Raw genomic sequence first — 72,089 nt, 5'->3', positions numbered from 1 at the left:
GCATGCCAAGGTAAGGAGGCTTATTCGCCGTGCAATGCTCCTCTGGGAAATTTATTATGCAAATTGCCTCTTCAGAGAAAAAGAGGACTTGAATTCTATAGCGCCACCTATTGGAAGCAGCAATCCCACAAGTCCCAATCAACCCTTTAACGAGTCGAGCAATATGACTTAGGATAAAAGCCAAATCAGAATCTCAATTTGCAGACACGGTGTTTCGGGCTGTTGGTCCTTGTCAGTACAAAGTATGAGAACTGATTTGGCTAGATGAAACTACATTGTAATCTGTATTAAAAGGAAAAAAAGAGAGAATTCTTGCAATTTTCACAATAGCCACTAGGGCTATTGTAGACCTATATTTTCTCTTCTTTACAGAAGACTTTTCAGAATTCTCATGATCGTTACAGAAAGGGTCACAATGATAGGTAACACCTTTATACCCAGGTGATAATACAGGATCACTCCATTTACACCAGTTGAAGTTACAGATGACCCTGCTCCCCCCCCACCCTTCAAAGTGATCTTTGCAAACAATCATTAAATGTTTCAATCCAATGGAATATAGAATTTAAATAACTGATAGCCATCCTATGGCCACTCTAATGCTGCCAATGTACATGTGTATTTCCTGAATGAATAATCAGTATGAATTTAGAATCACCTCTAGTGGCAAGTTTCAAAATTGCAAGATTCTAAGATTTTTTATACATATCATGATATATATACACTGCTCAAAAAAATAAAGGGAACACTCAAATAACACATCCTAGATCTGAATGAATGAAATATTCTCATTGAATACTTTGTTCTGTACAAAGTTGAATGTGCTGACAACAAAATCACACAAAAATCATCAATGGAAATCAAATTTATTAACCAATGGAGGCCTGGATTTGGAGTCACCCCCAAAATTAAAGTGGAAAAACACACTACAGGCTGATCCAACTTTGATGTAATGTCCTTAAAACAAGTCAAAATGAGGCTCAGCATTGTGTGTGGCCTCCACATGCCTGTATGACCTCCCTACAATGCCTGGGCATGCTCCTGATGAGGTTGCGGATGGTATCCTGTGGGATCTCCTCCCAGACCTGGACTAAAGCATCCACCAACTCCGGGACAGGATGTGGTGCAACGTGATGTTGGTGGATGGAGCGAGACATGATGTCCCAGATGTGCTCAATCGGATTCAGGTCTGGGGAACGGGCGGGCCAGTCCATAGTTTCAATGCCTTCATCTTGCAGGAAATGCTGACACACTCCAGCCACATGAGGTCTGGCATTGTCCTGCATTAGGAGGAACCCAGGGCCAACCGCCCCAGCATATGGTCTCACAAGGCGTCTGAGTATCTCATCTCGGTACTTAATGGCAGTCAGGCTACCTCTGGCGAGCACATAGAGGGCTGTGCGGCCCTCCAAAGAAATGGCACCCCACACCATTACTGACCCACTGCCAAACCGGTCATGCTAAAGGATGTTGCAGGCAGCAGATCGCCTTCCACGGCATCTCCAGACTCTGTCACATCTGTAACATGTGCTCAGTGTGAACCTACTTTCATCTGTGAAGAGCACAGGGCGCCAGTGGTGACTTTGCCAATCTTGGTGTTCTGTGGCAAATGCAAAGTGTCCTGCACAGTGTTGGGCTGTGAGCACAACCCCCATCTGTGGACGTCAGACCCTCATACTACCATCATGGAGTCGGTTTCTAACCGTTTGTGCAGACACATGCACAATTGTGGCCTGCTGGAGGTCAGTTTGCTGGGCTCTAGCAGTGCTCCTCCTGTTCCTCCTTGCACAAAGGCAGAGGTAGTGGTCCAGCTGCTGGGTTGTTGCCCTCCAACGGCCCCCTCCACGTCTCCTGGTGTACTGGCCTGTCTCCTGGTAGAGCCTCCAGCCTCTGGACACTACGCTGACAGACACAGCAAACCTTCTTGCTACAGCTCGCATTGATGTGCCAACCTGGATGAGCTGCACTACGTGAGCAACTTCTGTGGGTTGTAGAGTCCGTCTCATGCTACCACGAGTGTGAAAGCACAACCAACATTCAAAAGTGACCAAAACATCAGCCAGAAAGCATTGGTACTGAGATGTGGTCTGTGGTCCCCACCTGCAGAACCACTCCTTTATTGAGGGTGTCTTGATAATTGCCAATAATTTCCATCTATTGTCTATTCCATTTGCACAACAGTATGTGAAATTGATTGTCAGTCAGTGTTGCTTCCTAAGTGGACAGTTTGATTTCACAGAAGTTTGATTTACTTGGAGTTATATTCTGTTGTTTAAGTGTTCCCTTTATTTTTTTGAACAGTGTATATACAGTGCCTACAAGTAGTATTCAACCCCCTGCAGATTTAGCTGGTTTGATAAGATGCAAATAAGTTAGAGCCTTCAAACTGCAAACAAGAGTAGGTTTTATGAACAGAAGCATAAATCTTACAAACCAAAAAGTTATGTTGCTCAGTTGAATTTTATTAAATTTTAAACATAAAAGTGTGGGTCAATTATTATTCAACCCCTATGTTTAATATTTTGTGGAATAACCCTTGTTTGCAATTACAACTAATAATCGTCTTTTATAAGACCTGATCAGGCCGGCACAGGTCTGTGGAGTTATCTTGGCCCACTCCTCCATGCAGATCTTCTCCAAGTTATCTAGGTTCTTTGGGTGTCTCATGTGGACTTTATTCTTGAGCTCCTTCCACAAGTTTTCAATTGGGTTAAGGTCAGGAGACTGACTAGGCCACTCCAACACCTTGACTTTTTCCCTCTTGAACCAGGCCTTGGTTTTCTTGGCTGTGTGCTTTGGGTCGTTGTCTTGTTGGAAGATGAAATTACGACCCATCTTAAGATCCTTGATGGAGGAGCTGAGGTTCTTGGCCAAAATCTCCAGGTAGGCCGTGCTATCCATCTTCCCATGGATGCGGACCAGATGGCCAGGCCCCTTGGCAGAGAAACAACCCCACAGCATGATGCTGCCACCACCATGCTTGACTGTAGGGATGGTATTCTTGGGGTCGTATGCAGTGCCATCCAGTCTCCAAACGTCACGTGTGTGGTTGGCACCAAAGATCTCGATCTTGGTCTCATCAGACCATAGAACCTTGAACCAGTCTGTCTCAGAGTCCTCCAAGTGATCATGAGCAAACTGTAGACGAGCCTTGACATGACGCTTTGAAAGTAAAGGTACCTTACGGGCTCGTCTGGAACGGAGACCATTGCGGTGGAGTACGTTACTTATGGTATTGACTGAAACCAATGTCCCCACTGCCATGAGATCTTCCCGGAGCTCCTTCCTTGTTGTCCTTGGGTTAGCCTTGACTCTTCGGACAAGCCTGGCCTCGGCACGGGAGGACACTTTCAAAGGCTGTCCTGGCCGTGGAAGGCTAACAGTAGTTCCATAAGCCTTCCACTTACAGATGATGCTCCCAACAGTGGAGACAGGTAGGCCCAACTCCTTGGAAAGGTTTTTGTACCCCTTGCCAGCCTTGTGACCCTCCACGATCTTGTCTCTGATGGCCTTGGAATGCTCCTTTGTCTTTCCCATGTTGACCATGTCTGAGTGCTGTTCACAAGTTTGGGGAGGGTCTTAAATAGTCAGAAAAGGCTGGCAAAAGAGATCTTTAATCCACACATGTGAAGCTCATTATTCTTGGTGCCTGAACTACTTCTTAATACTTTAGGGGGACCAAACAGAATTCTTGTGGTTTGAGGGGTTGAATAATAAATGACACTCTGAATTAACTTTTAACGTTTAAAAAAAAAAAAAAAAAAAAAATTTGCTGCAGTGCATTTCCCACTTCCAGGCTGATCTACAGTACAAATGTCACAATGCCAAGTTAATTCCGCATGTGTCAACCAGCTAAATCTGCAGGGGGTTGAATACTACTTGTAGGCACTGTATATACATACATATATATATATATATATATATATATATATATATATAATTGTCTTATCCCGTCTGTCTGTCTGTCTGTCTAGGAAATCCCGCGTCGCTCATTGGTCCGGCCGCTGTCTGGCCAGGAAATCCCGCGTCGCTCATTGGTCCGGCCGCTGTCTGTCAAGGAAATCCTGCGTCGCTCATTGGTCCAGCCGTGGCCAATCAGCGACGCGGGATTTCAGAAAAAGATGGCGGCCGTTAGCGGCTCATCTGCTGCACGGAGGTCAGCGGCGATGCAGCCGGGAGATGAGCGGCTGCTGGCAGCACAGGTACCCCGACAGGCGGCGCCGCTCACCTCCATGCGGCTAACGTCGGGAGATTAGCGGCTTGGCCCGCTGATCTACGGATGGCAAGTGTGAACGGAGGACCGGGCAGCGGCGCCGCCGGTCGGGATGCTTCTGCTGCGAGCAGCTGCTCATCTCCCGGCTTCTCGCAGCGGAAGTAGCCGCACAACAGCGCCGCTCCCCGGTCCTCACTAATACGACGCTGATTGGTCGCGGTCGACGCCCGCGGCCAATCAGCGATATGGAAGGAAAATGTAAACGCCGCTCTGCTGATTGGTCACGGTGGCAGGCCGCGACCAATCAGCGATATGGGCGGCAAATTTAAACGCCGCTCTGCTGATTGGTCGCGGTGGCCGGCCGCGACTAATCTGCGATATTGGCGGCAAATTTAAACGCCGCTCTACTGATTGGTCGTGGTCGCCGGCCGCGACCAATAAGCATTATTGGCGCCAAATTTAAACGCCGCTCTGCTGATTGGTCGCGGTGGCCGGCGGCGACCAATCAGCGATTTTGGCGCAAAATTTAAACACCGCTCTGCTGATTGGTCGCGGCCGCCAGCCGCGAACAATCAACGAGATTGGCGCCAAATTTAAAACCCCGGCCTGCTGATTGGTCGTGGTGGTCGGCCGCGACCAATCAGCGATATTGGCGGCAAATTTAAATGCCGCTCTGCTGATTGGTCGTGGTGGCCGGCCGCGACAAATCAGCGATATGGAAGGAAAATTTAAACGTCGCTCTGCTGATTGGTCGCGGTGGCCGGCCGCGACCAATCAGTGATATGGGCGGCAAATTTAAACGCCGCTCTGCTGATTGGTCGCGGTCGCCGGCCGCGACCAATCAGCATTATTGGCGCCAAATTTAAACCCCGCTCTGCTGACTGGTCGCGGTGGCCGGCCGCGACCAATCAGCGATATGGAAGTAAAATTTAAACGTGATATGGGCGGCAAATTTAAACGCCGCTCTGCTGATTGGTCGCGGTGGCCGGCCGCGACCAATCAGCATTATTGGCGCCAAATTTAAACCCCGCTCTGCTGACTGGTCGCGGTGGCCGGCCGCGACCAATCAGCGATATGGAAGTAAAATTTAAACGTCGCTCTGCTGATTGGTCGCGGTGGCCGGCCGCGACCAATCAGTGATATGGGCGGCAAATTTAAACGCCGCTCTGCTGATTGGTCGCGGTGGCCGGCCGCGACCAATCAGCGATTTTGGCGGAAAATGTAAACACCGCTCTGCTGATTGGTCGCGGCCGCCAGCCACGAACAATCAGCGATTTTGGCTCAAAATTTATACACAGCTCTGCTGATTGGTCGTGGTCGCCGGCCGCGACCAATCAGCATTATTGGCGCCAAATTTAAACCCCGCTCTGCTGATTGGTCGCGGTGGATGGCCGCGACCAATCAGCGATATGGGCGGCAAATTTAAACGCCGCTCTGCTGATTGGTCGCGGTCGCCACCAATCAGCATTATTGGCGCCACATTTAAACCCCACTCTGCTGATTGGTCGCGGCCGGCCACCGCGACCAATCAGCGATTTTGGCACCAAATTTAAACGCCGCTCTGCTGATTGGTAGCGGTTGCCGGCCGCGACCAATCAGCATTATTGGCGCCAAATTTAAACCCCGCTCTGCTGATTGGTCACGGTGGCCGGCTGCGACCAATCAGCGATATGGGCGCAAAATTTAAACACCGCTCTGCTGATTGGTCGCGGTTGTCAGCCGCGAACAATCAGCGAGATTGGTGCCAAATTTAAACACCGCTCTGTTGATTGGTCGAGGCCGCCGGCCGCGACCAATCAGCGATTTTGGCGCAAAATTTAAACACCGCTCTGCTGATTGGTCGCAGCCGCCAACCGCGAACAATCAGCGAGATTGGCGCCAAATTTAAACAACACTCTGCTGATTGGTCGCGGCCGCCAGCCGCGACCAATCAGCGATTTTGGCGCCAAATTTAAACCCCGCTCTGCATCGCTCTGCTGATTGCTCGCGGTCGCCGGCCACGACCAATCAGCAGTATTGGCGCCAAATTTAAACACCGCTCTGCTGATTGGTCGCGGTCGCTGGCCGCGACCAATCAGCATTATTGGCGCCAAATATAAACCCCGCTCTGCTGATTGGTCGCGACCGCCGGCCGCGACCAATCATTGATTTTGGCGCCAAATTTAAATACCCCTCTGCTGATTGATCGCCTTTGCAGGCCGCGACCAATCAGCATTATTGGCGCCAAATTTAAACACCGCTTTGCTGATTGGTCGCGGTCGCGACTAATCAGCGATTTTGGCGCCAAATTTAAACACGGACTCCAGTCCTCACTAACACGGTTCGCTGATTTGTCTCGGCCGCCGCCCGTGACCAATCACCGATATTGCCGCCAAATTTAAACACCGCTTTGCTGATTGGTCGCGTTTGCCGGCCGCGACCAATCAGCGATTTTGGCGCCAAATTTAAACACCGCTCAGCTAATTGCGCCCGGTCGGCCGCATACATATTCTAGAATACCCGATGCATTCAAATCGGGCCACCATCTAGTATATATATATATATATATATATATATATATATATATATATACGTACAGTAGGGAAAATAAGTATTTGATACACTGCCGATTCTGCAAGTTTTCCCACCTACAAAGAATGGAGAGGTCTGTAATTTTTATCGTAGCTACACTTCAACTGTGAGAGGCAGAATCTTAAAAAAAAAATCCAGAAAATTACATTGCAAGATTTTTACATAATTAATCTGCATTTTAGTGCATGAAATAAGTATTTGATAAAATAGAAAAACAGAACTCAATATTTGATACAGAAACCATTGTTTGCATTTACAGAGGTCAGACGTTTCCTGTAATTCTTGACCAATTTTGCACACACTGCAGCAGGGATTTTGGCCCACTCCTCCATACAGATCTTCTACAGATCTTTCAGGTTTCGGGCTGTCACTGAGCAGCATTGCGTTTCAGCTCCCTCCAAAGATTTACTATTGGGTTCAGGTCTGGAGACTGGCTAGGCCACTCCATGACCTTGAAATGCTTCTTACGGAGCCACTTCTTTGTTGCCCTGGCTGTGGCTGCCACGACCCATCTTCAATGCTCTTACTGAGGGAAGGAGGTTGTTGGCAATACATGACCCCATCCAGCCTACCTTCAGTATGGTGTAGTCGTCCTGTCCCTGACGCGCCCAGGGGATGGGGACGACTCGGCGCCTGGGCCTTGTTGTTGCCTGACCTTGGGGGATGTCGTGGTGGTCGGCTCCCGGGCCTGTACCCTGGGGTCACTCTTAAAAGAAGGGGAAAAGTTATATGGGATAGGGAATGTTCGTGACGCCACCTGTGGTGTCTGGTGAGGATCACCAGCGCTGCAACAGTCCTATGAGGCCGGTGCTCAGGCAGCTTAGTTGGTGCGGCTCCCTACAGGTGGAACGGGGCCTCAGGGCAGTGTAAGTGTAGGGATGCAGGACAGAGGGGACCCAGCCGGGTCAGAGGAAGAATAGACACACACAACAGTTCACTTCAGTACCTTTACTAGTGGTGTTTCTGGCACGGTCCAGGGTACTTCAGGGTGAAAGGTGCATATCAGGACTCTCCCCAGTGAGCGGGTGTGGGGCCTTCTGTTCCTTGCCTTTCCTTGATAAGTTTCTGACCTGCCTGGAGCTAGGCCTAACTTGGTCTCTGTCTTGCACCTGCTGACCTGGTGGTAGGGCCTTCTGTTGGAGATCACACTCCCTGGTCTCTTGGGCCTCCGTGACTCCTGACCCTGGTACGTAATCAGCTTTTGGTGTTCCTGGGACATATAGTTCACCAGGGGTTCCGGTTGTTTCTGCTGGATGTAAGGAATCCCTGCAGACGCGGACCCAGTGTCCGGTAAATGGTTTTGGGGTGAGCAGGTAAAGCTCCTCTGCCCCCTATGTTACTCTCTTTACACTCGCCTTCGGCCACACTCGGGGCCCTCACTAGGCTTCACACTGCAGCAGGCACACTGCGCTTCACCGCTCTTTTGGCGTCGGCACTCCCTAGTCTCACTAATTTGAGCTCACTGAGTCTGAACTGACCTGACAACCTCTCTGGCTGCAGCAGACTTCACACAGACTTCACTCTGTGGACTCCAGACTGAGCTGCCTAGCTCCACCTTCCCTTTTTATATCCCTAACGGGCTCCCTCTGCTGTTCTGAGGTGGAAGGTGGAGGTGCGTGAATGCTATGAGGGCCTCTTGTGGAGGAGTCCGTCCATGCACCCCTCTGGGATCTGTGGCACCAATGCGTAGCAGGGCGCCACATTCCCCCCTAGCAAAGCTCAGTTCCCCCGGACTGAAGTAATTTTTTATAACAGGTAACAACAATAACTCTTCCCTTTATGGGAGGCACTTTGCTTAAACGTTGCATAATAAAACATTAGAGATAATAAATAGATATGTACAATACAATAAGCAACCTCAGAATTCAAGTCTCTTCCGGTGAGGTCCCCTAACAGGGTGTCCATCTCACAGGTTAAAGTACTTGGTAGCTTGAGGGACCTGTCCAAAGCAAACCCTCAATGTAGGCCCTGGTGTGGCTGCAGGGCATGGTGATCCCGAGTTGGACCTCCACTTGTGCCACACCAGACAGGTTTTTGTTCTGAGGTCACCTAAAGGGGCACTCCAGCAAACAGTTTTTGGGCTGCACACAGTCCCCAGCCACAAAGTTCTTTATGTACCCTTACGGGTAACTAGAGGCAACCAGAAAAGTGTCCATTTCACTTAGATTGTCCATTATAAGGCAAAACACAAGTTAAGGAATTCATACATGAAAATACACAATATAATACCCCAAGGGCAACTATCTACACTGTCAGAGTTTCCTTCTCTATTCTCTGTATCTGACAGGGGTCTGACCTCATGTGCTACGTGTCGACCTATGTGGTACTGGGATACGTGAGGCACTAGTGTTTGCACTACCTCCCATTATGTCAGTTCTAATTGTTGGGGGACTGCAGGGTTGCCTTAACCTCTCTACGGGACTGGCAAGTATACCATTGGCTGGGCCTTCCTGCTCTGCTCCAACGGGGGATCCTTCTTCCGGGGATTCTTCTTGAGCAGGCTCTTCTGAAGCACTTACAGGTTCTACTTGCTGTGGAGGGTCTTCTGGCTGTTGAAAGAAGTGGATCACAGGTATTATTACTGCTCCTCCTAGTTGAGGCCAATCTGCCGGGAAATCTCCTAAGTCAGTATGGAGTACTGCTTCTTTAGGCTCCTCCGGTACGGTGAGAGGCACTTCTTCTTGGGGCTTTAGCAGGTCTGGACACAACTTCAGATGGTCTCTAGATACCATTGCAGTCGTTATTCCTCCGTCTTTGCTAATCAAACAGGTCTTCTTGTTATCAAATCTTGAATTTAACACAGTGTAGGGTTCTCTCTCCCACTGGTCATCAAGTTTGTGGTTTCTCCTTTTCCTCTCTAACACCACTTCTCCTGGTGTGAAGGGTTCTGCGGGCGCACTTTTATTGTAGTGGGCTTCCTGCTTGTCCCTTACCCGAGTGAGACTGTGACTCGCCCCCTGGGCCGTGGGGCACGCGGATCCGGGCGATAGGGGAACGATGGGGGTAGTAGTAGTGGCGGCCCGGTCACACGGCTCAGGGTGGTCAGGCCAATGGTAGTCTGCTACGTGCTTCAGATAATGTCCGACTACGCCACCCGTGGATTGCGGTTATCAGGAACCGCCGCTGCATGCAGACCGCTGGGGCTGATGAAGTGTGCAGCTAGGGTAGTGTGACTCCCCACGGGAAGAGTGCGGCCCCAGGGCAGTGTAGGGGATGGTGGGAGTGATGGTGGTGAAGGTCCCAGTACCGGTAGTGCCGGAGGAGCGAAGGAGCACACGGACAACAAGTTACAGTCCAGGGTCTTTACTCACAGTTCGTTTGTTCCGGGTCACTTCCGTCGGCAGTGACCGCCCGAGCCGTGCTGCGTCCACCAGGTGAGGGGCTCGGTCAACTCCCAGGCAGTTCAGGAGCATGGCACAGGACCCCCTTTAATCCTTTCTCTGGCCTGCCTCACCAGTGACCCACTTTTGTCCAGCTGCCGCGGACTCGTGCGGTTAAACGTGGGCCCCGTCCTCCGCTGTCCTATATGGTGCCTTCCTAGCAGGTTTGATGAGGTGTCGCGCCAATAGATGATCACGACGACCGGTCTTTGGCTGAGGGTAGTTTCTCCTCCACCAACTTGGGATCCGGTACCCTTAATCTGCCTGACCCTTCACCCTGGATTCTCGTGGGTTCATAGGGTCCCTTCCACCTTCTTGTTCCTGAGCCCTTCTGTTTCTCTCTCTCTTTCTTTGCAGTTCCTTTCTGTTTCTGTTCCTTTCTGTTCCTTTCTCTTGGAGCTGAGATGAGCCAAAATCTCAGCTCCCCTTCACCTCCTCCTCGGCCTCTCACTAGGCCCTTCTGGAGTAGAGCTCCTACAGAGCCTCTACTCCCTGTCTTCTCCTCTCTGGACAGAACCTAGATCTAAGATGGTGCCCACCTTTTATACCTCCCTCTGACCATGAGCCCAGGTGACCAGCAACCAATGAGCTCCTTCCTACGCTCAGGAACCAACCCCTATCTGCCCCTACAGCACTGGGTGTTCCACCCCCCTCCCCACTCCAGACAGGGACATAGTCGGTCGTGCCTGCACTTATGTCTAGTGGGAGCACCGTTGAGCTGTCCCTCGGAAATGGGGTGTGTGTGCTGTATGCAGCTAACTGAGCCCTGGTCCATACTCCATCCTTACCTGGGAGTGGAATATCACACCTCTGGTCTGAGGTGCAATACCCCTGTAGCGGCCGAACCCTCGGGGCGCTACAACTGTCTTCGACACAGGCCTGTACCCTTCTGTACTGCTCCTGTCTGGTCGTTTCCCAGTCCTCAGTGGACATATCTGCTTCTGGTTCTACTACACCAAGCTCCAGGTCCATGGGCAACTTCCCGGGTCTTGCTCGCATGAGATATGCTGGAGTACAATTGGTGGAACTCACAGGTATGTGGTTGTACAGATCTACCAGGTCAGGTAGAAGGTCTGGCCACTGATTTCTCTCCTCTAGTGGTATGGTCTTCAGCAGGTCGATGACGATGTTATTCATCTTTTCACAGAGACCGTTGGTTTGGGGGTGGTACGGTGTAGTCCGGATCGTTTTACACCCGCACAGATGGCAGAACTCCTTGAACAATTCGGCTTCAAAGGCTGGGCCTTGATCCGTCAGCACCTGCTCCGGGTATCCATGGGGCCTGTAGAAGTACGCCTGAAACGTCTTCGCCGCAGTTTCTACCGTCAGATCCTTGACGGGGCGACCACCAGGAACCGGGAGTAGTGATCCACCATGGTCAGGGCATAGGAATATCCTGACCTGCTGGGTGACAGCTTGACATGATCCAGGGCCACGATCTCCAAGGGACGAGTCGTCTTGATGGGTTGCAGGGGTGCCTTCTGGCTGCTGTAGTCTTTTCTTCTGAGGCTACAGGGTCCACAATTCCGGCACCACCTCTCAATGGAACTGCGCATTCCTACCCAATAAAACCGACACTTCAGCAGGGTTTCTAGCTTCTTCCAGCCAAAATGCCCCGCCTGATCGTGGTAGGCTTCCAGCACCATCTAGATGTCTGTCTTAGGCACCACTATCTGCCATACCATCTCATGGGTTTTGGGGTTGACGTACCTCCGGCACAGTTTCTCTCTATAGATGAACAGCCATCTCTTCTCATTCCACAGCTGCTTGGCTTGTAGAGACGCGTCCTTCTCCAGGGAGGAACCTTCCTGGGTTATCAGCTCTTTGATACGGCTGACAACCGGGTCGCTGTCCTGGGTCTCCTTCCAGCTGTGGTGAGGCAGGGGGTTTAACGTCTTACCGCGATGCCTCCTGGAGGCTCGTTGCTCATGGACCACTCCATTCCGATGAAAGGCAGGTAGCTCAATCTCCTCCAAGTTATCCACTTCCTCTTCAGTGTCCGACTGGTGAGGCATCCTGGACAGGGCATCGGCGTTGGCGTTTTTGCCCGGTACTTAATAGTGAATTGGTAGTTTGACAGCCGAGCCATCCATCGTTGTTCCATGGCTCCTAGCTTGACTGTTTCCAGATGAGTCAAGGGGTTATTATCAGTGAAGGCAGTGAACTTACTGGAGGCTAGGTAGTGCTTGAACCGCTCGATGATGGCCCAGACCAGGGCCAGGAACTCCAACTTGAAGCTGCTATAGTTCTCTGGGTTCCTCTCGGTCGGGCGGAGCTTCCGGCTAGCATAGGCGATCACCTTCTCTCGGCCATTCTGCTTCCGACTCAGTACAGCTCCTAATCCTTCGTTGCTGGCATCAGTGTACAGCAGGAATGGTTGGCTGTAGTCAGGGTAGGCTAGGATCTCTTCGCCGGTCAGGATCCCCTTCATCTCCTCGAAGGATTCAGCTTGCTCCTTACCCCACTGGAACGGGGGGGTTTCTGCCTCTCCCAGACTGTCCTACCAGGAGATCTTGCAAAGGCACCGCTTTCTTGGTATAGTCCTTCACAAACCTCCGGTAATACCCGACTAGTCCCAGGAACTGACGTACCTCCTTAAGGCTCTTCAGCTCCGACCATTTCTGGATGGCAGTGACCTTCTCCGGGTCTGGTGCTACTCCCTCTGGACTAACGATGTGCCCCAGGTACTGTACCTTTCGCTTGAGCAGGAGGCACTTTGAGGGCTTCAGCTTCACCCCATACCGGGACAGCGACTCAAACACCTCCGCCAGGTGCTTCAAGTGGTCCTCATACGTTTTGGAGTACACTATCACGTTGTCCAGGTATAGTAGTACAGTCTCGAAGTTGCGGTGTCCCAGGCTGCACTCCATCAATCCAAACGGCATACTATTGGACTCGCAGAGTCCCATCGGGGTGGTGAAGGTCGTCTTCTCCCGATCCTCCTCAGCAACAGCTACTTGCCAGTACCCACTAGTGAGGTCAAGGGTGAAGAAGTAATTTGCAGACTTTAAGGCAGCCAGGGATTCCTCTATATGTGGTAAAGGGTATGCATCTTTATGTGTAATGCAATTTACTTGTCTGTAACCTACACACATTCTCATGCTTCCGTCCTTTTTTCTGACTAGAACTAGGGGAGCTGCCCAGGGACTACAAATATCCCTTACTACCCCTGCCTTCTTCATGTCGTGCAACATCTCCTTCGCCTTTTGGTAGTGTGCTGGTGGTATGGCCTGTAACGTTCTTTGATGGGTGGATAGTTGCCTGTGGGGATATGGTGTTGAACCCCCTTAATCCTCCCGAAGTCAAGTGGGTGCTTACTGAATACCTGCTTGTATTCCTGAACCACCCGGTGTACACCCTGCTTCTGGTGGGCAGGAGTGGTGTCTGTCGCAACATGGAGCTGTTGACACCAATCCTCCACCTGGGTGTACAATTTGGCAACAGTGGCATAGCGTGGTAATCTAACCTCGTCCTCCCCATAGCTTAGGAGGCGTACGGGCACCCTCCCATTGCGTACATCCACTACCCCTCTGGCAGTTAAGAGTGTAGGTCTATGCTCTGAGCTAAGGGGCTCTACTACCGCCTGGTAGCTCCGTCCTTTGAGACCTATTGCTGCTCTACACCAAATCAGCATCTCACTCATCGGGGGAATCACAATGGGTACCGGGTCTGTCACCCGTACATTACCAATTTCACCGCCTGTTAGCTTTAACTGTTGCTGGTACATAAGGGCTCGGATCTCTTTTTGGAGCACCCTTCTCTGCTCTGGTCTGGCAGTGTCAGCTATCTGTTGGAGCAAGAACAACACTTCTCCCAAACAGTTACTAACAATATTTGTGCCAAGTACCATATACAAGTCTGTATCATCAGGATTAGTCTCTACTACAATTAATCCCTGGTCCTTCAGTTCCACTCTTCCCACCTTTACTGCCACATCCTTAACCCCGACTAGGTTAAGGGGGAGGCCGTTTGAGGCATACACGGAAAGATTTGTATCTGGTGGGTGAAGTTCGTCTATGGACCAGAACCTTTTGTAGAGGACATCAGGCATGATGGTTACCTGAGATCCTGTGTCCAGCAGAGCAGGTGTCACGATGCTGTCCAGCACGATGGACAGGAAAGGTCTTCCTCCCATGAACCTGCAGTACCAGTTTGATGGGCCTGAGGGGTCTACTTCTGGGTGTCGGCCCTCGGCCCCAGGGTTTGCTCGTTTAAAGGACAGCTCCGGATGGTGTGACCTGTCTTGTGGCAGCGGTGGCAGACAGGGTCCTTCGGCGGGCGGCGTTGGTCACTGGTCCTCCCAGGGGGTGGCGTTGTGCTCCTCCTCCTTCTCATCCAGGGGACATCCTCAGGGCTGTCGGCTAGCAGGATCCTTCTTTCCTCCTCGGGCTCCGTCCGCAGCTGCAGGGCACTCAGTACAGTGGTCAGGGTTTTGCTCAACTGACGCACTTCAGAGCGCAGGCTGTCCAGCTCACTAGGGGACGTTGCTGGAACCTTGGCTTCAGCAGCCACCGGGGAGAAGGTGGACGCTGCAGGCACTGGGGTGGCCCCACCCTGGTAACATTGGATAGCAGTTGTTTCCGGGGGCTGCAGTCCTTTTATAGCCATGTCCTTAAGGGTGTCAAAGGTGGCACCTGGATGATCCAGGGACCACCAACGCACAGTCCTGCTCTCTTCTTGAGACCTCAGTCCCCGGATAAACTGTTCCTTCAGCATTTTATTTTCATTATCGATGCTGGTTGGACTAACCTGTTTCAGAGCTCGCAGGGCCCCTTGTAAATGCCAGGCATAGTCCCGAACACTGTCCTCAAGTTGCTGAGAGCAGTTGTAGAACCTCATCTGGAGGTCTGTCTCAGTGCGATTCTCAAAGACAGTCTGTAACTTTTTAAAGATTGCGGACACTGACTCCTGGTCTGCGGCTGACCAGATTTCTACTTCTCGCTCCGCAGCACCAGTCAATTGTCCCAATACAACAGCGGCTCTTTGCTTGCCTGTCATAGAGTGCATGTCCAGTATACCGCATATTTTCTTTTTAAATCCAGACAGGGTATCTGGTTTGCCGCTGTACTGGGGGAGCCACTTCGCTCCAGGGATGTATGGTAGGGCCATGGGAATGACAGGGGTTACAAGCCCTGCTGGTGGAGCGGCTGCTTCGGCCTGCTCGGCGCCGAGCGCGGGATGATCATCAGGGTGGTAACCGGTACTCCGGCGTTGTGCTGTTCTTCGGACATTCTGGCGCCCCCCTAGCGAACCCTGGCCTACCTTCTTTTCTTTCCTTCTGGTAGGCCGCAGCTCCGCAGGTGACGGTCTTCCTTCAGGACCTTGCGTCGCTTGCGTCCTACGTCAGAGCGCTCACCGGGGCTCCTTCCAGGACCTGGCTCTTCCTGGTTTGACGTCGAGGCGTGGGGCGTGTCCGGGGCTTTGCGCACTTCAGCAGGTACGCCTCTCACTTTCCCGCGGTTACACCCTTCTTCCCGCTCGGCAGCACAACAATGGCGGTGATCTTCGCCACAGTTAAATACACAGTTCTGATTAAAGGTGCACAGTACCCGGTGGCAACGGGCACAACACTCCGTCGTTGCAGCTGGCACGGAATCCTGTTCGAGACGCCAGGAAGAGATGACGCGCCCAGGGGATGGGGACGACTGGGCGCCCGGGCCTTGTTGTTGCCTGACCTTGGGGGATGTCGTGGTGGTCGGCTCCCGGGCCCGTACCCTGGGGTTACTCTTAAAAGAAGGGGGAAAGTTATATGGGATAGGGAATGTTTGTGACGCCACCTGTGGTGTCTGGTGAGGATCACCAGCGCTGCAACAGTCCTCTGAGGCTGGTGTTCAGGCAGCTTAGTTGGTGCGGCTCCCCACAGGTGGAGCGGGGCCTCAGGGCTGCGTAAGTGTAGGGATGCAGGACAGAGGGGACCCAGCCGGGTCAACGGAAGAATAGGCACACACACAACAGTTCACTTCAGTACCTTTACTAGTGGTGTTTCTGGCACGATCCAGGGTACTTCAGGGTGAAGGGTGCATATCAGGACTCTCCCCAGTGAGCGGGTGTGGGGCCTCCTGTTCCTTGCCTTTCCTTGATAAGTTTCTGACCTGCCTGGAGCTAGGCCTAACTTGGTCTCTGTCTTGCACCTGCTGACCTGTTGGTAGGGCCTTCTGTTGGAGATCACATTCCCTGGTCTCTTGGGCCTCTGTGTCTCCTGACCCTGGTACGTAATCAGCTTTTGGTGTTCCTGGAACATATAGTTCGCCAGGGGTTCCGGTTGTTTCTGCTGGATGTAAGGAATCCCTGCAGACGCGGATCCGGTGTCCAGTAAATGGTTTTGGGGTGAGCGGGTAAAGCTCCTCTGCCCCCTATGTTACTCTCTTTCCACTCGCCTTCGGCCACGCTCGGGGCCCTCACTAGGCTTCACACTGCAGCAGGCACACTGAACTGACCTGACAACCTCTCTGGCTGCAGCAGACTTCACACAGACTTCACTCTCTGTGGACTCCAGACTGAGCAGCCTAGCTCCACCTTCCCTTTTTATATCCCTAACGGGCTCCCTCTGCTGGTCTGAGGTGGAAGGTGGAGGTGCGTGAATGCTATGAGGGCCTCTTGTGGAGGAGTCCGTCCATGCACCCCTCTGGGATCTGTGGCACCAATGCGCAGCAGGGCGCCACATCCCCTTTGCAGAAAAACACCCCCAAAGTATGATGGGACCTTGCATGCCCTGCAGGATTTTAATCCATGACGGCGTAATGTGTTACTAACGGTAATGTTTGAGACTGTGGTCCCACCTCTCTTCAGGTCATTGACCAGGTCCTCCTGTGCAGTTCTGGGTCAATTTCTGACCTTTCTCAGAATCATCCTTACCCCATTGAGGCGAGATTTTGCATAGAGCCCCAGACCGAGGAAGACTGACAGTCATCTTGTGTTTCTTCCACTCACTAATATTTGTGCCAACAGTTGTTGCCTTCTCAACAAGCTGCTTGCCTACTGTCCTGAAGTTTAAGTTGGGATATATGCAGCATATAAATGCATGTTCACATTAGCCATGAAACTGACAAAACCTACAAGAAACAAAATGAGTATAAACCCTGCTGTAACTAAATAAGTAAAAAGCAAAAGTGCATTTAAATTACATTTAAATTCTTAGTAACATTGTTTCTGATAAAAAATAACATAAAAGCCATCCCATCAGGGCAAGGTGTTTCATTGCCAATGTGAACATGTGTTTACATGCTGCATGTATAGCAACTCAAACTCCAGCTCAATGTGTGTGTTTTTTCTTGTGCAAATTGCCTCTTCAGAGAAAAAGAGAACTTGAACTCTATAGCGCCACCTATTGGAAGCAGAAATCCTACAAGTCACAATCAACCCTTTAACGAGTCATGCAATATGACTTAGGATAAAAGCCAAATCAGAATCTCAATTTGCAGACACGGTGTTTCAGGCTGTTGGCCCTCATCAGTGCACAGTATGAGAACTGATTTGGTTAGATGAGAGGCTCTGGACTGAAGTCTAAGGGGTAACGTTTCTCCTTGTGGAGAGTGACATACCCACTCTGGCATGTCAAGGTAAGGAGACTTATTCGCCGTAAAATGCTCATCTGGGAAATTTAATATGCAAATTGCCTCGGATTTTTTGCATTTTGTGCAACTGAGGGAGTGTCCTCCACTCATTGAGCAGGATATTACATTTACATTACATTTAAAGGCTTCCTAAGACTGAGGTGTCCACAGTTCGGGACCAAGTCCTTTGTCTGCCCTTATTCACACAGGTCACTTCTGACACATGGTAAGGTTTTAATACTAGACAAGCGTAGGACCGTCCCGAATAGTTCACAAAGTTCACATCAGCGCATCAGTGCAGGCAATGATCCACAAAGGGTGCTGTGCATGCACAAATCCTGTATAGGTGTACATAATTGGGGACAAATCATTATTTTATAGGGGCACAAAGGGGGAGATAAGTATATGTATGGGTGGCACAAAATGGGAGTATATCTATTGTACAGGGGCATAGGAGGACATAATTATTGTGTGGGGGGACAAAGGGGTTATTGAAAAGGGTAAATAACTTGCATGGGGGCACTATTTTTATCTAGAGACATAGAGGAGGCATGGCCGAAAGTGTTGGCACCCTTAAAATTGTTCCAGAAAATTATTTCACTTACACATGTTTTGTTATACACATGTTTATTTCTTTTTTGTGTATTAGAGCAACACACAAAAAAAAACAGAGAAACAAGGCTAAGGACTTGAGAATCAAAATTGTTGAAAAATATCAACAATCTCAAGGTTACTAGTTCATCCCCAGAGATCTTGATGTTCCTTTGTCCACGATGTGCAACATAATCAAGTACTTTACAACCCGTGGCACTGTAGCTGATCTCCCAAGATGGGGACGGCAGAGAAAAATTGATGAAAGGTTGCAATGCAGGATAGTCCTGATGGGGGATCAGCAGCGCCAATTAAGTTCCAAAGAAATTCAAGCTGTCCTGCAGGCTTAGGGTGCATCAGTGACACGCAAACTATCTGTCGACATTTGAATGAAATTAAACACTATAGCAGGAGACCCAAGAGGACCACACTGCTGACACAGAGACATAAAAAAGCTAGACTGCAGTTTGCCACAATATACATGAGTAAGCCAAAATCCTTTTGGGAAAGCATCTTGTGGACAGATGAGGCAAAGACAGAGCTTTTTGATAAAACACATCATTCTACTGTTTGCCAAAAATGGAATGAGACCTTCAAAGAAAAGAAAACAGTACCTACAGTCAAATATGGTGGAAGTTCAAAGATGGGGTTGTTTTGCTGCCTCTGGCACTGGGTGCCTTGACTCTGTGCAAGGCATCATGAAATCTGAAGATTACCAAAGGATTTTGGGTCGCAATGTTGTGCCCAGTGTCAGAAAGCTGGGTTTGCGTCTTAGGTCATGGGTCTTCCGGCAGGACAATGAACCCAAACATACTTCAAGAAGCACCCAGAAATGAATGGAAACATAGCACTGGAGAGTTATGAAGTGGCCAGCAATAAGTCTGGATCTAAATCCCATTGAACACCTGTGGAGAGATCTTAAAATTGTTGTTGGGAGGAGGCGCCTTCAAATATGAGAGACCTGGAGCAGTTTGCAAAAGAAGAGTGGTCCAAAATTCCAGTTGAGAGGTGTAAGAAGCTTGTTGATGGTTATAAGAAGCAATTGATTGCAGTTATTTATTTCAAAGGGTGTGCAGTCAAATATTAAGTTGAGGGTGCCAACAATTTTGTCCAGCCAATTTTTGGGATTTTGTGTGAAATTATGTCCAATTTGCCCTTTTCACTCTGTTTTTTTGTTTTGCTCCAATACACACAAATGAAATAAACATATGTATAACAAAACATGTGTAATTGCAATAATTGTCTGGGAGAAATACTTCATTTTCTGGAACAATTTCAAGGGTGCCAATCAGTAGCGTAGCTGCCGGGGGGGGGGGGGGCAGAGGGGGCCCCGCGCTCTGAGGAGGCCCACCCAGAGCTACGCCAGTGTAACTGTATCAGAATGCTCAGCACGCCGATACAGTTACACTCTGGGGCTGAGCAGGGAGACCCAATGTCCCTGCACTGCCAGGCGTCCGCAATCGGGCCCTTGAGCAGGAGGGGGGCCCCCCAGTGCCATCATCGGGCCCCCCGCCAGTCACCCCAAGACAGTTTAATGATGAGAGAGGGAGCGCGACTCTGCCTATGGGGAGTGGATTATACTATATAGAGGCCTATGGGGGTGCATAATACTATATAGACTGCCTATGGGTGTGCACTATACTATATAGACTCTGCCTATGGGAGTGCATTATGCTATAGACTCTGCTTATGGGGGTGTATTATACTATAGACTCTGCCTATGGGGGTGCATTATACTATATGAAGGCCTATGGGGTGCATTTTACTATATAGAGTCTGCCTATGGGGGAGTGTATTATACTATAGAGGCCTATGGGGAGTGCATTATACTATATTGGGGACTATCTGGTGAATTATACTATATGTAGGCTATTTAGGGGCCATCATACAGTGTGGGAGATAATGTTTTGTCTTTGTATAGTGTGGGGGCCATCATACAGTGTGGGAGATAATGTGGAGTCTTCGTATAGTGTGGGGGCCATCATACAGTTTTGGAGCCATCAGTTTGGAGGCTACTAAGGGGTCAGTATACTGTTTGGGAGGTACTATACAGTGAGGGGGCATTATACTATGTATAGGAGAGCATCATACTGTGTAGAGGAGAGCTGCACATGGGGGGAGACTCAGGACATTATTAAAAGTTAAGTGGGCACTTATCGTTATAGGGGAAATTGGGTTATTTTGACTGTCAAAGGGGCAAACAGAGGGCATTATTAATTTCTAGGGGTCAAAATATGGGCTTTGTTTTCTAGGGCACTTGCACACGGCATTTCTATAGTCTAGAGGTTTGTTTTATCATTTAGAGGGCGCACAGTACAACACAGCAGGTGCAGTAATAGGGACACATATGGCAGCAGCTGCTCAGTATTGGGGTATCAGCAGGATGAGGAGTCTGTGCAGGTTGGGAATAGATGTGGTCGGTGCCTCAAATTTAAGGAGTCAAATGTGTCTTTGTTGTAATCTCTGTAGACGAGTCCTGGATGGAGAAGTTGTCGTGTCGGTCTGGGCCAGATGGAAAAGTGAACGATTTCATCAGAAAGAATGTCACCTGTAAGCTACTATATATAACTGTACTTTAATCTCTTTAGTGTTCTGCAGGACTGGTATCTACCACTATATGGTCACCATATAGCAGTAATATCAGTGTTGGTCTTTGTATGGTTTACATCCACTATTAGGGTGCGCCACCATAGTTGTAATCAGGACACAGTGGGGTGCAGTCTTCAGATTTTACTCAAAGTTGTTCAAGACTCCAGGTTACCAGCGCCAGTGTGTAACCTCCCACGTCGTCCTGTGTTCACCAAGGAAGGGGTTCATCAATCTCTCAAGTATCTCAGGAGTACTTAAACGGGACCCCGTTCTATGTGCCTTCCTCGGTCGTCATCCTGCGCTGGCTCTCACCCTCCTGCCCTGCGCCTCACAATCAGTGTCCCAAGCCAGTAGCCTCGGATCTTGTCGGGCGACGTGCAGTCCCCTGAATCCTATGCGGCCACCTTTTCGGCGATATAATTGTGGTTTTGGGCAGCTGCACCTTGAAAGTACAGTAGCCTCCGGTTATCTAGCTGTTAGGGGCAGGTCCCCTCTGCGGCCTGATCCCTCCACGTCTGTGTAGATTTGGGCGCACGGGTGGCTTCCGCATTTGCATGCCCCTGGGATCCCCTCTGTTCCTCTTGTAACCTTCCCTCTGCTCCTGTCCTCTCTCAGTCTGTTCTCCTGGGCCTCTCAGACTAGGCCTGCTCCTCCTGAGCAGAGCTCCTACAGAGCTCCTGCTCCCAACTCTCTCTCTCTTCTGATTCTCTCCTCAGACTGCTCTGATCCCTACAAGATGGTTCCCTTCTTATACTCCTTCTGAAGGTGCTCCCCTGATCTACTTCCTCCACCCACACCCACTACATGGTTCCCCCTCTCTCGGTTCCCCCCCTTCCAGCCAGGGGGCAGGACTCAGCATTGTACACTTGCATCTTGCCCCTGCCTGCTGGTCTGGAATGGTGTAGTGTTGGATGCAGGTGGGTGGGCCCCGGGCAGTACTCCCTCATTACCTGAGAGTGGGGTACCACACTTCTGGGTGAGATGCAGTACCTCTGTGGCAACTGAACACGCAGGGGCGCCACACCTGCATGGCATAGGTGCTGCTATACTTACTACTTAAATTGATGATACCTTATGGCAGACTTTTTATGACATGGATCTGTGGGTGGTATGACTTTGTATATTATGTCCTATGTGCCATATAATTGTTGACAGCTTTGGGGGAACTTTATTAATATGCCCCCTCCTTTTTTTGTACAATTGGACCTGTGTATACATTCTGGGTCTCCATACCTGGATTAGGGCAACTAACTGTTAATATTGTATGTACTCTTACTATGCTGATATCAGATGTTGCTCTTTTCGATTAGGGATATTCTTCACTCGTGTTGTTTTCTTGGGTATTGGTAAACACAATTGTTTTTGTTTTGAAGTGAGGTCTAATAAAATTTGTAACTTTTACATCATTAGTGGATTGAAGGTGTGCGCATTTGTATATGTACTGCTTTTTTCTCTTTTTTTGGGACAACAAAATACAGGGGCACTGGGCTTGAAGAAGGGATAGGATGCACATAGATGTGAATAAATCAGCCTGAGGGCAGTAGAGACTGGAGCTCAGAGGAAAGAACGTGGGAGAATCATTCTGAAACACTGGGAACACAGAATTAATATCATGATCATGAGAGAAGCAAGTTAAACAACCCCCTAAGGAAAATGGATACCCAAACATAAACGGTACATGTTAATAGTGGCATAAAACATAGTCTGAGCAGTGTGACACACAAATGCAGTTCTTCTTAGAGGTATCATAGGAATGGCAATAAATCATAATGCCTGTTTAACCCCTTAGGGGTGAGGGTTTCATGTATCCAAAATGCTTCCCTCCCTTTTAGTAGACGTACGCAGTCGCCCCCGCGTCTAGGAGGAAGCACCTGTTCGATAACCTGAAACTCGAGTTGAGATATGCTGTACCCCAATGTGATGAAATGTTGTGGTACAGGTAGTAAAAAGTTCTTGCATCTGATTGTGGACTTATATTTGGATATTCTATCTTTAATTGATTGTGTTGTCTCATCAATGTGTAATGAAGTTGCCGGAATGCAACGCACAGAGACACAAGGCGAGGACAGTCAGGGTTGGATATAAACAGTTTATATATATATATATATATATATATATATATATATATATATATATATATATGCAACAGGTGTTCTAAACAAGGGAATGGAAACAGGGATAACAAAGGGTAATGCACCCAATTGTGGGAGTCGCCACGTTAGTTCTTTAACTCTGTATATGGCCCTAGCGGGGGTCACTGGTTATTCCCGCTAAGCCGCAAGTCTTTTCTGGATAAAGACAATCAAATCAAGTTTAGCTTCTCCCGCCCCAACCGCTCCCCTCCCAACCTGAGATCCTAAACCCAGCCGTAGGTGAACAGTGGAACAGTGGAAGTGACGGCCCTGTTCACTTGTGCAGCTCATCTGCTTCCGCTGGCATGACTCTCTTGGCGCAGCCTTCTCCCAGCTCCTCTCTGCTTGGCCGTTGGAGGCAGTCTCTCAAGCATTGTGTAGGTGGATCCAGACCTTGTCTGTTGGCGGGCAACGTCGGGTCCTGCAAACTCACTCAACACTGCAAACAGGTTCCGACTCTCCTCAGCAGGCACAGCATTCGAGGCACCTCTGTGGGGAATCTAGAGTTCATCCACCGGCGTCCGGCTGTTATGTGTCGCAGGCCTCTGGCTCAGGCCTGCCACGCTGGGCTTCTCAGCACGTCAGCAGCGCGTCTGCTCCTCTCTGAAACTTGGCGCCAAGCCTGCCTCAGGCTTGGCGCACTGGACTTTTATCTGCAGGAAATCCTTCCTGGAAGTCATCTGACCGGGTCCAGCGTCTAAATCTGCTCCCACTTCAACTTTCCTAACACATCTTGGTTCGGTTTGATTGTGTCTGACCAGCAGATAGCAATCTCTCCTCATCTTTGACACCTCCTGCAAGAATTCTCCTAAAGGATTTTTTTCTTCTACTACATTCTTCCCCTCTTTTTGCTCACCAGTCCTCGGGCGAGTGAATTTCTTGCGGGATTGATGGCAGTGCAAGTTCAGACAAGAGTTGAGCACACTCTTCTGTTTTCTGTTGGATCTGAGACCAGATAAACTGTTCTTGAGCATACCTGTTAGGAGGGATTCCGGCATTAGCCCGCTCAGTTCTGCGGAGGTGATTCTGGGGTATCTGATGAATCAACCACTGGGGATTGCAAGTCACCTCCCGATTCATTCTGTACTCCACTCGGGATTGGCATCGACAGCTCTGACGGGCCCAACTGCATTCTAGCCCATCCTTCTTCATCCCCCAAGGTCTCTGTGTGTGGCACCTCAGCCAATTCATTTGGAGACCCAACCCCGTTACAGCCCTCTGCTTCAGAGGAGCCGGGCCACAGCATATTGCGGTGCAACACCCTAGGTGTCGCGGCGTCATCCCCTTCGGATCTGACCTCGTAGACTGGGTTGTCTGGGTGGATCTTCTTCACCACTCAATATGGTATCGCCTCCCAATGATGGTCCAGCTTACTCCCAACTCGTTTGGCCCTTACTAGCACTCGGTCTCCTGGCTGGAGTGATCCACCCGAGGTTGGGGGCCGACCTGCATGCTCTACTTCCTGAAACTTCTGCACAACCAATCTTCTCACTGTATGAAGCTGGCGCCTGTGCTCCCAAATCCAGGTACTTGGGCTGCTGCCCGGGCCGGAGTCTTCTGAGTCTAGCTCTAGTTCAGTAATTTCCCGCCCATTCCTTCCAAACAGCAGCATGTAAGGGGTATGAGACAAAACTGGCCAATTATATACTAGAATACAAAACCCGGTGCTAAGACAAATAGTCCAGTACCGGGTTCAAATTGCCTACTCATATCCAATATAAAGAACAAACGGAGAACAAAAGAGTAGTTAGCAAAGAAACAAAATCTTTATTAGTAATTCATAATCACAGTGATAAAAAGCTATATAGAAAAATAATAACAAGGCAAGGGGATCAGGAAAAAACAGTGCCAGAAACAAGACAACCCCTGGCAATAAAATTGCTGAGCAATCCAAAATACAAAGATACAGATAAATCTACAGGCAGAGGGACACTCCATAAATATATAACTGCAAGAAAAAGCAGTAGATAAATATTACAGTTCACCCATTAAGGGATAAAAGTCAATAAGATAGGTATAGTCAACCATAATATATACAAGAATCGCTAAATAGCAACAATAAGAGAAGGATCCAAATTGAGGGTGAATTGTACAGCTACCCTATGCCTCGTAGTGTTAGGTGGAAGAGTATACAAAAGGTACCCGGAACCTAGATAGAATCACTCACCCAATGGCAGAGTGTCCGGGAGGCAGGAAGCTCGCAAGATGCCAGGGGAGCCACAGAACGTGCTGCAAGGTAAAAAGCGCGCCCCGACGCGCGTTTCGCTCTTCTTTATCAAGATTCTTTATTGTTGCTATTTAGCGATTCTTGTATATATTATGGTTGACTATACCTATCTTATTGACTTTTATCCCTTAATGGGTGAACTGTAATATTTATCTACTGCTTTTTCTTGCAGTTATATATTTATGGAGTGTCCCTCTGCCTGTAGATTTATCTGTATCTTTGTATTTTGGATTGCTCAGCAATTTTATTGCCAGGGGTTGTCTTGTTTCTGGCACTGTTTTTTCCTGATCCCCTTGCCTTGTTATTATTTTTCTATATAGCTTTTTATCACTGTGATTATGAATTACTAATAAAGATTTTGTTTCTTTGCTAACTACTCTTTTGTTCTCCGTTTGTTCTTTAGCATGTAAGGGGTGTAGCCAGTAGTTGCATGAACTCGATTATTATACACTCACACCAGCTCGGACACGAATTCGGGCCACTTCATCTTTTCGTCCTCTTCCAGCGTTCGCAACATTTGCAACAGGGTTCAGTTGAAGCGCTGGCATGCTCCGTTGCTTTGGGGGTGGTAGGGCATTGTACGGGATTTGTCAATCCCATAGATACGGTATAGCTCATCCATCACTCGCCCCTGGAAGCAGGCCCCCTGGTCAGAATGTATTCGCTTCGGGCACCCATAAATCCAAATGAAATCCTGACAAATGGCCTTAGATGCAGCTTCTGCTGTCTGGTCTCGGGTAGGTGTCACCACTGCGAACTTGGTGAAGTGATCAGTCATTACCAAGCAATGTCCGTAACCATTGTATGAAGTTCCGATCATCAGGTAGTCAATCATCAGGACTTCTAAGGGTGCAGAAGTTCAGATGGTCTGAATTTGAGCTCTTTGTTCCGGGGCTTACTCAACTCACACTGGCGACATTTTCGGCAGACCCCTTCGACTTCTTGTTGTAGTTGGGGCCAATACACCAGCCGTTGTAACCACCGAAAGGTCTTCTCCACACCGAAGTGAACACCTCTTCCATGAGCTTCCTGGGCTAGCTGTGTTACAAGCGCTTCTAAAACTACTACCTGTCAGGTAACATCGAACTCTCGAGGTAGCTGGATTCTTCGGCATAGCAAGCCATCCCTCAGGAAGAGCCTTTCTCACTGGCCTAGGATTTGTAGGGTAGTTGGGAGTGAAGCAGCCCTGACCTCCTGGTCGGGTCTTTGACCCAGGGCGACCCATTCTATCAGCTTTGCTAGTTCTGGGTCGGACTGTTGCAGATGTATCCACTCATCTCTTGAGGGGCCCAGAATTTGAGTGGGCCTCGGCTCCTCTCCGGACTCCTGGGCGTTGACCATAGCAGCGGCGAACTGGCTGAAATCCTGAATCTCGTCCCCTTCAAGCTCCTCATCTATATCTCTCTTCAGCCCCGTCAGAGTGACCCAAGACAGGGCATCTGCATGAGTGTTCAGGGCCTTGGACTGATAGGCGATTTTGTACTGGTATTTAGACATCCTTGTTACCCAACACTGCTTTGCGTTCTCTAAGCGGGCCAAAGGGTTGTTGTCTTTTCCGCACTTGTACTTCTGACCCCGACAAGTACTCCACAAATTTCTCAGTCATGGCCCACACCAGTGCCAGTAGCTGAAGCATGAATGAACTGTAGTTGTCCGGATTCTTTTCCGTATCCCGGAGCGACCTACTGGCATATGCAATCACTCGCTCTTTTCCTCCTTGCACTTGAGCCCGCACTGCTCCCAGCCCATGCAAGCTTTCGTCAGTGTACAACACGAAAGGCTGTGAAAAATCAGCGTAGGCCAGAATTGGGGCATTCGTTAGCGCCATTTTCAGTGCTCTTGAACGCCTCTTCTTGTTGTGGGCCCCACTGAATGGACTGCCGCTTTGCTCCCCCAGCCGTTCCTCTCAGTAATTCATTAAGCGGGACTGCAATCTTAGCGAAGTCTTTTATGAATCTGCAGTAGTATCCAGCGAGCCCCAGGAATGCCCTCAGTTCTCTTAGGTTAGCAGGTGTGGGCCACTTCTGCACTGCAGCTACTTTCTCCGCCGTCGGGTGCACTCCTGCACTGGACACAGTGTGCCCCAGATATTCAATTTCCCGCTTGAAGAGATGACACTTACGAGGCTTGATTTTTAGTCCATGCCTCTGAAGTCGTTCTAACACTTGTTCCAGTCGGCTGAGATGATCTTCAAACGTAGCGGAATAGATAATTATATTGTCTAGATATATTATAGTGGCTTCGAAGTTAAGGTCCCCCAAGCATCTCTCCATCAGTCTTTGGAAGGTCTCTGGTGCATTTGTTAGCCCCTTCGCATCCGGTTGAACTCAACAAACCCACAGGAAGGACAAAGTCTGTCTTCAGACTATCCTTCTCAGCTACTGAAACCTGCCAATAGCCACTGGCCAGGTCGAGAGAAGAGACGAACTTGGCGCTTTCTAGTGCAGATAGAGACTCTTCAATTCGGGATAGCGGATAGGAGTCCCGCACTGTATATGCATTCAGCTTCCGATAGTCTACACAAAACCTCAGGGTACCATCCTTCTTCCGAACCAGCACAATAGGGGTGCCCAAGGACTCTGTCTTTCGCAGATCACGCCATTCCGCAACATGTGAGCCAACAGTTCTTTCACCTCCTGGTACATTTGAGGTGGGATCTGTTTATATCTATCCCGAATGGGAGCAGTATTTCCTGTGGGTATTTCACGCTGTATGGCCCGAGTGCACCCAAAATCGTCTTTATGCTGTGCAAACACTCCCTGATACCACTGTAGAAGTTGTTTGATCTGCCTGACCTGCCCGGCAGAAAACTCAGTAAGGTTAGCCTCCATTTGCTCTAAGAGGTGGTGCCCAGCCAACGGTTCTCTTCCATTCTCTTGGCTGTTGAGGGACTCCTCTAGGATCCATGATTCTCCTTCCACAGGTGCCAGCCCTATAGCGTCAGCTCTGGTAAGATCCTCTGCCATTATGCAAACTCGCGCCACCTCTTGTTGGGGCAACAACTGCAAACTTGCGCCACTTAGATTGATGTGATGCACGGTGGTCAGGGTGCGAGCAACCAGAAGTCCGGAGGGCATTTCCTCTCCCTCTATTGGTTCAATCTGAACATCCACGCCCTCTAAGGACACATGTGCCAGTACCGGTAAAGTGAGTACAGTCTGTCCCACTGGCAGTGTCACTGTGGCTTCAGGCGGTATCGATACCTTACCAAGATACTGAGAGTTAGCGGGCAATTTTTGAATTTGGATGACTCGCAGGAGATGCTGGAATACTCTCTTGCTGGATGGATCACGAGTGGCGCGGGTCCAGTTGTTTTTGTCAGAGCCCTCAGCTAGGAAATGTCCGACCTCCTTCAGCACATTCATGCCCAGGGTTACGATGGGCCCGTCGCCTCCAGGCTCTGTGGTCAGTACTATCCCTTTCCAACCGAGGTCCTTTCCGCACGCCCGGACAGACATCCATACTACCCCCGCTACTGGGATAGGTAGTTGATTAGCCACCACCAGCTTGACAGTGGGTTCCCTCCAGGAACGAGCAACTTCGGGAAAGTGACTTTGGAAATACGTCTCAGGCATAGTGATCACCTGAGACCCGGAGTCCATTAAACTACGAATCCGCTGCCCATTAAATTCAGCGCAGATTATGGGCCTCTCGGAGACCACGTCTTCAGAGCTCCCTCTTCCACTCTCTGAAGTTCGAAACCCCACAGTATGCTCCACAACCGTGGGGCGTCTTAGTTTAACAACTGCCCCCGTCTCCTCCTTTCTCGTTTCGGACAGTCTTTGGAGATATGCCCCCTACCGCTGCAGGTCCAACACTCTGGCCTTCACTCCACTGATGGGTCAGGTACATGACGTGTTGGAGCTTGGTAGGAATGCCTGTCTCGCTCTGGCCTCCGTCCACATGGGGCGGTGCGGTCCATCGGCAAGGGGGAGAAGGGGTCTTCCTAATAGTGCTCAGCTCACCTCGAATATCTCGAATTTCCTGATGTATCTCCCGTGCCCAGTCAGGCTCTTTGTGGGTGAATTCAGGAATAGTTGCTTCATGGCTTGTGACTGTGGCCTTGAAAACAGGAACTTCTTTTTCCAGGACTCTAGCTTCAGCCCCAACCTCCAAGAAGCCCAGATCGGGACTCAAACGCAGCCGCTCTTTTAAGATCTGCCTCAGGGAAGGGTCCTTCAAGCCAGCAATCAGTTGATCACGCAACACTTTATTAAATGGTCCCAGTCCTCAGTTCTCATCTCGAGCCTTCTTAATGATATGGGCCGTCACGTCCTGTAATGCATTAACATATTGGTTTATGGTCTCATTTTCCCCTTGGACCCGCTGAAATAACCACAGGAGCAAGTGCCCCAAATCCGTGGTATCACAGTGCATGTCCTCCAGAATTTTTAGCACTTTGTCCACAGTATCACGGTCCCCAGTTGAGCGGTACATCACAGTTTGCCGGGCCTCTCCATCAAGGGTTAGGAGGGCCAGCTCCGCCTGGGCTAGGGGATTGAGGGGATACATGCATAGCATACTTCTCAGTCTTTCTACCCAGTCCCACAGTGACATACCATCCCCCGTGAACTTGGGAAGGTGGCTGAGCATAGCCCCCAAAGGTATATGTCCCCTGCCGGACCCAGTTACAGACTGATCCTCCAGCTCTGCGTCTGAATGTTGCATCCTGCCGACCAATCCAAATGTAGTGCAAGTGCCGGAATGCAACGCACAGAGACACAAGGCGAGGACAGTCAGGGATGGATATAAACAGTTTATAACAAAGGGTAATTTGAAGTAATAATGCAAAGGTAGTGTGATGCATCCAATTGTGAGAGGCACCACGTTAGTTCTTTATCTCTGTATATGGCCTTAGCGGGGGTCACCGATTATTCCCGCTAGGCCGCAAGTCTTTTCTGGATTAAGTCAATCAAATCAAGTTTAGCTTCTCCCGCCCCAACCGGTCCCCTCCCAACCTGAGATCCTAAACCCAGCTGCCCCTGGTACCGTAGGTGAACAGTGGAAGTGACGGTCCTGTTCACTTGTGCAGCTCCTCTGCTTCCGCTGGCGTGACTCTCTTGGCGCAGCCTTCTCCCAGCTCCTCTCTGCTTGGCCGTTGGAGGCAGTCTCTCAAGCCTTGGGTAGGGGGATCTAGACCTCGTCTGTTAGCGGGCGACGTCGGGTCCTGCGAACTAATTCAGCACCGCAAACAGGTCCCGACTCTCCTCAGCAGGCACAGCACTCGAGGCACCTCTGTAGGGAATCCAGAGTTCATCCACCGGCGTCCTCCTGTTATGTGTCGCAGGCCTCTGGCTCAGGCCTGCCACGCTGGGCTTCTCAGCACGTCGGGAGCACGTCTGCTCCTCTCTGCAACTTGGCGCCAATCCTGCCTCAGGCTTGGCGCACTGAACTTTTATCTGCATGAAATCCTTCCTGGAAGTCATCCGACCAGGTCCAGCGTCTAAATCTGCTCCCCCTTCAACTTTCCTAACACATCTTGGTTCCATTTGATTGTGTCTGACTAGCAGATGGCAATGTCTCCTCATCTTTGACACATCCTGCAAGAATTCTCCTGAAGGCTTTTTTTTCTTCTACTACAAATTAATGCCAGGCTGCAGGGGCATTTGATCAAGTATATTACAAAGTTTTTGTCCCAGGTGAGAAACCCTTTGACAGGGTATTGTTTACTGGTTTGAGGACGGTAAATGGTGTTGCCACTAAGTACATTGTTGCATTGGTGGCACTGCAAGCATGGGAAAGTCTCCTTTCTTGGAGTTTGTAGGAAACGTCTGGTCATCATATTTGCAGCACCGACATCGGCCCGAACGAGAAAGTCTTTAAGGTTGGGTGCCTGTTTAAAACACGGAAGAAATGGTTGTTTAAACTCTGGGATGTGAGGGTAGGCAGCATGTAGGATGTTCCAATGTCTCCTTATGGTTTTTATGTAAGATGTATGCGAACGGATGGTAGGTCTGGGCTAATGGAAAGCGGTTGGAAGGTTGTGAACGGATGTTGGTTGCAGGTGGGTTGTGTTGGTGTAAAATCTTGGGGGATAACGCCTTTCTGTAAATTTGTGGCGCATTTTCTGTTGCCTTTGTAAGCATAGTTGTCCTGCACAACCTTTATCTCTCTCTCCACCGTGGAAGGCATGCTGGAACGTATAATACCCACTTAAAATACCGATTTCCTGAAGCTGGAACGCACAATGCAGCCTCTGACATGCATTTCCTGCACTGTGGAACGCATACCCGCCCTCAGCCACATCTGCCATGCCTCTTCCAAAGCCATTCAGCGGCGACGCACCGCACGGCATCACTTCTGGTGACGTCACTGCTATCTGGGTACCTCCTTCTAGTGTCCATGCCCACTTCCGGTGACGCTTCTCCAACCATTTGCCCTGATAGGTCCACAGGGACATTAGATCCCGCCCTCTTTCTTCTTATATCAGGCCAATCTCTCTTCTAACATGGTGACTCCAGGGACCAGCTGTGGATACCGCGCTCCTCACCTTTCTTATCGCTTCTTCTCACAACTGGGTACGTTTCACTATATCTGCTGGGCTATGTTATATTTCTCTCTCTGAGGCATATACACTCATGGCTATTAGTCTCCATTAGTGAAGAGCGAGCACTAAAATGCTCGGGTACTCATTGCTCGGGTCGAGCAAATTGGAATACTCGGTTGCTCGACCCGAGCAACGAGCCCAATGTAAGTCTATGGGAAACTCGAGCGGACTCACAATAAAACATACAAAAACGAAACCAAAATGGATTTTCCTGGGAAATATGTTAAGGAACATCCTTTCCAGGGTAATGACTTGTATAGAAGGCAAAATAAATAACCAAAACCAAAAATACTCCTCCACACCTTGGGCTATGTTCACACGTTGCGTTTTTGATGCGTTTTTGCACTTTTGCATTGCTTTCAACCAAGACAAATGCATTCACCAGGAAATGTAATTTTAACATTTTACAACCTTATCTGGCCATGTGGTGTGTGACACATCATCAGACACATGCATACAGTGCTGAAAATACATGGGAACAGCATGGGGAAGACCTCTGGAAGCATCTCTGACTTCCAGGTCACTGCCTAAACGTGTGCCCATCATAAATGATCCTTGGCGCTTGCGAAGATGCCTCCCGCCATGCACCTGTTGTTGCAGACTTGCAACAATCACCGTCCACGTCCTTGTCCCACTACAGCGTTCAGTTGTCCCTACCCCATTCCTTGGAATGCAAGCGCAAGTATGCAGGCAGCCAGCCACCCACCCACCCACAGGCTGCAATACTATACTGCCAAATTTTTGACAGCTGCTTGCACTTCAAATGTGGCCTATTAAGCTCGTGGAGGCGGAAGCTTTTCACAACCTCATGCCGGCGGCGTCCGGGTGTCCACACTCGGTCCCCAGCCGCCACTATATTTCCCGGTATCACCTCCGCCTTCCACATGCACGGGTCCCACAACATTACCCGTGCCCTCCCCAGTGCACTTACTGGGTAGGACCGCCTAACCACAAACACGTGGACAGGTGAATGTGGCCAGGGACGGTACGGAGCCAGTCCACACCTTTTTTTTGCTGACAGTTGTATTTAGCTCGGTGAAAGGACTGGCATAGAGGGAAACCCTATCTAGACTGCATGTCATTTCTCACAGGAAGTCCTGTAATGCAGCTTGTTGCAGAAGCAATGGCAGCCCGTCCAACATCAACTTCCCCTTGTCGGTGTTGCTTTGACACACACACACATCTTTCTTTGCGCATTTAATTTCTTGAATACAGAGAAGGACAATGGCCTGATCTGTAATGCGGTTTGAGAAATAACATGCATAAGCATGGCCGATCCACATTAAAAAAAGCAGCCATAGATTGTCCGGGAACCTTCCCCCACACTTTTCTTAGCCAGGGCTGCTTTTCGGCAGGGTTGGATGGGCCCACCAGAGAACTGGAGACTCCTTCGGCGGGCCCTGGCTTCTCATTCAGGAGAGTTCATAGTGCCAAGGTGAGGCCATGATGATGATAGAGGCCACCATCTGCTTAGTTTTCTGTTACTTGGAATGCTAGTGCAAGTATGCAGCCAGCCACCCACCCACCCACAGGCAGCAACACTAAACTGCCAGATTTCTGGGCAGCTTTTTGCACTTGAAATATGGCCTTTTAAGCTCGTGGAGGCAGAAGCTTTTCACAACCTCATGCCGGCGGCGGCTGGGTGTCCATACTCGGTCCCCAGCCGCCACTATATTTCCCGGTATTGCCTCCGCCTTCCACAAGCACGGGTCCCACAACATTACCCGTGCCCTCCCCAGTGCACTTACTGGGAAGGACCGCCTAACCACAAACACGTGGAAAGGTGAATGTGGCCAGGGACGGTGCGGAGCCAGTCCACAACTTTTTTTGCTGACAGTTGTATTTAGCTCGGTGAAAGGACTAGCTTAGAGGGAAACCCTATCTACCCTGCATGTCATTTCTCACAGGAAGTCCTGTAATGCAGCTTGTTGCAGAAGCAATGGCAGCCCGTCCAACATCAACTCGCCCTTGTCGGTGGTGCTTTGACACACACACACATCTTTCTTTGCGCATTTAATTTCTTGAATACAGAGTTGGACAATGGCCTGATCTGTAATGCGGTTTGAGAAATAACATGCATAAACATGGCCGATCCATATTAAAAAAGCAGCCATAGAGTGTCCGGGAACCTTTCCACACACTTTTCTTAGCCAGGACTGCTTTTCGGCAGGGTTGGACGGTCCCACCAGAGAATCCTCTGGTGTGCCTTGACTTCTACCTCAGGGAAGTTCATGATAGTGTAGCGCCCCGAGGGTCTGGTTGCTACAGGGGTATTGCACCTCAACCAGAGGTGTGATATTCCACTCCCAGCTAAGGGTGGAGTGTGGACCAGGGCTCAGTTAGCTGCATACATACACTCACCCCATTTCCGGGGAACAGCTCGACGGTGCTCCCATTTAAATGCAGGCACAACTGACCATGTCCCTGGCTGGAGTGGGGAGGGGGGAGAGAACCCAGTGATGTAGGAGCAGAAGGGGATGGTTTCTGGAGCATAGAAAGGAGCTCATTGGGTGCAGGTCACCTGAGCTCAGACACAGAGAAGCAGATAAAAGGTGTGAGCCATCTTAGTTCAGTGGTCAGTGGAGAGAAGTAGTTCAGCCAGAGAGGTCTGACAGGGAGCTGTGGCTCAGCCTGAGCTCAGCTCCACGAGGCAGGCCTGGGGAGAAGGCCGAGCCAGAGAAGAGAAGAGAAGAAGGAGAAGGAAGGAAAGAGGAGAGACAGAGGAGTAGAAACGCTCCAGAAACAAGAAGGCAGAAGGGACCCTAAGAGAGCAGAACGGACAGCAACCGTTGCAAGCCCGCGTTATTTCGGGTGAAGGGTACATGGAAGGGTACTGGATTCCCAAGTTGGTGGAGGTAAATTATCCCTCAGCCAAAAACCGGAGGTCGTGATCATCTATTGTTGCGACCCCCTGCTACAACCGCTAGGAAGGCACCACATAGGGTCAGGGAAACTGGCGCCAAGTTTCACCAAGAGAAGGCCCGAGGCAGCTGGACAGAAGCGTGGTCACTGGTGGGGCACGAGAGGCCGGAGAAAGGATAGAAGGGGGTCCTGTGCCATACTCCTGAACTACCTGGGGGTTGATCGAGCCCCTCACCTGGTGGACGCAGCACGGCTTGGGCAGTCATTGCTGACAGAAGAGACTTGGATACCAACTGTGAGTAAAAGGCTTGAACTGCACCATTGGACTCTGTGTTATTTATGCTGCGCCTGTACCACCACCCCCAGCATCCTCTTACACTGCCCTGAAGCTAAACTCTTCCCGTGGAGAGTTATCCTATCCCTGCGCTGCACACTAACACCAGCCTCAGCGGTCTGCCTTGCAGCGGCGGTCATCCTTGACCGCAATCCACGGGTGGCATAGTCGGACATTCATAGCTCTACAAATAGACTACCACAGCATTTGGTCTGACCACCCTGAGCCACGGGATCGGGTTGCCACTACTACCCCCATCATCGCACTGAAGCCCGGTTCCGGGTACCCCACGGCCCAGGGGGCGAGTCAATAGCGCTAACTTTGAAGCTGCTATGGGGCTCTTGAGCGGGGGAGAAAGGTTAGCCCTCATAATCAAATCCTCTGGTGGGCAGAATGTTTTTCAGTCTGAAACAGCTTCTCAGTGGGAGTTGTATTTCACCACAGCCATATTCTTTAGCTCGGTGAAAGGACTGGCATAGAGGGAAACCGTATCTACCCTGGCTGTCATTTCTCCGTCACCAGGTTCCACCCATTGTCACACACGATCATGCCTGGCTGTATGTTCAGCGGTGAGAGCCACAGATCAGGCTGCTGTGTTACAGCTTTCAACAACTCTGCAGCGCTGGGCGGTTTGTCAATTAAGCATTAAGCATGTTATCTTCAGCACAGCCTGTTGCCGCTTGGCCAAGGCAGTGCTGCAGTGCTGTCAGCTTGTGACTGATGTGGTCATTTCGGAGATGGAGGAGGAGGTGTATGAGCTGAACAATGTAATTACATTGTTGTTAAATTGGTGATGCTGTTTTTTATACTAAAGAAAGATCCCATTGTTTTGTTTTTTTTAAGACAAATGCATTCACCGGGAAACGTCATTTTAACATTTTACAATCTTAGCTGGCAATCTGGTGTGTGACACATCATCAGACTCTTCCTGTTTTATTCATGATGGAGGGACTCTGAAAGTCATGAAGCCTATTTTTATATGGACATCAGACGGCCTTTACTATTCTTAAAAGGCCAGCAGTCGGCCCTAGCTATTGTTAGAGAGCCATTAGCCGGCTATGCTTTGTTGTTCCCATTATTAACAAGTGGGTCTCCTATACTGTTATTGCGTATCCAGTGACTGCAAGGGCTGCCAAAAATTTGGACGCAACCCAATACCCCTTTGAAGAGACATAGAGGAGGGTCTCAGCAAAAAAAAATGTTCCCATTATAAAGGAGCGGGTCTCCTATAAGTGGTAATGCCCATGCTGTGACTGCAAGGGCTGCCAAAATTTGGGAAAAACCACACTAAGAATTTAAAGACACATAGAGCAGGGCCACAGTAGCAAGGTACGACATGTTCCCATTAGAAAGGAGAGGGTCTGCTATACAGTTATAGGGTATGCAGTGAGTCCAACGGCTGACAATTTTAGGAAAAACCCCACTAAGAATTTAAAGACACATGGAGAAGGGCCACAGTAACAAGTACGACATGTTCCCATTAGAAAGGAGAGAGTCTGCTATACAGTTATAGGGTATGCAGTCAGTCCAACGGCTGACAATTTTAGGAGAAACCCCACTAAGAATTTAAAGACACACAGAGCAGGGCCACAGTAACAAGGTACGACATGTTCCGATTAGAAAGGAGAGAGTCCGCTATACAGTTATAGGGTATGCAGTGAGTCCAACGGCTGACAATTTTAGGAAAAACCCCACTAAGAATTTAAAGACACACAGAGCAGGGCCACAGTAACAAGTACGACATGTTCCCATTAGAAAGGAGAGAGCCGGCTATACAGTTATTGGGTATGCAGTCAGTCCAATGGCTGACAATTTTAGGAAAAACCCAACTAAGAATTTAAAGACACACAGAGCAGGGCCACAGTAACAAGGTACGACATGTTCCCATTAGAAAGGAGAGAGTCTGCTATACAGTTATAGGGTATGCAGTGAGTCCAATGGCTGACAATTTTAGGAAAAACCCCACTAAGAATTTAAAGACACATGGAGCAGGGCCACAGTAACAAGTACGACATGTTCCCATTAGAAAGGAGAGAGTCTGCTATACAGTTATAGGGTATGCAGTGAGTCCAACAGCTGACAATTTTAGGAAAAAACCCACTAAGAATTTAAAGACACATAGAGCAGGGCCACAGTAACAAGGAACAACAAATTCCCATTAGAAAGGAGAGAGTCTCCCATAGTGTTGGCCTATGCTGTGAATGCAAGGGCTGCCAAAAATTTGGAGGCACTTCAATGCCCCTTAGAAGAGACGTGGAGGAGGGCCTCATAAAAAAATGTTCCCATTAGAAAGGAGCGGGCCTACTATACTTGTAATGCACATGCACTAAGTGTATGGGCTGACAAACATTTACCCCTGGGGGGTATACATGAACATACTGTATCAAAATGTTTTTTACGGGCATCATAAACACCCTTTAAAAAAATTAGGTGGGTGTTGCATCACGGACCACGGTCACCCTGGTGATATGGTGGTGGAGGATGAGGAGAAGGAGGGGGACAAGAGCAAATAACCAAAATCAGGAAGCGTATACCCATGTGTGGGTGTGAAAAGGTGCATGGGAATACACCTCTCAAGAAAAGACACTGGATTGGAGTTTATGTTACGCTGCTATCATTCGGTGGTGTTGAGAAGTCTGGCCCAATCCAGCCCTTGTTCATTTTTATAAGATTCAGCCTGTCAGCATTTTCAGTTGACAGGCAGATGCGCTTATCAGTTATAATTCCACCAGCGGCACAAAAACCCGCTCTGATAAAACACTGGTGGCAGGGCTGGTCAGGACCTCCAAGGCATAGAGAGCCAGTTCATTCCACGTATCCAGCTTGGATACCAAATAATTATAAGGCACAGCGGAATCACGGAGGACGTTGGTACGGTCGGCAAGGTACTCCCTCAGCATCTTCCCAAACTTTGCACTCCTTGTGAGAGTACCCCGCGCCTCAGGGCCTGTCTGATGGGAGGGTCTGAGAAAACTCTCCCAGAACTTTGACAGTTTTCCCCTGCCTCTGCTGGATTGAAGTTGTGTCTCTCTCGTCTGTACTCCTTGGTTGTCCAACGAAGTGTGCCCTCTGCCGCCAGCGTTTTCAGATGGGAATTTTTTTAATAGTTTCGCAACAAGGGCCTTCTGGTACAGCCCCATTTTTGTAGACCTGTCCGCTTCAGGAATAAGGGATATAAAGTTCTCCTTGTAGCGTGGGTCTAGAAGTGTCACCAACCAGTAATGGCTGTCACCCAAAATTTTGAGAATGTGAGGGTCATGGGAAAGGCAACGTAACATAAACTCAGCCATGCGTGCCAGACTGCTAACAGGCAAGACTTCCGTGTCCTCACCAAGAGAATGACTGACCATGCTCTCCTCCTCCTCCTCCTCTCTGTCCTCTGGCCATCCACGCTGAACAGACGGTATGACAGCTGTGCAGGTAGTACCGTGTATAGTGCATGAAACTAGCTCCTGTCCTTCCTCCTCTTCCTCCTCCTCCTCTCCCTCATTGTTACCCAATCCATGTTGGGATGAGATGAGGCTTGGCTGTGTGTAATCACCATGTGTGGTTCCTTGCTTCATCTCATCATGCTCCGCCTGCAATGCATCCTCTTTGATTGTGAGCAGAGAGCGTTTCAGAAGACAGAGAAGCGGGATGGTGACGCTAATTATGGCGTCATCGCCGCTCACCATCTTGGTGGAGTCCTCAAAGTTTTGGAGGATGGTACATATGTCTGACACCCATGTCCACTCATGAGCTCTTATGTGTGGAGTCTGAACTGAATACCGACAGCCTTGTTGATGCTGGTACTCAACAACTGCCCTCTTCTGCTCACAAATCCTTCCCAACATCTGCAGTGTAAAGCTCCAACGCGTGGGGACATCACACACCAGTCTGTGAGCCGGAAGCTGCAAACGCTGCTGAAACACTGCAAGGGCGGTGGAAGCTGTAGCTGACTTTCTAAAATGGGCACACAGGCGGCGTACTTTAACAAGCAGATCCGGCATCTCCGGGTAGGATTTGAGAAACCGCTGAACCACGAAGTTAAGCACATGGGCCAGGCATGGTACGTGTGTGAGCTCGCCTCACCTCAGAGCCGCCACCAGGTTCCGGCCATTGTCACACACGACCATGCCTGGCTGTAGGTTCAGCGGTGTAAGCCATAGATCTGCCTGCTCTTTCAGAGCTGTCCACAACTCTTCAGCATTGTGCGGTTTTTCACCTAAGCATATTAGCTTCAGCACAGCCTGTTGCCGCTTGGCCGAGGCAGTGCTGCAGTGCTTCCAGCTTGTGACTGATGTGGTCATTTCGGAGATGGAGGCTGAAGAGGAGGAGGAGGCTGAGGAGGATGAGGTGCAGGAGCTGTAGACCGTGGGGGCAACCCTGATTGACCTAGGGCCCGCAATCCTTGGTGTCGGGAGGACGTGTTCCGTCCCAAGGTCCGACTGGGTCCCGGCTTCCACTATGTTAACCCAGTGTGCCGTCAGCGAGATATACCGTCCCTGCCCACAGGCACTTGTCCACGTGTCCGTTGTTAAGTGGACTTTACCGGTAACTTCGTTGTTGAGAGCACGGCTAATGTTTTGGGACACGTGCTTGTGTAATGCGGGGACGGCACACCGGGAGAAATAGTGGCGGCTGGGGACCGAGTACCGAGGGACGGCCGCCGCCATCAGGTTGCAGAATGCTTCTGACGCGCCCCCTGGGCCGTGTGTGGGGGAATTCCCGGAGCCAGGTCTCTGTGTAATGCTAGGGGTTGTAGTCTCCGTGGCGGCGACCCGGTCCCGTGGCTCAGGGTGGTCAAACCAGTGGCGGATCTGTTTATTTGGTTTTTAATGTTTAAATGTCCGACTACGCCACCCGTGGATTGCGGTCACTGAGAACCGCTGCTGCGGGGCAGACCGCTGAGGCTGATATTGTGTGCGCAGCAGAGGGTAGTATAACTCCCTACGGGAGGAGTATAGCCTCAGGGCAGTGAGTGCAGATGGTGGGGGTGATGGTGCGCGGGAGCAACAGTAATGACTCAGAGTCCAGTGATGCAGTCCAGGGTCTTTACTCCCAGTTTTACACTCCAAGCCACTTCTGCAGGTAATGGCTGCCCACGTCGTACTGTGCTCACCAGGTGAGGGGCTCGGCCAACTCCCAGGTACCTTTGGAATGCTTCTCAGGACCCCCTCCGTGTGTCCTTTCTCTGGCCCGTCATACCCCACAATTGACCACGTTTCTGTCCAGCTGCCTTGGGCCTTGGTGGGCAAACGTATGTTCCGTTTCCCTGGGCCCTATATGGTGCCTTCCTAACGGGTGTAGTGAGGGGCCGTAACACGTGCAATGCCACGGCCTCCGGTCACTAGCTGAGGGTAGTTGCTCTCCTCCACTAGATGAGGGATCCGGTTCCCTTTCTTGGCCTGACCCCCCTACTCTGGTAGCGGCGGGCGTACGGTGGCGACTGGCTGGTCCGCACCCCTGGCGTCCCTTCACTCCACTCCTGGAGCCTCCTCCGTTCCTCTCCTCTCTGACTGAACTCAGCAGCTCTTCTCTTCTCTATGCTCAGGCCTTTAGACTTGGCCTCCCTGCGGAGCAGAGCCCGTACAGAGCCCCTGCTCCCAGTCTTCTTCTCTCTCTTCTCTCTCTTCTCCCTGGCTCCAAGATGGTGCCCACCTTATATACTCCTCCTTCCAGTGCACCCTGGATCTACTCTCCCCACCCACACACTACCGGGTTCCCCCTTTCTAGGTGTTCCCTCCCCCCACTCCAGCCAGGGACAGGGGCACTTGTGCTCACTCTTGGGAGCATTGTCACCCTGCCCCCCGGAAATGTGGTGTAGTGCATGTGGGTGTTAGGGTCCTGCGCCACACTCCATCCTTACCTGGAAGTGAGATATCACACCTCTGGGTGAGATGCAATACCTCTGTAGCGACCGAACCCTCTGGGCGCTACACTTCCGTCTCCACGAGCCTAAAAGGCAACATTTCGAGCGCAAGCAGTCGTGAAATGTGAGAATTTAGTAGTGCTGCCTGTGGGGCGTTGGCTGCATATTTGTTCTTGCGTTCCAAGGACTGGGGTATGGACAACTGAACGCTGCGCTGAGAAAAGGACATGGTCCTGATGCTGCTACTTGAGAATGTGCAACGACAAGTGCAGGGCAGGAGGCATCCTCACATGCACCATGGACAGGGGATTGGCTTGCATCCACAACAGCGGAAGAAGCAATGGTGCCACCCGCAGACACTGTTCCTGGACCCTGGAGTTCGGCCCACAAAGTCAGGTGCTTTGCTGCCATGTGCCTGATCATGCTGGTGGTGGTCAGGCTGGTCGTTTTGCCACCCCGGCTGATGATGGCCTGGCAGGTGGTGCAAATGGCCTTTTTGGGGTTATCGGCAGAGTCTTTAAAAAACAACCAGACTCGGGAAGACTGGCAACTTCCTTCGTGTTGGTGTTACGATGAACGGTTGCCTGCCTTCTGTCTGCGGCCACCACACTGCTTCCTCCTGCCTGTTGGGGTGCTCTGCCTCCCTCCCCCTGTGTGCTGCTGTCCTCGCTCTGCATGTCCTCCTGCCAGGTTGGGTCAGTTACTATATCGTCCACCACCTCGTCTTCCACTTCCGCACCCTGGTCCTCCTCCTGACTTTCTGGCAATTGTGTCTCATCATTGTCCACCTCTTGTTACACTTTCCCACCGTCGCCTTCGTGTGACCGTGGCTGCTAAAATATTTGGGCATCGCTACACGCGATCTCTTCTTGCCCCGCTTCAAGTGGACCGGGTGAGAGGCCCGAATCTATAAATGGAAAAGTGAACAGCTCTTCAGAGTGTCCAAGTGTGGGATCAGTTGTCTCTGGGTACTCGGCATGGTGGGAGGAAGGAGGATCAGGGTGAGAAATATGCGGTTCAGACTCACGGCTACTTGGTGGTGGTGGTGGCTAAGTGACTGGAAGCATTATCCGCTATCCAACCAACAACCTTTTGACACTGCTCTGGGTTCAATAGTGGTGTGCTGTGGTCCCCTAGAAATTGGGACAGGAAGGTCAGGCGAGAAGATGTGTGTGTTTGTTGTGGCACAATTTCAGCTTGCCGACGGCCTTGTCCTCGGCCTCTGCATGCACCATTACCATCACGTCTAGTTCCCTGTCCCTTGCCACGTGCCTTGCCCATTTTAAATGGAGGACAGTATCTTCCACGCTCACTACAAATGACTGAGTTTGGAGCGAACTTATATGTGAGCCGTTTGACAGAGAAAACAGAGTTTTAAATACCTGGCCTTTAGGTAAGTAGTTTGAACAGCAAACTGCTGTGAATTGTTTCACTGACACACTGAAATTTTTTTTTAATGGAGGCCAGAAATGGCAGTATTTTCTGACAACGTATATGTGATCCGTGTGACGGAGAAAACAGAGTTTTAAATACCTGCCTGTAGGTAACTGTTTTGAACAGCAAACCAGTGTCAAAAACTTTGCTGACACACTGAAAGAAATTTTTAATGGAGGCCAGAAATGGCAGTATTTTCTGACAACGTATATGTGAGCCGTGTGACGGAGAAAACACAGTTTTAAGTACCTGGCCTGTAGGTAAGTAGTTTGAACAGCAAACTGCTGTGAATTGCTTCACTGACACACTAAAGGAAATTTTTAATGGAGGCCAGAAATGGAAGTATTTTCTGACAACGTATATGTGAGTCGTGGGACGGAGAAAACACAGTTTTAAATACCTGGCCTGTAGGCAACTATTTTGATCAGCAATCTGGTTGGTGTCAATTGCTTCACTGACACACTGAAAATTTTTTTTAATGCAGGCCAGAAATGGCAGTATTTTCTGAAAATATATATGTAATCCGTGTGACGGAGAAAACACAGTTTTAAATACCTGGCCTGTAGGTAACTGTTTTGAACAGCAAACCAGTGTCAAAAACTTTGCTGACACTGAAAAAAAAATTTAATGCAGGCCAGAAATGGCAGTATTTTCTGAAAACGTATATGTGATCCGTGTGAGAATCCACAGTTTTAAATAGCTGGATTTTTAGCGCTGTAATATGGAAAGGACCTGGCTGTATTCTGCACTGCCAACAAGCAAATGGTGCAGAAAAACGGTGTTCTCTGGATTGCTTTTTAAATTATGGATTAAGATGCAAAAAAAATTATTCCTGGCCCCTGAGACCTGGGCCTATTTCTAGAAATTTAACAGCAGCAGAAGGCAGAACTGGAATGAAGCCTCTTGTCCTATGTGCACTGCTGTCTGCTAAATACACTGCCTGCCTATATACACTGCCTGCCTGATATCTCTGCAGATGGGTTAGTTAGCCCTCAAAAGGACTGTTTGTTAAGATGGATATGTGTAATGTACGTTTTTTCTCCCTACACTACCTAATACACGATAAAATCTCTCCCTGACACAGCAGCAGCTCTCCATACTGTCTGATCTGGAGTGACTGTGACGAGCATGGCGGCGCCAGGTCTTATATAGACTTGATGATGCTGTGCGGCCAGCCAATCACTGTAATGCCCACAACCAACATGGCTACAGCGTTACAGTGCATGGCAGGCAATCCCTGCATGTTCATTGGCTCTCTAAAGAGCGCCAAACATGCAGGGAGGGGACCCGAGTTCCCGCCCGAGCAACCCGAAAATACTCGCCGAGCGCCGAGCTTGTCGAGCACCATGCTGTTCGGGCGAGTACCGAATAGTGGCGAGCGCATTCGCTCATCACTAGTCTCCATAGATCCTGTCTTCCAACTGGGACACTGTATCCTTCATGCCTTCACCTATATCTGTTTTTCCTAAGCAGGCTAGTAGGTTAAACTTAGTATAATACTTACAAGAGTGCAGGGCCGGCTCCAGGTTTTCGTGGGCCCCGGGCGAAAGAGTCTCAGTGGCACCTTTAACACATACCACAATTCATGATGCATAGATACAGTGGAGAAATATAGGTATACAACACAGGGCCCCGGTTGTCCCCTCATCCTTCACATATGCATACATTCACACGCACACACACAGTACACAGACATGACATGCATACACAGTACACAGACATGCACATACACACACACAGTACGCAGATATGCACACACACAGTATGCTGACATGCACACACAAACAGTATGCAGACATGTGCACACACAGTACGCAGACATGCGCACACACAGTATGCAGACATGCGCACACACAGTACGCAGGCATGCCCACACACACAGTATGCAGACATGCACACACATGCAGACATACACACATGCTGGCATGCACACACATACACACATATGCACATGGTACACAGATATGCACATATACAATACGCAGACACCACATACACAAACATATACACAGATACGTACACACACATATTTGAACACAAATTCTTAAAAACACATATGAAACCAGACAAATATATATACACAGTCATACACACTGACATACACAGACATTCACATCATACATGCACACATACAGACACATTAGAAATATTTTTAATATGGGGATTGGGGAAGTTGGCAACAAGCCTCGCTCACCTGCCCCTGGCCCGTGTCCCGTCCAGCTCCTCAGGCATGTGGCTGTGCAGGGCCACCGGCGTGTGTTTGACGGCTGTCACAGACATGGCCCTGCACCATCGGGGGAAGGCCACTCACCGCCGGGGCCCGGGCTGCTCCCCTAGCAGCTGTGCAGGGCTGCTGGCGTTGTTTGATGGGCTTCACTTTACCAGACATAGCTGCGCGCAGTGTGCTGTGCGGCTGTGTCTACTAGTAATGACGCAGCAGGGGCGACCCACAAGCACAATTAAAGGTGCAGTACCGACCCTGCCGTGTTATCACTACCAGACACAGCCGCACAGTGCACTGCGCACGGCCATGTCTGGTAAAGTGACAGCAATCAAGCAGCGCCAGCTGTCCTGCACAGATGCTGGGGGAGCGGCCCGGGCCCCGACGGCGTGTGGGCCCCCTGATGGTCTAGGACCCCGGGTGCTGACACCGGCCCTGCATGAGTGTTGTATTGGATTTTCAGCGGTTTATGAATTTCTGTAATATTTTATGACATTGTTCTGATTTTGCTTTTCATGTTTTTGTCTGATATATATGGTTTTATATTATTTTTTCTATGCTGCAGTACACACTGATGAAGGTCTTGGTGACTGAAACGTCTGCTCTTCGAGTGCCAAGTTTCATTTGCTATCTGATCGGTTTTGGACCCACTTTTCCAGCAGTGCTGCGGTTTTGTACATTATAATGCTTTTGGCCATGACTGTATATACAGTAACTGTTCAAATACAGGAGGTGCATTGTTACTTTTTGAGAAAACAAAACTGGTATATGGCAAAAGGAGGTAGAATTTTTACCATGTAGGACACTATGGATTTGTTTAGAGATGGGTAAACATGAAAAGGATACTAGAAAAGTGATGAGCCAAAAGATTTATGTGTGGTTGGAGAGAAGTTCAGTGGTGCCCCTGGACTTATCTGTACAGTATACACATATAGGGTATACAAGGTGTGAGTGCAAAACTGTTATCTACCACCTTGTGGTCACTGTATTGCTGTATTATTGGTCTTGGTACAGTGTTTTTTTTACAATGATCAGTAAAATGGTATTATTCAGTTATTATTCGGTTATTATATTATTTTTATATAACATTATTGGAGTTGGAACACTTGGTTTTACATGGTGGCCTTTGTTACTTATATAGCCATATTATTTGCTGTCTGTATATATTTGTGTTATCTTCCTTTTTGAGGGAAGAGGAACATATCTTTCCAGACCAAGCAGAACGACAAAGGCACACACAGTAGAGTTACAATATGGTGGCTGTAAAGTAACCCAGGTCCAACAGTTGCCCTGGGACCCATAGGAGTCCAGTTACACCCTGGTTAGACTAGACTGTATACATAGCCACCATCGATTTAACTGAATTTCTTAGATTTGGGGACTTGGAGAAAAAGGGGTTACAATCCACAATTTTAGTTGTTCCCTCTCTCCTTCATCTTGGTGAGCCCTTACCAGGCGAAGTATAACTATGAATGAGGAAGGGTGCTCTCCTCCCTCTCAATTACAGAGCTCCTTTTATTCATTATTTCTATATATTTTATTTTTCCTTAAATGAGTTTAATTGTGAATAATTGAATGAAGAGTTCCTACATGCAACAACTCTTCAGTAGGATTTTATAGAGTTTTGTGGGTTTGATCACCACCTGACATAGTCCTTACATACGACTCATGTATACATGTGATCATTGTTTTCAGAATTGCAAACTCTTATGTGTCTTCCAGTTAACCATCTGCAAAAGGGGAGAACTTCCAGGATAACAGGCTGATCTCATGGGTTACCCCTGTAAATACTCACCTTAGGGTTCTGGTATGGGATTTTGTTTTTTGCTTGGGGATCTGTATTTATTTAGAGAGTTTGGAATTTGCATTTATTTTCGGGTGCAATGAAACGTGTCATATGCAATATTTATGAGTGCGTAAATTGGGGGCTTACCTAGTAGAAAAAAGGGTGGAGTCACTTTTCAGAATCTTCCTATTGTCCATACTGTCAAGTTAATAAATGCTATAAATTAAGTCTAATTTTACTTATACAACTTTTTTGTCAGCAAATGTTAGAAATTGCTTGTGACTGTGATTTTCATGTGAATTATGTAGACTAAGGTTATGAAAGTATATCCCCATGCTCCGCTAACCATACAGAAACTAAGTTGTCCCTGACAATCATTCAAAACTTCTTCATTTTTTTACTTGTGCTTGCAATATTAGACATGCAATCCTTTTTTTCCAAGTCAGTGAAAACAGCTACACTACAGTTGCACAATAGCACTAACTAGAACTTTTAGTTTTACAACACATAGGTGAGTCATCTACCTGTAGTGAAGTTGTGAACATCCTCGAGCTCGGAGAGTTTTTAATATTTTAATGGTAATTTATGTGGCGTGTCTATGATTATCAAAGAGATGTATAATGAGAAAACAACATTATTTAAATCTGATTTTTATTAGAAGAATTGATGCTGTTTTGAAGGTAAAAGGCGGTCACACTGAATACTGATTTGGTTTTGATATTCTCTTTTGTTCATTAACTTTGTATTTTGTTAATTGATAAAAAATAAACTATTAACACTTTTATTTTTGAAAGCATTCAATCGACTCTCCACAGTAATATTGGTAAAGGATGGTTGCTATGGCAAATGGTGGCCTAACAATGACCTCCAGTGTCCCATAAATCAAAACCTAATTGATCGTACAAGAAGCATGATCTATTTGTCAGTCTGTCACACGTTCAGTATTTGGTCGATGTTTTACATTAATATTTGTAAGTCAAAAACAGGAGTGGGTGAAAAATGCAGAAGTGGTGACGTGTTTCTATCATACTTTTCCTCCGATTGTTCCACTCCCTATATTGGCTTACAAATACTTATATAAAATACTAACCAAATACTGATAGTGTGAGCGTGGCCTAACACTAACAGGTTAGATAATGCTTTGCACTTCATAAGTACTAGTACATATTTTAAAGAGAACCTGACAGCTGATACATGCTGCCCGATCCATAAATAATGTAAATGTAATATAAATTATTGTAATGTAAATACTTTTTTTAACCCCTTGACCCCCGAGTCTGTTTTCACCTTCCTGGCCAGGCCAAATTTTACAATTCTGATCAGTGTCACTTTATGAGGCAATAACTCTGGAACACTTCAACATATTCCATTGATTCTGAGATTATTTTTTCATGACACATTGAACTTTATGAACAAAATATAGAAGATAAATAGAATAGCAGCACTCACCATATCCATAGGCTAAAAGTCCTTTATTTCATGTAGAATTGGACATCAGGTTCAACAGTGTTTCATAAAAGCAGGGGAGACACGCGGGGAGAGACAGGTGGACGATGGCGTTTTCGCGTCTCTATGACACTTCTACAGGTCCAATCTCCTTTTGTAAAATCCACAGACCTTGTGTTAAGCATTGGACCACCTGAAGTATCCTGCACAGCTGCAGGTTTGGAACTTTGTAAAATCCACAGACGTGGTGTTGAGCACTGCACTATGTGACATGCAGAAGTAGTGCTATTGCTTCAAAAGCATCCAGCAACTATTACAAATAACACAAGCACAGTAGACCGGAAGTGTTGTGATTCAGAAGCATCCAGCAACTAGAGGGGTTAACACAGTCACAGGAGACAGGGAGTGTTTTAGCAGAGCCCCAGGGGGATTATGGGGAACATGTTATTATAGTCTGGCTGAAGCTGAAGAGAAAGGTAGTGTGTTATCTGTATCTGACAGAAGGCAACTGAACAGGATTCAGATCAGGAGAGAAACTAAACACAGGTCAGATAAACTCCCTGAACTAACAGTGCAGAGTATTATCGCGCAGGTAGATAAGAACTGGAGGAATTGTGTCACAGGGATCATCTCCCTCATAAAACCCTCCCCCCCTCCATCTCCATGCAGGATAAAGAATGTTGTGTACTATTGTGTCCTTGTGAAGGAAAAGCCTGTGGTTGTGTATGCATAGAAGTGTGCTGCTAAGAGATCTAATCTATGCTGAATTATGCTACTGAAGAGACTATAATACTGTGCCTTGTGAAGAAACTACTGTATTGTTAGTGGAACTGGTTGCTCAAGAAACTCAGACTGTACTGTAATGAAGATTGTGCTGTAATATCCCTGAATTGCACTGACCGTGCTTCGGATTAAATTCTACTGTTAAGTTGTTGAAGTAGACTCTTGTCAGATGTGTCTGGTCAGCAATTGAACCTATCGTGTGCCTGTTAAATATTAATTATGGATATTCATTTTATTCTGAATTCTGTACCATACATTGCATAAGATTGCATCAGCCTCGTGCTAGGGTTTCTAGATGACATGCGCTATTTGTGTATTTTTAGTTAGTACCATAAATAGAAGAACAGCTGGTATGACCAGCTATATAATCTTATGTTAGAGACCGGGGGCACTCTTGCCATTTCACAGGACACAGGATGAGAATCTATGTGTGAAGAATATAGCTGCTGATGTAGGTGACGCGCCCCCTGGGCCAGTGTTGTTGGGGATACCCGGAGCCGGATCAGATGGGGGTTGTAGTCTCCGAGTGGCTGTGACCCGGTCCGTGCCCAGGGTGTCAAGCTCAGTGTGTGGCAGTCCTTATGATGTTTCTAGATGTTCTTTTGTGTCGACTACGCCACCCGTTGAATTGCGGTCACTACGGCCGCCGCTGCAGCAGGGTCCGCTGAGGCTGATGGTGTTTGTGCAGCTTAGGTAGTATAACCCCCAACGGGAGGGGTATAGCCTCAGGGGGTCAGGTGCAGAGGATGGTGGTTGTGGAAGTGCAGGGATGATGGTAATAAGAGTCAGAGTCGGGTTGTGCAGTTCAGGGTTCTTTACTTACTGCAGATGTTCCGGTCACTCCGGCCTTGAGTGACCACCCGAGCCGTGCTGCGTCCACCAGGTCCTGGACTCGGCCAACCCCCAAGTAGTTCTGGAGCGTGGTTCTGAGCTCCCTTTCTGTCCTGTCCTCGTCTCTGGCCTTCCCCACCAGGGATCCACCTATGTCCGGCTCCCTCGGGCCTTCTGTTGGTAACCCTTGACTCTGGGTTCCCTGACCCATACGCGTGGTCTGCCTTCCGGGTGGATATGGTGGGTGGCCGTGGCAGATGCTGCCCACGGCCTCCGGTCTCTGGCTGAGGTATGCTGTAGCCCCCACCAGTTTGGGATCCGGTACCCTGTTGCCAACTCTTCACCCTGTGATTGTATTTGGGTTCTCAGAGTTCCTTCTTTCTCCCCCTCTGGGTCTTTCTTTCTCCTCTCTCACTCTGGGCCTGGGGCTGCTCTGCTCCTCTGCTCTCCTCCACTCCTCTGCAAAGACTGATGTCTCTCTGACTTCTCACAGACCGACTGTGGCAGACTGACTGTGGCTGACTGACCCTGATCTTAGATGGTGCCCACCTTAAATACTCCCTCTATGTGTGAGCTCAGGTGACCAGCACCCAATGAGCTCCTAACTTTACCCAGGCTGCTCCCCCTATCTGCCCCTACACTACTGGGATGTACCACCCCCCTCCCACTCCAGCCAAGGACAGACTTGGTCGTACCTGCACATTTCTAAGTGGGAGTACCGTTGGTCTGCCCTCCGGAAATGGGATGTGTGTAGTGCATGCAGCTGACTGAGCTCAGTTCCACACTCCATCCTTACCCGGGAGTGGAATACCACACCTCTGGGTTGAGGTGCAATACCCCTGTAGCAGCCGAATCCTCAGGGTGCTACATTCCCCCCTGGTAAATCACAGCACGTCCTCGGGCTGTAAGATATAAAACATCCAAAACATACATTTTTTTTTCATAAACATAAACATATAAAACATATAAAACATCACATATATTATCAGCAATAAACTTTTCATATAAATAACATTCCTGTAAACATTCCTGTCTCTGGTACCTCCGGTCACGGTGCAACTTGTGACCGGGTAAAGTGCGACAGTCTCTCGAAGAAACACGGTTTCCTATAAAACCGGTAGGGGGCGCTTTAGGAAGCGCAACTATATACAAGGGGATATGGCCGCTCTCAGTCCTCGGCCAGGTATTAGGGAGGATTGACCGCTCTCAGTCCTCGGTCAGTGGGGAAATGGGACACACGGGGTTAACAGTTCAGTTCTCTGGTCCCAACGGGGACTATATTGGCAGCAACGGTTCACTGTGCCCCGACGGGCAACTATATACAGTCTCTATACTACCGTACTCAACGACGGCGTCCTCCTGCTCTTTCTTTGTGATTAACTTTAGCTTCAGACCCGTCCGGGTCCTCTTGCTCCTCTTCACACCGCAGCTCCTCCTCCGTCAGGCGATGCACATGGAGGGCGTAGGGTCCTTTGGCACACTTGTGCCGGGTGAAGGTGACCTCGTCCCCTATATAAAGGTCACGACCTCTGTGTCCCTCCGGTAGGTGGGACTCAACGTCTCTTCTTGTCACGAAGACGTCGCCTGGGGTGCGGTGATCTCGGATGAAGCCCCACCCGTGCTGCATATTAAACTTGATCACAGTCCCGGTGGAAGGGGGACCATGAGCTGCACGGGGACTCCTCCTGGCCCGGCTCTTCTGCTCCGCGCTCTTTATTTGGGCTTGTTGTTCCCGGACCCGCCTCTCTCTCCGCTCCCTCTCAAAGACCTCGAGCTGCTGCCGGCAGCACTCTGCACGCTCCGCTGCAGCTGCCGGGTCTCCTGAGTGAACCCCATAAGGTCTTCTCTGGTGGGGTCCCACTCAAACTGTACCTCCTCTAGCGGGGGCGAGATCCTCTTTATGGGCTTTGGAGCCGGGATCAGGGGTTCGTCTAGGGGTCTCTCTTTCCGGAGTCGAGGATGGTGAAACTCCGGTGGCCATATGAAGGGCTGCCCATCCGGGCACGTATGTTGGGCGAACAGATCTTCTCCCAGATGCGGCACTCTTGGTTTTATGGGCGCGGTGGTGGTGGCGCCCGGGTTGCCCAGGCCTTGCGGCCAGGCCTGGGGCACCTGGAAAGTGAAGGGCACCGTAAGGACGGCGGCGCCCTGGGCTACTTGGCCCTGTGACCAGGCCGGTGGCTCCGCGGAGGTAGGGGGCGCTGTTGGTATTGCGGCGCCCGGGGGTACTAGGCCCTGCGACCAGGCTGGTGGTACTTCCTGCTTGGTCACGCTCGGGGTCGAGGCGTGTGACGTCACAGGGGTCGCGGCTGCGGCTTCCGGTTGAGGCCTAGTCTGTGGCGGTGACGTTGCGGTTACGGGCACGGCAGGGGGTACTTCGGGCTCTGCGACGGGGAGCTGGGGCAGGTATGCGGTTTCCCGGTTTGGGGTAGAGACGTCCCCTTTACCTGCCTCCTTTCGTTCGGCTCCCTTCTCGGCGCCGTCTCCGGCCTTCAGTCCTCCTGCGCCATCCTCAGAGGCGGTCTGTCTCCTCGTCTCGGTGGCGTGCTCCGCTGACGGGTTCTTGTCTGCTGGGCCATCTCACGGCTCCATTCCGCTAACGTCTCTCGCTGCACCCGGGCCATCCTCCGTGCGAGGCCCTCCAGCGCAGTCTGTGCACACTCCCGATCTCGGGGGAGCTGTGCCAGGACCTCCACTAAGCCTAGTGGGGTCGTTGCTTCTAGCAGGCTCCTGACCAACGGGTCGGTGCTGCTCTGCTCTCCTCTCGTTGTCTCCAGCAGGCCTTCTGGAGTGGCGACCGGCAACAGGCTCCTGACCACTGGGTCGGTGCTGCCTGGAGTGGCGGCCCGCATCAGGCTCCTGACCGCTGGGTCGGTGCTGCCTGGCTCTCCCTCCATCTCCGGGTAGGCTCTTTCTGGACTCTCTTCCAGACGTCTTGTCTCCGGGTGCGCTCTCTCCAGACTGCTCCAAGCGACACCCATCTTTGCTCTCTCCTTCTGTCTCCGCCCACATCGAGGGTGGTCCCGGGGCAACTTGGTGATTGTCAGTTCCAGGGGCAGTTCTTTCACGATAACAGACACCTCTAGCATCACAGTCTCTGTTGGTGGGGGCGGTTTCCGCTTTTGGCACCATTCTTCGACCTGGCCCACGATGGGAGGTGGCCTCTTGCCACCCTCTGGCACGCCCATAATGGCGTCCGCTCTTCCAAGGCGGGAAATCTTTGGAAATGGCGGGAATCGTCTCCCAGTGGCGGGAAACTCCATGGATGGCGGGAAAAAGCTGCAAATGGCGGACAACCGGCGGGAAACGACCTGTGATGGGGCCCGATGGCGGGGACCCTCTGGAACCGGCAGGAGACTTCTTTTTAAGGTAACGGTGTACTTTTCTTCAGGCACGCAGTACCCGGTTGTTGCGGGCACGTAATCCTGCCGACTACGCCAAAGTTGACGCGCCCCCTGGGCCAGTGTTGTTGGGGATACCCGGAGCCGGATCAGATGGGGGTTGTAGTCTCCGAGTGGCTGTGACCCGGTCCGTGCCCAGGGTGTCAAGCTCAGTGTGTGGCAGTCCTTATGATGTTTCTAGATGTTCTTTTGTGTCGACTACGCCACCCGTTGAATTGCGGTCACTACGGCCGCCGCTGCAGCAGGGTCCGCTGAGGCTGATGGTGTTTGTGCAGCTTAGGTAGTATAACCCCCAACGGGAGGGGTATAGCCTCAGGGGGTCAGGTGCAGAGGATGGTGGTTGTGGAAGTGCAGGGATGATGGTAATAAGAGTCAGAGTCGGGTTGTGCAGTTCAGGGTTCTTTACTTACTGCAGATGTTCCGGTCACTCCGGCCTTGAGTGACCACCCGAGCCGTGCTGCGTCCACCAGGTCCTGGACTCGGCCAACCCCCAAGTAGTTCTGGAGCGTGGTTCTGAGCTCCCTTTCTGTCCTGTCCTCGTCTCTGGCCTTCCCCACCAGGGATCCACCTATGTCCGGCTCCCTCGGGCCTTCTGTTGGTAACCCTTGACTCTGGGTTCCCTGACCCTACGCGTGGCCTGCCTTCCGGGTGGATATGGTGGGTGGCCGTGGCAGATGCTGCCCACGGCCTCCGGTCTCTGGCTGAGGTATGCTGTAGCCCCCACCAGTTTGGGATCCGGTACCCTGTTGCCAACTCTTCACCCTGTGATTGTATTTGGGTTCTCAGAGTTCCTTCTTTCTCCCCCTCTGGGTCTTTCTTTCTCCTCTCTCACTCTGGGCCTGGGGCTGCTCTGCTCCTCTGCTCTCCTCCACTCCTCTGCAAAGACTGATGTCTCTCTGACTTCTCACAGACCGACTGTGGCAGACTGACTGTGGCTGACTGACCCTGATCTTAGATGGTGCCCACCTTAAATACTCCCTCTATGTGTGAGCTCAGGTGACCAGCACCCAATGAGCTCCTAACTTTACCCAGGCTGCTCCCCCTATCTGCCCCTACACTACTGGGATGTACCACCCCCCTCCCACTCCAGCCAAGGACAGACTCGGTCGTACCTGCACATTTCTAAGTGGGAGTACCGTTGGTCTGCCCTCCGGAAATGGGATGTGTGTAGTGCATGCAGCTGACTGAGCTCAGTTCCACACTCCATCCTTACCCGGGAGTGGAATACCACACCTCTGGGTTGAGGTGCAATACCCCTGTAGCAGCCGAATCCTCAGGGTGCTACATAGGCCCAAGGAGACACGTACTTTACCTGGACACATGGTGTCATCCTGACACACGTGCTGGACACAGACAGACGCAATCTACCATCCAGGATCCCAGGGAAAGATGGGTGACTCTCAACAATTAAGCTAATTATGGACAAATGGACAATCACTCTAACAATTCAACTATTTTATGTAACTTCTGCAATCATTCTTTTTAATGGACAATTCAAGAATAAATCGATACTTTTTTTTACAAGAATATTGTGATATCGATTCTTTGATCGATCGCATCTGATAAGAAGTCCTCGATAGAAAAATTATACGGAAATAAGTATTTTTTTACATTGGCGAGCCTCAACCAGTCCTGATTTTTCATGTTTTCAAGTGAATTTCCTTCTTGAACAAAGGGGGAAGAGACGAGATGAGCTGAATAGCTGTTGTTCACGTGTCAGTAAATCCACTAACTTTGTCACAAGAATCAGAAAGAACCTACAGATTGAGGAATGATATATTCTCCAGATGGATTGACAGGTACCAGAGGTACTACAAGGATTAGATCAAACAAGTTGAGGATAATATGTGGTGATCATCAGAAGCTAAGAAATCTGAAGGTAAGCAAAATATGGATATAATTTCTTCTTTTGCTAAACAAAGTAAGATTAAATTCAAAGTTACTGACGAAACTGACTTAGATGTTTTGTGGCTTAGTTTATATAGCGAATGTGAATTGGAGAATTTACAGTTAAATTCTAAGTTGGTATCTTTTCATAGAGACAAATATTCTACAGTTGGTTGATGTATTTCATAATCTTGTGTTAGAGAAGTCTAAGCAGGACAATTGTGTAGAAGTAGTATCAAATGGTGATACTGATTCTGACTGTAATGGGGAAATTGAGCAAGAAGTAAGACACGTGTCTGTAACTGAACGTGACCTTGTGTCTGAGGAAGAGACGGACATACAAAAAACTGACATGGGAGGAGACATGATTGACATACGAGAAACTGACATATTAGGTGATTTGGGAGGAGACATGAGTGACATGAGTGACGTAGGAGGAGCTGACGTACAAGGGCCACTAAAAATAGCAGAAACTTAGTAGCTACCGAGGCCCAACTTCAAATTAAAGTGAGGAAAAATTTGCTAAAATTATACAAAATCATGCCAAAATATGATGTCAAAATGCATGTCTGTAGAAATTCTGAGATATTTGAGAGCTTTGTTGATAAGTTTGATTTATCCAATGAGGAGAGGAATCAAGTATTTAAAGTGTGGATTCCTGTGACATTTGCCAGACGTTTAAATTTAATGCCCTGTGAAAATGACTCTCCTAATGAATGGAAAAATTATTCGGACAGATTAAAATATTTGATTTATTGTGCCACAAAGGATTTCCCCGATATAGATGATATGCAAAATTTAAGAATTGGTAGGAAAGAATGTACATAAACATTCATGTCCATATTTGAACGGTTGTACAAAGCTCTCATCAAAAATGGAAAATTACCACAAATGATAACAACTTTTGTACAAAAATTCTAATTCTTAAATTCAGTTTCTCGAGTTATTGCGGTACAAAAATCTTCTTTATTAGAATGTGCGCCGTTGCTTGATTTTGTTAGATAACATGACAATCGTGAAAAGAAAATGAATCAAGCCAAATTTGTAAAACCAGAAAAGGAAAAATATCAAAAGCCAATGAGTCATCCTCGAAATGAAATCTATGAAATACGTAGAAGATTTCATATATGTTTATAAGCCATATGAGATGATTCAAAAGTCAATGTCTTCACAGAAAGAGTTAAAAATTCAAAGCTGTGCCTTCTCCCTAGAAAGGAAAATGGCCGAAATTGACGGACAGAGACAGGTGAGACAACCCGTTCACAGTGACATCATGGAATGTAGACTGAAAAACAGGCAATTATCTGAGCTTTTGAAGGATAGGAAAATGTCTTTTCTAAACAGAGCTTTTCTGGAGATTTTTGACAGAGGCATAAGATTTGGTTTAGGGAGTGGCTAAGAAAAAACTGTAGTAATATGTTGTATAAAAGTTATACAAAGTATCATTAGTTATTTATTATTTTATACAGTAAAATTGTGTAGTTACATAGTTTCTGCTAGTTCATATATACAGTACAGACCAAAAGTTTGGACACGCCTTCTCATTTAAAGATTTTTCTGTATTTTCATGACTTTGAAATTTGTACATTCACACTGAAGGCATCAAAACTATGAATTAACACATGTGGAATTATATACTTAACAAAAAAGTGTGAAACAACTGAAAATATGTCTTATATTCTTGGTTCTTCAAAGTAGCCACCTTTTGCTTTGATGACTGCTTTCCACACTCTTGGCATTCTCTCGAAGAGCTTCAAGAGGTAGTCACCGGAAATGGTTTTCACTTCACAGGTGTGCCCTGTCAGGTTTAATAAGTGAGATTTCTTGCCTTATAAATGTGGTTGGGACCATAAGTTGTGTTGTGCAGAAGTCTGGTGGATACACAGCTGATAGTCCTACTGAATAGAATGTTAGAATTTGTATTATGGCAAGAAAAAAGCAGCTAAGTAAAGAAAAACGAGTGGTCATCCTTACTTGAAGAAATGAAGGTCAGTCAGTGCGAAAAATTGGGAAAACTTTGAGAGTGTCCCCAAGTGCAGTTCAGATTAGAGACCAGGTCAATGCCACACAGAGTTCTAGCAGCAGACACATCTCTTCAACAACTCTTAAGATGAGACTTTGTGCAGCAGGCCTTCATGGTAAAATAGCTGCTAGGAAACCACTGCTAAGGACAGGCAACAAGCAGAAGAGACTTGTTTGGGATAAAGAACACAAGGAATGATCATTAGACCAGTGGAAATCTATGCTTTGGTCTGATGAGTCCAAATTTGAGATCTTTGGTTCCAACCACCGTGTCTTTGTGCGACGCGGAAAAGGTGAACGGATGGACTCTACATGCCTGGTTCCCACCGGGAAGCATGCAGGAGGAGGTGTGATGGTGTGGGGGTGCTTTTCTGGTGACACTGTTGGGGATTTATTCAAAATTGAAGGCATACTGAACCAGCATGGCTACCACAGCATCTTGCAGCGGCATGCTATTCCATCCGGTTTGCGTTTAGTTGGACCATCATTTATTTTTCAACAGGACAATGGCCCCAAACACACCTCCAGGCTGTGTAAGGGCTATTTGACCAAGAAGGAGAGTGATGGGGTGCTACGCCAGATGACCTGGCCTCCACAGTCACCAGACCTGAACCCAATCGAGATGGTTTGGGGTGAGCTGGACCGCAGAGTGAAAGCAAAAGGGCCAACAAGTGCTAAGCATCTCTGGGAACTCCTTCAAGATTGTTGGAAGACCATTTCCGGTGACTACCTCTTGAAGCACATCAAGAGAATGCCAAGAGTGTGCAAAGCAGTCATCAAAGTAAAAGGTGGCTACTTTGAAGAACCTAGAATATAAGCCATATTTTCAGTTGTTTCACACTTTTTTGTTAAGTATATAATTCCACATGTGTTAATTCACAGTTTTGATGCCTTCAGTGTGAATGTACAATTTTCAAAGTCATGAAAATACAGAAAAATCTTTAAATGAGAAAGTGTGTCCAAACTTTTGGTCTGTACTGTATATATATATATATATATATATATATTTATTTATATATATATATATTTATATATACATATACATATATATATGTTTATATATATGTCTACTATATATATATATATATATATATATATATATATATACACACTTGTCTAAGAAGAAATTGTGTATAATTGTATTTATATATATTTATAGTAATATAATAAAAAAATTAAATTAATAAATTAGAACCTCATATATTAAAGTAGCAATATTTTGAATTACATTAGAACCAATGTATGTATAAGATATTTAAATAATTCTGTTTCTTTATGAATTTGATATTTAATTTTATTTTTTATGTTTCCTTAGAGTTTTCATTCCAAAGCAGGATTTGATTAAACAACTCTAAAATGGATTTATTTCTTTATACACACAGGAAGTTGGAAAAACTTGCATGATTTTATGTGTATAATATTTTAAAATAATAACAATATAACTAGTTGAACTATATTATGTGTAACACTTATTAATTATTTCTTTTGTGCTTTATAACTAAAGTAACTTTAGTGCATGACGTATGACAGCTGCAGCTTTTGAACTTTGAGCAAATAATATGGATTTCCATTCATCCTATCTTTAGTTGGTGTAATTTAAACCTGGTAGCCAGTAAAAAAAAGAATCTAAGACATTTCTATTTTTGCAAGTCAAGAGCATTTTTTTTCAAGCGTCTTAAATTTCAGGAAAATCTTATATTATATTACATGTACTTGAGGAATATTCAAAGAAATATTAAGATATTAAATTTAATAGTTTACAATGTGTATTGATAATTAGGATACAAAAAATTGGGGTTAAATACACTGCTCAAAAAAATAAAGGGAACACTCAAATAACACATCCTAGATCTGAATGAATGAAATATTCTCATTGAATATTTTGTTCTGTACAAAGTTGAATGTGCTGACAACAAAATCACACAAAATTCATCAATGGAAATCAAATTTATTAACCAATGGAGGCCTGGATTTGGAGTCACCCCAAAAATTTAAGTGGAAAAACACATTGCAGGCTGCCACTCCACATCATTACTGACCCACTGCCAAACCGGTCATGCTGAAGGATGTTTCAGGTAGCAGATGGCTCTCCACAGCGTCTCTGGACTCTATCACGTCTGTTACATGTGCTCAGTGTGAACCTGCTTTCATCTGTGAAGAGCACAGGGCGCCAGTGGCGACTTTGCCAATCCTGGTGTTCTGTGCCAAATGCCAAGCGTCCTGCATGGTGTTGGGCTGTGAGCACAACCCCCATCTGTGGACGTCGGGCCCTCATACCACCCTCATGGAGTCGGTTTCTAACTGTTTGTGCAGACACATGCATATTTGTGACCTGCTGGAGGTCATTTTGCAGGGCTCTGGCAGTGCTCCTCCTGTTCCTCCTTGCACAAAGGTGGAGGTAGCGGTCCTGCTGCTGGGTTGTTGCCCTCCTATGGCCCCTCCACGTCTCCTGGTGTACTGGCCTGTCTCCTGGTAGCGCCTCCAGCCTCTGGAACCTTTTTGCCACAGCTCGCATTGATGTGCCATCCTGGATGAGCTGCACTACCTGAGCAACTTCTGTGGGTTCTAGAGTCCGTCTCATGCTACCACGAGTGTGAAAGCACAACCAACATTCAAAAGTGACCAAAACATCAGCCAGAAAGCATTGGTACTGAGATGTGGTCTGTGGTCACCTCCTGCAGAACCACTCCTTTATTGAGGGTGTCTTGATAATAGGCAATAATTTCCATGTATTGTCTATTCCATTTGCATAACAGCATGTGAAATTGATTGTCAACCAGTGTTGCTTCCTAAGTGGACAGTTTAATTTCACAGAAGTTTGATTTACTTGGAGTTATATTCTGTTGTTTAAGTGCTCCCTTTATTTTTTTGAGCAGTTTATATATATATATATATATATATATATATATATATATATATATATATAAAACTTCATATGTGGAATGTTTGAGTTGAACGAATCTGTGACAGTCAGAGTGAAATGTGATGAATATACAGTACAGACCAAAACTTTGGACACACCTTCTCATTTAAAGATTTTTCTGTATTTTCATGACTATGAAAATTATACATTCACACTGAATGCATCAAAACTATGAATTAACACATGTGGAATTATATACTTAACAAATAAGTGTGAAACAACTGAAAATATGTCTTACATTCTAGGTTCTTCAAAGTAGCCACCTTTTACTTTGATGACTGCTTTGCACACTCTTGGCATTCTCTTGATGAGCTTCAAGAGGTAGTCACCGGAAATGGTCTTCCAACAATCTTGAAGGAGTTCCCAGAGATGCTTAGCACTTGTTGGCCCTTTTGCTTTCACTCTGCGGTCCAGCTCACCCCAAACCATCTCGATTGGGTTCAGGTCTGGTGACTGTGGAGGCCAGGTCATCTGGCGTAGCACCCCATCACTCTCCTTCTTGGTCAAATAGCCCTTACACAGCCTGGAGGTGTGTTTGGGGCCATTGTCCTGTTGAAAAATAAATGATGGTCCAACTAAACGCAAACCGGATGGAATAGCATGCCGCTGCAAGATGCTGTGGTAGCCATGCTGGTTCAGTATGCATTCAATTTTGAATAAATCCCCAACAGTGTCACCAGCAAAGCACTCCCACACCATCACACCTCCTCCTCCATGCTTCACGGTGGGAATCAGGCATGTAGAGTCCATCCGTTCACCTTTTCGGCATCGCACAAAGACACGGTATTTGGAACCAATGATCTCAAATTTGGACTCATCAGACCAAAGCACAGATTTCCACTGGTCTAACGTCCATTCCTTGTGTTCTTTAGCCCAAACAAGTCTCTTCCGCTTGTTGCCTGTCCTTAGCAGTGGTTTCCTAGCAGCTATTTTACCATGAAGGCCTGCTGCACAAAGTCTCCTCTTAACAGTTGTTATAGAGATGTGTCTGCTGCTAGAACTCTGTGTGGCATTGACCTGGTCTCTAATCTGAGCTGCTGTTAACCTGCGATTTCTGAGGCTGGTGACTCGGATAAACTGATCCTCAGAAGCAGAGGTGACTCTTGATCTTCCTTTCCTGGGGTGGTCCTCATGTGAGCCAGTTTCTTTGTAGCGCTTGATGGTTTTTGCAACTGCACTTGGGGACACTTTCAAAGTTTTCCCAATTTTTCGGACTGACTGACCTTCATTTCTTAAAGTAATGATGGCCACTCATTTTTCTTTACTTAGCTGCTTTTTTCTTGCCATAATACAAATTCTAACAGTCTATTCAGTAGGACTATCAGATGTGTATCCACCTGACTTCTGCACAACACAACTGATGGTCCCAACCCCATTTATAAGGCAAGAAATCCCACTTATTAAACCTGACAGGGCACACCTGTGAAGTGAAAACCATTTCCGGTGACTACCTCTTGAAGCTCATCAAGAGACTGCCAAGAATGTGCAAAGCAGTCATCAAAGCAAAAAGTGGCTACTTTGAAGAACCTAGAATATAAGACATATTTTCAGTTGTTTCACACTTTTTTGTTAAGTATATAATTCCACATGTGTTAATTCATAGATTTGATGAATTCAGTGTGAATGTACAATTTTCAAAGTCATGAAAATACAGAAAAATCTTTAAATGAGAAGGTGTGTCCAAACTTTTGGTCTGTACTGTATGTGCAACTGCTAAGTGTGATTTGTGTGACAGAGGCCTCATGTATGCTAGGAAAAAAACCTTTTCTTTATGTGAAGGTACAAAAATATATTTAATTCTGAGAAAATTATGATACATAATTAAGTATTATCTACATAATATATATATATTTCTATATTTCTTTAGTAATTATTATTTCTTGATTTAGCTAATAGTGTATAAGGGCAACCACATATCAAAATGTATAAGGGAAAAAAAAGGCAAAATTTCAGCCTACCATGCATATGCCATAAGGGTCCACTGGTGCACGGAAATACTTGGTAGCAAATCCAGGGATGAGAAGCAGTAAGAAGTAGATTAGAAAAACTCCAGCATCTTCTCCGTATCCATCACAAGAGATGTAAAGTTAAAACGTCCATTTTATTATTCCATTCAAAAAGCGCCATATGTAAGGCAGACCTTACGCGTTTCGAACCAAACAGGGGTTCTTAATCATAGGTTACATTGCTATAGTTAAAAGACATATATATACATATGGACTGAAAACAAAAGAGAAAATAGGGTGGAGACAACAAAGAACAGGAAGTTCATTAGTGAATGAAAATCCTCCTGAGGATAATTGCTCAGTAATATGCATAAATTAAACTTATGTACATGGTATGCTGGCAAATTAAGTACACCATTAGAAAAAAGTATCAAAAAATGTACATTAGATCATTGTGAAAATTGAGACCATTGGGAATGCGAGAGTTAGGCTATGTGCCCAGGATGCAGAAATGAAGCAGAAAATTTCTGCAGCATTTCTGCATCTCCCTGGCAGAAAAAACGCATGCAGATCGTGCATGCGTTTTTCCTGCCAAATACATGCGGATTTGAAGCGTTATTCTCATGCGTTTCTGCATGCGGATTGACAAGCGCTTTCCAGGCGATTTTAGCATCACTTGGAAAGTGCTTGACAACTAGGTCATACTATATAAATCCATGCAAACTGCATGGATTTATATAGTGTGACCGTAAGAGTGTTTAAAAATAAAAAAATAAACCTATACTTACCCTCCGATGGCCCGGCGTGTGTAGCTGCGCTCTCTCCTGTCTGCCAGCTGATCGCGGGACACTGCACTGAAGGGCCTGCAGTCACATGACTGTGACGTCACCGCAGGTCCTTCAGTCCTGCCCGCAAGCATAGAGGAGGAGACCGGGGGCCGTCAGAAGGTGAATATAAACTTTATTTTTTATTTTATTCTTTTTTTTACAGGTACAGTGGTACCCAGAGGTCTGGATGAGAGTCTCCTCTTCTCCAGACCCGGGTACCATCCGCACATTGAAACGCATATAATCCGTGAGTACAAATGTACTGACACGGATTATGTGCGTCTCAATGCAAGTCAATGGCGGCGATTACGCCGCGCTTCCGCAAAATTAATGAACATGCTGCGGATTTTTGAGCGCAACATAAACGATGCGGAAAAATCCGCAGCATGGGCATAGAACTTGCGGAATACCCTTGGGGACCATGGGGGGCGGATTACCTAGCGTTTAACAAGCGTTTACACTGCGGAAATTCCTCAGCATATACGCTTGAAAAACGCTACGTGGTCACTTAGCCTTAAGTTTAAGAATCCATGAGGCTTCTCTGGCTAAGAGAAGCTTACCTCTATCTCCTCCAGGTATTTGTCTTTGCACCTTATCTATACCAATAACCTTAACCCTCCGTCACATACAATAGGCCTGACAGGCACATCTCTTTTACTTTCATTTCTCCTTCCTCACCAGATTGTGAGGAAATCCCCTCCCTCCAGGTAGTCTCCTGTCTCTAGCAGCTCTGTGAAACCTCATACCACAGTTGGATTGCAGAGCTTCAGGAGGACAGATATAACTGCGCTAATCTCTCAGGCTCATTGTATGTGAACACGTCACACTCAATAAGGTTGGTATTTTATGTTTTTATTCATCACAATTGTTTATTTAGCTTGTTTTATGAATGTATAGCACAAAGTGTGAGGATATTTCATAGAAATAAGGCAGATTAAAAAAGAAAGTGTGCTGCTCAGGCATATACAGTAGTTCCCTAACACATATTCCTTCTCTTGCTTCAGATTATCTGCTGAAATGGAGAGGAAAATGTACAATTTATCAAAAAACCTTGATGTTGAGGAAGTAACAAACATGCTGTTAGATGATGCAGATCCCACACTGAATGAGGATTTAGGAGAGGAAAGTGAGAGTGATTCTCATGATGAGGTGGAAGTATGTGAAGTGGATTGTGAAACAGAGCAAGATGGTGACAGTGATGAGGATGAAGATGTAGAATCTTATTATATGGGAAAAGATAAAAAAAAACAATGGAACAAGAAGCCACTCCAGAAAAATCGCAGGGAACCTCAAAACATTATTACTCACCTTCCTGCAGTTATAGGAAATGCAAGTAATGCAAAAACTGCAGTTGAATGCTGGAATAGTTTATTCACAGATGACATTCTGGACTCTATTGTCACATATACCAACCAATATATAGACATTATAAAGGACAAGTTCATCTGCAATAGAACCATCAAGGCCACAGATGAAATAGAACTGCGTGCTTTTTTTGGATTACTATACCTTGCAGGAGCTTATAGGGCAAATAGACAAAGTTTGGAGGAACTTTGGAGTAAAGATGGGGATGGAGTTGAAAAATTTGGCCTTGTTATGTCCATAAACAGATTCAAGCTTCTAATTTGTTGCCTTCGGTTTGATGACAGAACTACCCGAACCGAACGTAAAACACATGACCGACTTGCTCCAATTCGTGATATATTCCAAAAATTTGTTGAAAACTGTAAAAAAAGCTATTGCCCTGGGGAGAATCTCACTATTGACGAAATGCTCCCTGGTTTTCGTGGTAAATGTGCCTTTCGTCAATATATTCCATCAAAGCCTAACAAATATGGAATAAAAATGTATGCCCTTGTTGATGCCAGTAAGACCTACACTTACAACCTGGAAGTTTATGCAGGAAAACAACCAGAAGGTCCTTACTGTGTCAGCAACAAACCCAGTGATGCTGTAAAAAGACTGGCTGAGCCCTTATTTGGATCGGGTCGCAATATAACAGCTGACAATTGGTTTTCAAATTGTGATCTGATTGATTATCTGAAAATGCAGAAGCTTTCATATGTCGGAACTGTAAGAAAAAATAAAAAAGAATTGCCTACACAGTTTGTAAGTGTGAAAGGGAGACAACAGTACAGCAGTATGTTTGCATTCCATAATGGAAAGGTTTTGGTTTCCTATGTACCACAAGCAAAAAAAATTGTACTTCTTCTATCAACACTTCATGATGATGATGATGCCATCGATCCTGGGACTGAGGCACAAAAAAACCCGGAGATAATTACATTTTACAATGCAACCAAAGGGGGTGTTGATACAGCTGATCAGATGTGCTCAGCTTTCAACGTCAGCAGAAACACCAAACGCTGGCCAATGGTCATATTTTTGGCTATGTTGAATTTGGGTGGTTTAAATTCACAAGTCATTTACCTTGAAAACAAGCTTGAACCACTCCGTAGATGATTCTATCTGAAAAAATTGGCCCATGAACTAGTGCTTGGAGAGCTACGCAGAAGAAGTATGAAAACAATCGGTATCCCCTCTCGCCTTCAAGTTCAGCTCAAAAGATTCCGCCCAGAAGATGATAGTGAAAATTCACCACCTGCACCACCTCCCAAAAGAAGGAGATTCACCACCTGCACCACGGAAAGCGGAATCAGAAGGCTTTCTAATTATGAATGTCACAAATGTCATAATGCTATCTGCCTGACACATGCAAAAATGATGTGTAATTCTTGCTCTTTGCTCTGCAAGTGTAATTTTTCTGGGGAAACTTCAGGATCTAATTCTGATTGAATATGTGTTTAATTGTACTTAAGGTACCTTAAAATTAAGTTTGTTTCCATAAATTTTCTTTGTAGAGTTTTTTGACAGAGTCGAACTGGGGACTATTTGGCGGGAGTTTTGAAATGTTTGTATTTCAGAGTTATTAGTTTTATGTTAAGTAAATTGTTTTTTTTTGCACCTGATTATGTGTAGTCTCTTTTATTACATCCCTATGAAGGTCACTGATCACTTTTAGAGCACTGAAATTGCAAACATTAGATATTATAGGTAGTTTTCTAGCCTGCGCCTGACAGTCACATTGTATGTGAACTCGTTAGAACCGATATTGTATGTGACGGAGGGTTGGAAAGATCACCACAGTGAAAATCAGCAAAATGTTTGCTGAGCCCTGACATGGAGGACTCACTGCATTAGGATTCGGAGTCCTCCAGTAACATGCTCTGCGATGTGTCTTTTGAGCATGCGGCTTGTGCAACCCACATAACATTTTTTGCAAGATGTGCACAGTGCTTGATAAATGACATATGTACTAGAGCAATTAATAAAGTGCTTGACATTATATGTTTTGCCAGTAAATGTCTGGGTCTTAAACATAAATTTGCAAATATTACACTTTGTGCCTCTATATTTATAGGATCCATTAATATGAAGCCATGTGTCTGACCTTAGGCTTTTGGTGGACAAAAAACTTGGAGATAATAAATTTCCTATATTGGGGGATTTTTTAGCAACAAAATTAATTTCTTCCTTAAGGATGCTCTGAAGTGCTTTGTCCTGATGTAATATACAAGCATATTTCCGAATTAAATCTGTAATAGCCTGATAGTCTGTACTATAAGCTGTGGAGAAAGTAACTTGTTGTTTATTTCTCTTACATACCGTGTTATTCTCCAGTAAAGATGTTTGTGTTTTGTGAAAGGCTATATTACGGGCTCTGCAAATATGTGTATTTGAGTAGGCTCTATGTTTAAACCTGCGCTCAGTATGTCACATTCATGACTATAGCTCTCATCCGTAGAGCATAGACGTCTGGCTCTAATGTGTTCACCTAGTGGTAAGTTTTTAATAGTATGTGCTGCATGACAGCTGTTTGCCATCAACGTCGCATTGCCACTGGTTGGTTTTCTGTACAGACATGTGTGAATGCAGTTCTTGCTGCTGTCTCTAGTTAAATATACATCCAAAAAGGCGGTCTCATTTTGACAGATGTTAATGGTAAATTGTAAATTAAATGTATTGTCATTTTAAAACTGTAGAAATGTGGATAGCATATAAAGTGCCTCATCATCAGGGGTACTCCAGATCATGATGACATCATCAATGTATCAGGCGTACCACCTGATCTAAGGCGAAAAAGGATTGTCAAGAGTGTGAATATGAAATAATTCCCACCAAGCTACATATAAATTAGCTAATTATGGGGAAAAAGATGCACCCATGGGGCAACCGCAAATTTGCAGAAAAAAATCTCCATTAAAGTAAAAAAAAAAATTTCAAGTACGAATTGTATCAAATTTAGTATAAACTCATTTAATTCTTTTGTATAGAGATTGGTATTGTTAAGGTGATAGGAGATAGATTGTAATGAGAGATGGTGAGGGATGCTAGTGTATAATGACACAATATCTGTGGTGACCCATCCATCATTACATTCCCACTCAAAAGGTTTCAAAGCAGATAATAAATGCTTGCTATCCCTGATATATCCTGTAGTGGCCAAAACTATAGGCTGCAGTAACTGATCAATCCATGCTGCAGTTCTTTCAGTAAATGAACCAATTCCAGCCACAATGGGGCGGAATGGGGGTGGAAATGTTTCTTTGTGCAGTTTAGGAAGGGCGTGCAGTATTGGGCACACTGGTGACTCAGTTAATAAATATTCATACAATTTTTGATTAATGAGTCCCTTTTGCAAGCCTCCTCTTAGGATAAAATCCAATTTTCCTTTTACGTGATTAGTTGGATCTTCTGCTAGTTTACTATAGGTTTTTACATCCGATTGCATGGAGTTAATTTCTCTGATGTATAATGTCTTATCAAGGATTACAAGAGAACCACCTTTGTCTGACGCTCTAATGATAATATTGTCATTGTTCTTTAACAATTTCAGTGCTTGTCGTTCTTTGGTGGCCAGATTATCCGTTGTGACTGATTAGCTATCCAGTATTTTTATGAGTTCTCTTTCAATTATATTTTGAAAACTGTCCATCCCAGGTGTTCTAGAGGCTAATGGATAGAATAGTGGATTTGGAAACAATGTTGCGAATGAGTCTTTTGGTATATCTGTTACAAAATCAGCATCCAAAGATTCCAAAGTTTTTACTGATATTTGTTCAAGTAAATTCCTAGAAAGGTCAATGGTAGGTGCTGTGGGGAAAGATTGATCCACAATATATTGTTCTTTATCCCTGTTCTCTGCAAAGAAATGTCTCTTGACTGTCAAAGATCTTACACATCTATTGACATTCTTGATAGTTTCAAATAGATTTGCTCTAGTTGTAGGAATAAATTTACTTCCTTTGCTTAATAACCGTAATTGAGACAGAGAAATAATATTCGCAGAGAGGTTAAATTTTATGTGGGTAGCACTAGCCGCATGCTTAAAAGACGCATCGCAGAGCATGTTGCTGGAGCGACTCCGAATCCTAATGCAGTGAGTCCTCCATGTCAGGGCTCAGCACACATTTTGCTGATTTTCACTGTGGTGATCTTTCCACACTTTAAGGTTATTGGTATAGATAAGGTGCAAAGACAAATACATGGAGGAGATAGAGGCAAGCTTCTCTTAGCCAGAGAAGCCTCATGGATTCTTAAACTTAACTCTCGCATTCCCAATGGTCTGAATCTTCGCAATGATCTAATGTACGTTTTTTGATACTTTTTTCTAATGGTGTATTAAATTTGCCAGCATACCATGCACATAAGTTTAATTTATGCATATTATTGAGCAATTATCCTCAGGAGGATTTTCATTCACTAATGAACTTCCTGTTCTTTGTTGTCTCCACCCTATTTTCTCTTTTGTTTTCAGTCCATATGTATATATATGTCTTTTATCTATAGCAATGTAACCTATGATTAAGAACCCCTGTTTGGTTCGAAACGCGTAAGGTCTGCCTTACATATGGCGCTTTTTTAATGGAATAATAAAATGGACGTTTTAACTTTACATCTCTTGTGATGGATACGGAGAAGGTACTGGAGTTTTTCTAATCTACGTCTTACCACATATCAAAATGGTTTACAAAGCAAATTTACATTTAGAATAATTTTTCCACATGATAATTTTATAGTATTCAAGGATATTATTTTTTTTTATGGTAACCTAAATAGGTGCACACCTTTTCAGACAAATATATGCTACACACTGATATGAAATTTATGCAAAATATTTATAGAAGAATAATTATTTTTAATTTGGTTCTGATACATAAATTATTTTATAAAATAATATTTTTTGGCATTAAGGGGGAAAATGTGTTTTTGACCCTGATTACATAATCACTTTTGATCAATACTTATTTTTCATACATTTTAATGAAGAAGAAATATTAATAAGGTACAATTGTATAATTAAGAAGGGTATTACATGATTGATGCTCTTAGAGAATGGGGGGACCCTACGTCCAATCTCTATTGGGTTCAAATGGAAAAATTAGATACCAAACTTCATTCTACTAGACTCATGTTGGAGGCGGAATTTCTGCTCCCGAGGTCTCAATCTTGCTCACTCCCTACAATGACACATGCTCTTAAAATGTGGAGAGACCTGATTTTTAAAAAGATTATACACATTCCGTTGAAATATATCTCGCTTAGGAGCGTTGATCTGGTGGTCCCATTCTCCCAATTCCACCGTTGGGAAGATTACGGCATTCCTAATTTGCAGTCTATGTTTTGCAGTTCTATCAAAACGTTTGACGAACTATCCTCCATATATCAACTCCCCGGTAACCTTCACTTTTCCTATGTTCAGATGTAGCTGAAAAGAAGTAAATTTGCGCTAGTGGTAGTGAACAGAAGGACAGCACGAGAGATATACAGTGCAAGAGATAATTTTATTTAATCGAACATAAGCTTAAATTAGCTTAGTTAAAATGATTCAAACTCAGTGGGGTCACTGGGTCGGATAGGAGAATAGGTATTAAAAGTATTAAGATTTTTTAAAATCAATAAAAAGAATGGTGTCCACTGATATAAGATCAACATAGGCCTTTTTCCCGTAGTCTGTGGATGTTCGGTTGCAGTAGATGTATAAGGAGGCAAAGGCTTGTAGACCTGGTGGGATAGAATAGGGATGTATAAATATAGTATACTAATGAGCGATAGGGAACAGGTAGATATCTTTTTGTTGTGGTTACCTGATACTGGTGCCTCGTATGGGATACGAGGGTCACTGGTGGTACGTGTTGGTGCCTAGGAGGGAGGACGAAGGGTACCTAGAGTGGGGTACAAAAGATGTATGGATCAGCGGGGGTGGAACTCGATAGAGATGTCTCTGTTGGACTCTGAGTTGAGTCGTGAGTTACCTGTACTTGGTATGGTACTCAATAGGCTGTGGTAGTGGTTGGCTGTTTCTCCACAGTCGTTCTGCTACTGGTATGACAGTCAGCAGGCTGTGTGGATAATACGGAATTCACTGGAGGGGTACTAATAGGGAGTGAGGGGAGACAAGTATTGAATAGGGTGCGAGGCTCAGGGGTAAAGGTACGAGATTTGAAGAAGTCAGTTACCTTCTAGAAGGTGGCGGGGGGTGTCCTGAGTATTTTTTGATGACTAGGAGATGGCGGTCCTAGTCCTTTTTGGAAAGTGGTAGAGGATATGTCACACACAGCTGTGGGTGGATGATCTGAGTTAGATCTGTAAGGGGGAGGAATAAGGATAGATCATAAATTAACTAACTTGTGTAGCCGTGGTACAAGCCTTGGAGACAAAAGGTTTTTTGGTTTACCTGTAAATAGGTACAAGGGGCCTCCAGGGGCGTCTTAAGATGAGCTGGAGGTAGTAATCCTGGTCCCTTGTAGAGTGGAGGTAGCACGAGGAGGTCAGAGGTGGGATGCAGCAGGAGGCTGGTATTAGCATATAGTGTCTCTGTATGCTGATTAGAAATCTATACGGAAGGGGGAGGGGGTATATCTGTTAGGGTGTCACTGGGTAGTGGTTGTAGCCTCCAGTATGTACCCAGAGATCGTGGTTTACCTGTTTCGTAGGGATTAGGGTGTCAAATAGTAGATGCTGTTTCCAGTCTCCTTGTTGTAGATACAGCAAGGTGCTGTAGTAGGAGGCTATAGTGGTATCAGAGGTAGCCAGAGAGAGGACCTTGTTGTAGATACAGCAAGGTGCTGTAGTAGGAGGCTATAGTGGCCTTGTTGTAGATACAGCAAGGTGCTGTAGTAGGAGGCTATAGTGGCCTTGTTGTAGATACAGCAAGGTGCTGTAGTAGGAGGCTATAGTGGCCTTGTTGTAGATACAGCAAGGTGCTGTAGTAGGAGGCTATAGTGGCCTTGTTGTAGATACAGCAAGGTGCTGTAGTAGGAGGCTATAGTGGCCTTGTTGTAGATACAGCAAGGTGCTGTAGTAGGAGGCTATAGTGGCCACTAGCGCAAATTTACTTCTTTTCAGCTACATCAAAACCCATTTGGACAACTCTGGTTCCCTGTCCACTAATTTGCTGCCACTAGTAGTGACGAGCCCACAGCGCCTCCTATACCCATATACCAACTACTTTTCCTATGTTCAACTGAAGAGTTTCCTATCCTCTTCTCCAGCAATCGTGTCACGGCTGGCTCCATCCACAATACAACACTTTGTTCTGGGGAAGAAGGGATTCTCCAGGGGTGTCTCGGTAGCATATAATTTTCTCAATTCTCCCTCTGATAATACTAAGCTCCCGTACATGGTTAAATGGGAATCAGATTTGGGCACTTCGTTTACTCATGACCAATGGCAATTAGCCTTATCTTGGCCCCTTAAAAGTTCGTATAAACCACCTAGAAATTGCAAAAAAAATTAAACTCCGTTGGTATCTACCCCCAAACCGTATAGCTCATCTATCCCAGGGAACGTCTCCTCTATGTTGGAAAAAATGTGGAGGAATAGGCACACTCTTGCACTCTTGGTGGTCATGTTCTAAATTAAACAGCTTTTGGAAGGAAATATTTAAGATATTGTCTTCTTGTGCTGGAAGTGACATCCCAATGATTCCTGCATTAGCTTTACTGAACATAGGCATTACTGACCTCCCGTACAAGAACAGATGGCTCTGTTCTTTTGTATTAACTGCAGCCAGACAAGCTCTTGCCTCCAAGTGGAAATCCCACTCTGCTCCATCAATGGATGACATCTGGTGGAGAGTCAACTCATATAATTCTTATGAAAAGATTCTGTCATGGGACGCTTCAAAAAAAGATAGGACCCAACAACGGTGGTGCGCATGGCCAGAAGTTAAAGCACTTTTTCATGGCCAAAAATCTTAGCTATAATATACTCATTGTTACCGTTATACCATACGTTGTTTTTCTGTGGAAACTAGATTTAGTTCCCTTTCTGCGTACGATCCCTGACAGTATCTACTTTGGAGAATATACCCCTCCCTGTTTGTCCCCCATCCCTTCTCCCCCCCACCTCCCCCTACTGAGAGGTTGGCTTATATTCTGCTGCTCTTCCTCTTTTATCCCCCAGGTTCATGACACTAGAAGTTCCTTGCTATTTGCTCTCAAATGCTGTATTGTACACTAAATATCGTATGTGCTGTACCTGATGTCCTTTTTTCTTTGTTCAGTTGACAAACTTTAATAAAAATTTATTGTTAAAAAAAAAAGAAGGGTATTACATGCAAAGTTGCATAATTTAATCATTTTTGGTAATACAAGGTTATGACAAATATGAAATCATCCAGATAATGGAAATATAAGGGTATTTTTATGGAGAATATAATTACTCTGC

The sequence above is a fragment of the Phyllobates terribilis genome, unplaced genomic scaffold (assembly GCF_046119375.1).
Source record: "Phyllobates terribilis strain yellow unplaced genomic scaffold, ASM4611937v1 Scaffold_2__4_contigs__length_985480577, whole genome shotgun sequence".
Lineage (NCBI taxonomy): Eukaryota > Metazoa > Chordata > Amphibia > Anura > Dendrobatidae > Phyllobates > Phyllobates terribilis.
Note: the sequence above shows the minus strand (reverse complement) of the source record.